Source organism: Castanea sativa, chromosome 1 (assembly GCF_040712315.1).
Source record: "Castanea sativa cultivar Marrone di Chiusa Pesio chromosome 1, ASM4071231v1".
In the NCBI taxonomy this organism is placed as follows: domain Eukaryota; kingdom Viridiplantae; phylum Streptophyta; class Magnoliopsida; order Fagales; family Fagaceae; genus Castanea; species Castanea sativa.
Genome location: NC_134013.1, coordinates 3,865,840 through 3,937,928, shown reverse-complemented (window position 1 = coordinate 3,937,928; position 72,089 = coordinate 3,865,840). Strand labels below are relative to the sequence as shown.

The following is a 72,089-nucleotide window of genomic DNA, read 5'->3' as shown; positions in this document are numbered from 1 at the left end:
CCACCATGATCCACCACCGAACTCAGCCCCAAACCCATGGCCAAAATCGATTAGTAAACCCATCACCACCCACAACCAAATTCGATTTCCAAACCCACAACCCCGCTGATCTCGCCGCCACAACAACTACCAAATCCTTGATCACACCGATCTCGCCCAGAGTATCTTACAAACCCACAACCACGCCGAAAACCCATGAACAAACCCGCTTGGTCTGAGATGAGCTATGGAGAGAGAGAGAGGATGAGAGAAAGGCTTGCATGCGGTGGCGGCCTGTGTTGGTGGTGGCCATCGTTACCCATCATCGGAACAACAGAGTTTTTGGGTTAGAAGAGAGAGAGCAGGAAGAAGAAAGAGCAGAAAGAAAGAGAGAAAATGAAGAGAGAAAAAGATAATGAAAGAATGAGAGAGGAGAGAGAAGAACCAAACCGATTAAAATACAATATTTTGTTTATACCATTGTGCTACAGTGACGATACTGTAGCACTATGCCAAAAAAATTTGCATTTTTACATGTTTCCATGTCCTGGTGTTGAGTTATTTGGGCCTCATAGCTAAATTTTTCTTACATTTGCCATATCCTAGGCCGGATGTGAATGCTCTTACAAGACACACATACAAATTTTTTTCATGGATTTGACAACATTGCTAAAAACCTAACAGCAACATAGACCTGAATTCCTAGTATGTTCATTGTTTCCCGTTTGTGCTCTTCTCTTGTATTTGTATGAAAAAGAGTATGCTCCTATACTCTTATCTTTATTTAGCTCTGTCTTGATGACTTCTTCAAATTTCTTGAGGATGTTCGGTATTTTGTTGCACCAAACTACCATTGCTTGGAAAAACAAAATGCTGATCATCCGTAAATAATAAGTGGGACATCTTGAGACATTATATACTGATTGAACTGTCATGAATGCAGCCATCTATCACTGCTTGTGTTGACATTCTTGAGAGATCTTCTGCACACAAGAAATAGGTAAAGGGAGAGAAGGTCTTTATATAGCGGAGACTCCTGGGAGGAATGATTTATCCTTTGGACTCTGTGTTTAACAAGACACAATATTATAGAAATTAATGTTATACATTGTACATTATTTCTCTTATTGTATTCCAACTTAGTATAATTTGTATGATATCAACTAATTTTGGTGTTGTTTATTCTTATATAAATTACTCTTGTATGGTTCTTATATTTAACGACAAATATTTGTTAATGTTACATTTGAATTACGTAATATTCATTAAATTAAACAAATAAAAAAATAAATTATATTTTAAGTATTTTTTATAAAATTTTATGATTACTATAGGATACAATCTACATATTCTATGTTTCATTCACAGTTGCAACTAAAAAAATATATAGAAAAAATTAGTAATAATGATTCTTTTAATACATATTCTTATTCCTACTGTATTTTCATTAAACAAAACTATCCTTAGCATGAGGTAGTTTTAGTATAAATTAAGTATTTTTCAAAATATTTGAATTTCTTATGCTAAACTGACATTATACCATTCAATAACTCTCTATTAGATTTGTTTTTTTTTTTTTGTTGATAAATTTATCGTTTGATTACATTATCTTCTTATGCCTTAAATTTATGTAAATTTCAAGATAATTAAAGGCTAATTACTACCTCATTTATAAAATTTTATAATATTAAGTTTTTTTTGTTAATTTCATAATTATATACAAAACATGAGTTGTGGATAAAATTGTAAATAACATATGATTAACATAAATTTGGTATGTATGTTAAGAATATAATTAAAGAACATGCAATCCATTAATAAGATTTTTAAAATATCAATCTAATAAAACACAATTAAAAGAATTTTCCTTTAAACGGTTTTCAAGTAAAGTTATTACAAACCACTATGTGACAAGTCAAATGAACATCCACTTGTTCCTTTAGTTAAATGACTTATGTTATGAACTGAATTTTTATCAATTGTTTAAATAGAAGTTTAGTCGAGGTGACTAATCTTATAATGTTGAGTATCCGGTAGCTCCATGATAGTGTCCTCCACAAAAGACCGAGTCATAACAACTTAAATAACATATAATTAGATTATATGATTTAATAGATAATGTGATAGTCTTAAGTCTTATGAGTTATCATGTAATGAATTGGATGAGATTATTTCAATATGGTTTAGAGGAAAACTTTTTGAAAAAATTATTAGATGGTGTATCATTAATTAAGTAAAGAGTTACACTATATTATATGATACATGAATTCTACTACTTAATAGCAGTCAAAGAAATGCGATTAAGACTATGTATCTATCACAGGATTAATGATATGCATGAATGATTCGCTATGTATTAGCAATTTACTGGCAATAAGTAGCTTCCTCCATTAATCAACAAAAGCATTTGTAATCATCTACAAATGTATCATTGGTATACACGTAATTCTCCTTTTCAAAATGTATCATTGCCACTTTATTAGAAGCAGTGGTAATTATCTGCAGAACAAGTGATAAACTGTCTATCACACAGTTCATGAGTTTTGACTATCCTAATCAAGTGCATTACAAGTATGAAATGGGACAGCCAATAAGTGACAAAACTTTTCTGTGGACACTTCGTTGCAATTCACTTTGCATTTTCAGTAAAACCTTATTATTGCCTCAGTGCCATTACATATATTATTGTCATGTAGCATTTTCATCGATCAGCTAGTTTTAACAGGGACTGAAAAAAAAAAGAAATGATACGGGCATTTTGTCGGTCAAAGATAAAGAGGAGACACTCAGTGAAGTTGGGTAGCATGATAGGAGTGGATCCCACACAGTGGAAGAAGCGGTGGGAATCCATCATTATTCAGGAAGACAATGCCATCATTTGCACGTGTCCATGGACCACATTTCAGTCTATATGAATAAACCAAACTGTAGCTTTAAAATCCTATATCTCATACACGTTTATTTATTTAAAGTAAATAATTTATAAGTATGATTGAAATTAAACTTTTTGATGTCCGTTTCATGACAATTATTTATTATTATTGTGTTAAGATGTTATTAGTTTTGAGTATAAGAATCGAGTTTCGATATAATAGCTTATTATATCACCTTCGTGTGAGATGTAAAAGTTGATAGAATAATTTTTATTTTTTAACAATTTTAACTTTTACATTATACAAGAAACTGGTAATTATATGATACAATGTCTTATTTATTACGATGTAATAACATTTTGGGTGTAAATAAGATTTATTTTGAAATTATTATTCAAAGGTAACAAAATTTATCAATTGAGTTAATTGAAATTAGCATCTCGCACAGAACATCTGTCATATGCCAAGAATTAAAAGAAACTCACCGTACCAATATGCCAAGAATTAAAAGAAACTCACCGTACCAATAATTTGGGTGGTCACAACAATGTCTCTATGTTAGGAACCTAGCTATTTGCCTATACTCAATTTGTTTTTTTGGTACAAATTTAGCTATAATCATTCAGCACTTGAATTATGACTCTGATCATAAGGGGTTGGTGAAGTAAATTGACGTTAGTTTTGATCCAAATGAACAAGTGAAAGGAAAAAACAAAAAGAATCATTCAATTTACATAAAAGGAAATACTTTCTTATAATGTTGAAGAGAGCGATATCTCCTTGTTTTGAACAAAATTTCAATGGGCCAGTCCACGCCCAGAAACAAATCCAACAAGTTGAAAAATAAGTTGGGGATAAAAAGAAAATGATACATCTTGAATTCAACACTATTTTCTTTTTCTCTTTTTTTTTGGGAGAAAGAGACACAAAAAAAAAAAAAAAGTATTGCACTACCAAAGGAAAAAAGAAATATTAGCTTTTTACATGCATTGAATTTCACTAGGGTTAGTTTAAGATATGTTACTTTAAATTTTGTTTTTGAGGGAAATAAAATTACCCACGTATTTAACGTCTTGAATTTGTCTTATTATCGAGGTAATAGAAAGAATGGACACGTGGCATCCTTCCACAACACAAAATGTCCATCACAAAATCCATTTATGTAGACGGAGAAAAGGCCTCTTCACCTACCTTTTTTTACGAGTGACTTTATATTTCTATACTCTAGTCTTCATTTTGCTTGGAAGCCTTTTTAGCTTGGAAATTGATGGAAAAGGATTGATGCCAATGTCACTGACCTTAAATGTATCATGCCAAATAAAGTGAATGAAGATAGGGCATCATTGTTTGGATTGAAATATATTCCCAACTAGATTTAGATGGGCATCTTTATATACACTTAGCTAATGACTTTATGTTGTATAGTGTTAAATTCACTTTTCTTTTTCATCCCCCTTTTCCTTTTTTCTCGAGAAAGAGAAAGAAAGTTAAGATGGGGTTGAGAAGCATGATCGCATGGTGAGAAAATAGTCATTTCTTGTAAGGGAAAGTGGGTGCAAATGTGCAGGGAAAGGGATTTTGTTTGTGGGTAGTAAATGGATGACAGTCCAAGCACAATTAAGTGAATTGATGGCACTGAAAGATCCTCACTATACAAACTTTTCTTTCTTTTTCTTTTCTTTTCTTTTTTCTTCATATATTCTTTGTTGTTGTGTGTTCCTTCTTTCTTCCTTTTCGTTTTTCACTCCTATGTTCTTTTAACCCCTCCTTTGTGGCATTTTGCACAAACTCAAAGAGTTTTTAATCTTGACTAGCTCTTACAAAAGTCTAAAATGTCTTTTTCTAATTTCTTCTTCTTCTTCTTCTTCTTGCTATAAAGCTTTGATACATGCAATTCTTAAAAGTTCTTACGCCATTCACAGCGCGTCAAAATCACTCTCCAATTACATGGCATTTAAGTCCCACATGTCTCACATGTATATGTTATTTGTATCCCAAATCCCAAATGAATCTGAGTTGTGTACTAGTGTTCTGGTTTCCCGCCAAAAGAAACATAAGAGAGATAAAAGAGAGAGAAAGTCCAACTACCATTAAGAATTTAAAACTACTTCAACCACATAACTCTAACTATGAAATAAGAGATTTTTTTTTTTCCACATAATTTGATATAAAAAATTTGATATTTGTGGGTGATTTTTTTTGAATTGGTGGGCCATTATTGACTATTCATTTCATCTAAAAGACTATTTAGAAAATTGAAAACATTTATTTATTTATTTATTTTGGTTAAAAGGAAACTTCATTAAAGATTAACTAGCCAGAATGGCCAAAGTAGCAGTAGGAGCAGTTGTGAGTCTGCCATAGTACAAACCATACATATCTGAGTTTACAAAAGTGTTAATATTATTCGAAGGAGGATTATCAAATACAACAAAATCCTCAGGTTGTGACACACCCCTTCTAGCCAAGGCATCAGCAAAAGTTTGCTTCTCTAAATACATGTCTCACCTTGCTTTAAGGAAAATTCCTTAGGAGTAATCTGCAGTCAATAAGCAGAGGAGAGAAGGAGTTATTAGTCTCTTGGTTAGAATGCAATATATCAATAATAGTTTTGGCATTGAGTTTGACTACAATATTTTGAATACCTAGCTGGGTTGCCAGGCTTAGCCCATCTCTAAGAGCCCAACATTCGGCCATTACACTAGTTGCAAGCCCTATGAAACATGAAAATCCCTTCACCCATATGCCTGCACTATCTCTAATACCATCCCCACCAGCCTTTTCTGGATTCCCAAGCGACGCCCCATCCGTATTAAGCTTTAGCCAATTCATAGGAGGTTTCAGGCATCTTAAAGGAATTGTCACCCTCGGATTTTGGCTTCTAATTTTCCCCACTCCGTAAAAGTATTCCAAGGCCTGATTGAAACACAACTTATGGAGAACAAGATTGAGTGGGGTATTGTCAAAACAAACCTTGTTCCTGTTAGAGGAACTAGATCGCGAAGGGAAACAGTATACTCCACGGTATAGCAAAGTGATAGACAATGTTGCTTTGATAGTTTGCTTTGAACCAGTCAACTAGACTTGCATCGAAAGTATATCTAAGTATTGGAGGCACACGAATCTTGTCCCAGAACATGCGAGCAAAGTTGCAATCCCTTAGAGTATGAATTATTGTCTCCTCCTGATCATTACATATTGGGCATTGTGTGTAGCAATTTGTACCCCTCGAAGCCAAAACTCCTCTTACCGGGATGTTGTTGTGGTGGCAAAGCCACATGAAGTGCACTATTTTTGGGAGCATATCAATTTTCCAAATCTAGGATCCTTGAAAGGAATTATCTGAGGGTTGTTCCAAGTTGGCTAAGCGATAAGTAGAGTTTGTGGAGAACTCACCATCCTTAGACTCAGAACAAATAATTGAATCCTCCCCCAGGTTAAAAATTTGAAGAGGTGTCACTCTAATACTATCCTTGATGGCTAGTGGGAGATCAAAGGAAATTAAATTCTAGTTCCAAGTTTGATTTTGGATCAGGTCAGCCACCTTTAAACTACTTTCTATAAGGGGCAGAGGACCTTCAATAAGTTCCCTTAAGGTCTTCCTTTTACCCACCTATTATACCAGACACTGATTTTTTCACCATTACCTATTCTCATCCCAATGCCTTTAGCAAAAGTAGTGAAACCAAGTTTAATAGCTTGCCAATTTGGGGAAGAGGCCAATCTGTCAGGATCATGTGCCCTTCTCCTTGAAGTTGAACAGTATTTGTTAAGTATCACTTTGGCCCATAACGCTTCATTCTCTTGGAACATTCTCCAATTTAATTTTGCAAGCAAAGCAATGTTTTTCCCCCTTGAAGCCTGAATTCCAAGACCCCCTTCTTCCTTGGATTTAATTAGCTTATTCCAACTAACAAGATGGATCTTTCTTTTCTCATCTGTCGTTCGCTTTGGTTAACCCTATCCAATTTCTCACACAAGTGAGAGGGAAGGGCTGCTCCCTACATCACGTATGTAGGAATAGCAGACATGCCGGATTTTACTAAGACTGTTATGTCAGTAAAGGACAAAATGTTAGCTTTCTAGCCAGCTAGTTTGGACATAACCCTTTCAACAACAAACTTGAATTTATTTCTGTCCGATCCTTTATGTTAGATTGGGAATCCAAAGTACTTTCCAAAATCTGAGGTGGCATGGATACCAAGCCTCTCACAAACGTCTTCCCTCATCCTGTGCTCTACATTGGGAGAGAAGTAAATCTTAGACTTTTCCATACTTACTTTTTGCCCCGATTTCGAGCAGAAGGTTTGTAGGACTTCTGAGATGGCTTCACAAGTTTTGTCATTGACCTTTGCAAACAATATTAGATTGTCTACAAACATGATGTGAGAGATACCAACATTCTCCCGAGATGCCTTTAAGGGGGACCAACTACCTTCCACACATTTTCCTTCAATGAGATGAGTTAAATATTCCATACACATGATGAAAATATAAGGAGACAAGGGATGTCCTTGTCTAATGCCACACGATGGGAGGAAGGTTTCCAATTTGCTTCCATTAACAAGGATAGAGATGCTTGTCGATGTGATACAACTCATAATAAGCTTGGTGAGATCGAGGGCAAAATGGAATGCTTATAGAATTCCCATTTCACACTTTTTTTAAGGTTTCAAAATTGTAAAGGATCAATCTTTGTTAATGAACTATAATTTTTTATACCACTTTTATAGAAAATAAAAAAACTATTTAAAAAAAATTAGTTTTTTTTTTAATTTCTTTTCTTATAAATTTTTTTCTAAAATGGTTCACTATAAATACCTTTAGAGCACCTGTCAAAATCCATAAAATAAGTAGTAGGTGAAAGCATAAAATGAAGATGGTGCTTAATTTATATAATTACTTCTTATAAATTACAGATTATTCCAAAAGTTTGAGCTATTAGGAAATTATAAATTTAATTAACTAATCATAATTTTAATACTTCTTTTCACGTATGGGCACCAGCTCCTTATTAGTTGGTGAAGCCTAACACATGAGATATTCTACATTAATTTTAATTGGAAAGTAGAGTGGGGACAGAGATTGAACTATTTGATTCCATGCTCTAATACTATGATAAAATATTGATTATCCAAAAAATTTAAATCATTATAAAATGGTAAATTTAATCATTTAACCATAATTTTAACAATCTCCTTCATGTGCCCAAATGTTTGGAATAATAAGTAGGTTTCATACTCTAACATGTAATTTTTAAGGTTGATTTAAACAAGTTGATCTTTGCAAAAAAAAAGGAAAAAAAAAGAATGCAGAATTGGTTCATTTAATCTTATTTTGACAGGATTTGACTTCAAGCTTATTATCAAATTAGATTACATATTTAAACTTGATTAATTTTCTTGCCGAATAATCTTGAACTTGTTCATAAACTATATTATGTTATTATAATAAAGTAATTATTGGGATTATAATTTTTAACCCCTTAAAAAATTTATATTAAAAATTTAGAATTAATAATATTTGAGATTATATTATTAGATTTAATTAGCTAGGATAATTTTAATTTATATTATTTGAGGAAAATTTTAATTTTAAGTATTACTATTAACTATAAGAAAAAAAAAATACAAAATGTAATGATGCTCTTAAAACATAGCAAAAACTGGGGGAAAAAATTTTGAACTTACAATATTCTGACAAGAAATAATAATAATAAGTTTGAATCTGATTAAGCATCAGCTAATTCAAGTACTTTGCTTTTTGCTGAATAATTCTTGTAATTTGCTTGTACGAGGAATATTCAAGCCTTGAAAGTACAAATAAGAGGTCCGGTAAGTACAAGTGTCCAATGAGCCCATCATTTCATACTTTAAATGTAAAGCCCATTAACTACTCATTTCAATCGGAATTATTTATATGGGCATCGGAACTTGGAAGATTTTACAGAGCTGGACCCGATAAAAGCTATTTGAATAGTTATGCTTACTACCTGTTGTCCGTACTATTTCTCGGCCTGGAGTTTATTGGGTTGGGCTGAAATACTGACCCATAATCCAATTGTCCCAAAGCTCATCCTCAGGCTGCCCAAAGCAAATGAACATGTCTTTATAAGTTTGTGTGATTATTGGTGATCCAAAAGCAAAATAAATGCATGTACTTCTCTAATACGAATCTCATCATGAATTTAATTAGTGAAATCCATGAAAAGGAGTGAAGCACACATTTATTGTGCTCTTCGAGTAATGAATAAATTTTTTTTGCATAAGTTTATATTTATCCACCTTGGTTTTTCTTGGCCAATGTGGGATTCAAATATGTCGTACAATATGTTTAGAGTAATATTACCGCATATTTTTTGTGCGATGGTCACTCTACAAAGCAAATGAGCATGTCTTTATAAGTTTGTGTGATTATTTGGTGATCTGAAAGCAAAATAAATGCATGTTCTTCTCTAATATGAATCTCATCATGAATTTAATTAGTGAAATCTACTAAAAGGAGTGAAACACACATTTATTGTGCTCTTGGAGTAATGAATTAATTTCTTTTTGCATAAGTTTATATTTATCCACCTTGGTTTTCCTTGGCCAACGTGAGATTCAGATATGTCATACAATATGTTTAGAGTATAAATTTAATATTACTGCATACTCTTAGTGCAATAGTCACTCCACAAGTATAAGTGTTTGTGGGATGTGGAGAGTAAGGGTTGGAGTTTAAGTCTCCAGGAGGTAGCTTCACACATATATATACTTAAATTAGGGTATAATAGAATTTCTATATTGTATATAAAAATAAATAAATTTAATCATAATTCACATTAATTAAGATATTATCCTCCAGGATTGAGGTCGGTTCAGCTTGTTTGTGGAGCACAAATAGCTATTATTCTTGGTCTTCTTAGTTCTTACTCCACTAGGCAAAATGAGAGAGGACAGACAAAATTCATTTCACATCGTCCCCTCGTCAAGGCGGGAAAGCCCACGTGATGTTGGCAATATTGATCAGGTCAAATCTGGTGGGGACATTTAGCCATCTCAAATTTTAAGATGTTCAAACTTGTTATACATTTTAAAGGAGTGTTTTTGAAATTGTACATTTTGCAAATGGCCTAAATGCAAAAACACCATTTGGAGTTTGGAATTTGGATCAATAGCAAAAACACTCTCTAAGGTCTAAATTCTTCTTTATGACACTTAGAGGTTTTCATATTCGTCAAATTGACCTCTAAGATTAACTTTTGTTAGCATTTATGAAAAGAAATATCATGTGACCAATGGTACGAATTAATTGGTGACGTGATTTTTAGCTTGTAAGACTTAATATAAGTTTGTTTAAGGGGTTAATTTGACAAAATATGAAAACTTTAAAGAGTTAGAAGGAAGAATAATTGAATTCCTATGGAGTGCTTTTGCAATTGAGCCAAACACAAGAGTGTTATTATATTTTGGCCTTTTGCAAATCGTACTACACAATTTTTTTTTTTTTTGGATAAGCGTACTACACAATTATGGGCGAATGATATCATATAGATCTGTTGATAAATAATTGGAATGTTGCTACTGCATGTGCTGCATTTATATATATATATATATATATATATATATATATATATTTTTTTTATTGGTGATTGTTGGTGCAAATTCTACAGCACAATTATGGGCTAATGAAATCATAAGATCTGTTGGTAAAATTTGACGATCTATATATATATATATATATATATATTTATAACGATTACAACTTTGTTATATCAAATTATTATATTACGATGATATATATTATTTGGGCATATATATATATATATATATATATAGAAACTTTTTAAATCTCAATTGGAATACACGTTTAAGGTTGACCGGACTTTGAGACTTCCTCCCTAGGTTTTGGAATATGAATTTTTTTTTTTTTTAGCTAGGATATTTTTTGAAGATATGAATAAGAAGTAGTATATAATATGTTTGGACGGGTAATTTAAGTAATACTTTTTAATCTTTAAATAATATTACATATTTTTTTAAATATTTTCTTACTCACATATATTTTTAAAAAATACAAATAACATTACTAAACAATACCAAAGTTACTTCTTTTTCTTCGCATTTATTGAATTTAGCCATCACTTTCTCTTGCTTGCTTGCTTGCTTGAAAAGTTATAATCCTCCAAATTATGTTTTGATTGTCCCTTTTGATTATTTTAACCTTAGATATTTCCGTGGTGATGTGGTCCATTAACTTTACACGTTTCTGGAAATCTTCTTGTAGGACCCCTGATTTCTCATAGTTGTGTCAACGAATTAGCTTCATGTCGGTTATCCCCATTTCAGTATTTAATGCATTTTCAAATCTCTCTTTTTTGACATGAAAGAAAGGTGGTGTCACTGTTGTGTGTCTTTTCCATTTGCTACAGAGATGAAGTAACAATGGTTTGGGGGTTCTTTGCTGTGATTATGTGAATCAGGTCGAATCACGTTAAATCTCTTACTTTTTAATTTTAATTTTATTATATATATATATATATATATATATATATAGTTTATTTTTCTGTTCTTAATTATTTCAACAGTTTGTTTGGTTCAGTGAAGTATCTCTTGAGGTGCATTTTCTGTATCTTAAATTTAGCGAAAACCTTAGCTTGGAGTAATCCCATTTCATCCTTCAATTGTTTAGTTTCTTTCCTAGTACTAGTAGTAAGAAAAACTTATTTCTCCACAAAAAGGAATCTAGGACACGTATTAAGGTAAGGTTCTTAAATATTTTTTTTTAAAAGAAGTAATCTTGACTCCGATACTACTACAACAAGAAGAAGCCGCCTTAATTCTAAATTTTTAGAGTCGGTTACAGATTTTTAAAGAATTAATTGGGTCAATCACACAATTTTTTTTCTCTATTCTATTACATTTAAAACCGTATTCTTTGTTACTTTCTTGATTGATAAGTTTTTGTGCATCTTCCTCTACTTTTTTAATTCTCTCAATTTACCATCTCACATTCTTGATGCGATGGTCACTCCACAAGTACTAATATAAGTGTTTGTGGAGCGAGGAGACAAGGGCTAGGGTTCAAGTCTCCAAGAGAAAGTTTCACATACATATACACTTAGATTAGGTTAGAGTAAAATTCTATCTTGTATAAAAAAAATAAAAAATCCTCTTAATTTGGATGAACTTACTTTTTTTACCGGTGCACTAATTGCTCTTTTCTAAATATGATTAAATTATCCCAAGCGATTCTATTGTATCTCTTCCAACTGTCCACCATTATTGCATATAATTATTAATTAGGTACACATTATAGTGGGTTCGTAACGCCACCCACATTTTACTCACATATAACGTCTGCCATGCTTGATAATATAATAAGTTAATAACCAGTTAATGTATGCACTGATTCTTCTGAGTAATGGACATTTTCTGAACTACATAGACACAGAAGATGAAAGATCCTGTCAATCAACATAAAGAAATATGACCTTTTGCAGCTTTCCTATCTTGGTCCCCTAGCTGTGTCTATCTGTACCTTTGATTGAATTAAATGTTAAGGAAAACTTGATATTCAGGTTGATTTTTTCAGATTCTTTCGTATATGCTTTGGCAAATGGATCTGTCAGATCATGGTTTCATACTCTGTGTAACAAATATTTACATGGGCTGAATGGCTATCTAGTTGCTATCGTATGAAGAAAAAGGTTGTACCCGTGCACAAATTTTCACTTTTGAAAGAGTGCTTCGTATATTATGGCAAACCACTTGATGCAACATTTCACCAAAAAAAGAAAAAGGTAATACAAGAATGGCCCTTGCATTTCAGGCGAGCTAAGAGGCACTGCTCATTCCTAGGATGAAGCGCCATGTATGCTTTGACTTTTGAAGGGGCTATTGATTAGTATATGTTGGATAAACAGTTGCAAATTGATTTGTGTGATTTGCCTTGTGACTCTTAGAGCATTCACAGCAGTGGTTGTAAATTACTATATTGCTATATTTTAGCTTCTCAATCACTAAAACTGATGATACAGTAGTGGAGCTATAGCAAAATTTTTTTTGCTTCCAGCTACCGTGCACATCTATCTTTAGATGTGCACTGTAGCTCAAAGTTAAAAAAAAAAATTATTTTATTAAATTTCTCTCTCTCTCTTTCATTTAAAAAATGTTTTCTCTTTCTTTCTTTTTCTCACTCTCTCCGACTTCTCTTCCTTCTTCGTTTTTCCTTTTGTCTCTCTCTTTTTTTTTTTTTTTTTGTCTCTCCCTCATCTACTCTCTGCTTTGCCGGCCTGTTCTTCGCCGACCTGTTCTTCGCCGGTCCTCGCCGACCTGTTCTTCGCCGGTCTTCGCCGACTTGTTCTTCGCCGATCTTCGCCGACCTGTTCTTCGCCTGTTGGTCGCCGATCTTCGCCGATCTTCGCCTGTTCTTTACCTGTTCGTCGCCGATCTTCGCCGACCTGTTCTGCGCCGATCTTCGCCGACCTGTTCTGCGCCGATCGTCGCCGACCTGTTCTGCACCGATCTTCGCCGACATGTTCTTCGCCTGTTCGTCGCCGGTCTTCGTCGACCTGTTCTTCGGCGATCTTCACCGACCTGCTCTTCGGCGATCTTCACCGACTTGTGGTGTTTTTTTGTTTTGTGGGTGTATTATTTTAGTGTAATAGAAATATTATTTTATTGTAATATTTATATTATTTTAGTGTGTTGAAAGCTAAAATAGATCCACTGCTGTATCATATTTTGTAAAATGTATAGGTAAAATAGATAAAGTAACTTTTTGTAGAGCTAAATTGCTAAAATTTTAGCTCCACTGCTGTGGATGCTCTTATATGCACATACCTTTCAATGTGCATTCTAAGTTTTACTAGAGTTTTTTCTTAGCATATGCGCATGCACTGACTGCTTCTTGCTACAATGGGGTGTAACTAGAAGATCTAATGGCATTGGACCTCACGTTTATCAGACTCTCATAAACTGTCCAAATTAAACAGCATGGAGAAAACAAAGATCTATAAGTATTATGATATTATTTTTTTCTCCATAAACTGAATTGTAATTCAGTAATTGTCATATAAAATATTAGGTAACTTTTCCTTAAGGAATATAATGCAGTTGCAGCCTTGTGAAGATATCATAATGTCTGAATGTTACTACAACGATGACCTAACATTTGACTGTTTATTCATCTTCTATATTCAAACCAAACTGAAAAATATATAGAATATATTAAGGGTTTAATGATGAATAAGTAAATAAAAGAAACAAAAAGGAAAAAGGAGACAAATGATAATTTCCATGTTAGAAGCTTAGATATAATAGTTAAATGATTAAGTTTATATTTTTCTAAAAGTTTAAACTATTGAGACAAATGATAATTTCTCAAGTATCAGTGTAAGTGGTCTTAAATTAGAACCCCATTTTTACTGTATATTTTTTTATTAAAAAATTGAAAATACAAAATCAATTCTTCAACATTGTGATATGCTTTGTTGTCAAATAACTATGACAGGAAAAAGACTTGAAAGCATGTTAATTGTTATATATGTAAACTATGAAGTATAAACTATCATCCGTGTCACAAAATTCCTTAAAACCATGAATTTTTGTTGTTGTTGTTGTTCTTGATGTAGACCTTCGCAGGTGGGAATGCATTACCAGCTTAGCTTTTGCCACATCAGTGGAGTACTAAAAAACGATCTCAATACCATATGAGTAGAATTTTTAGTTGGCTGTTTACGACAATGACAACCTCGTCACAGTGAGTGACAACCTGGTGATAGTGCTTCAATGGGTTATTGTTTATTGCTTAATGTTGGCCTCGGAGAAGAGGTGGCACTCTCTATGCCAAATGAATAAAGCGGTGAAAAGGAAGAAGGTATCTCCTACATTCCATGCATGTTTCATCATTTTTACAATGTATGAATCTCATACAACCGTAGATATTTGTTGAGCTTATAATATGCATACAACGAATACATAAGATATTTATTGGGAGAAAGGCTTTCAACGATAGCTTTTTGAGTATTTGAAAACTAATCATCACACATCTTTGGTGCGATGGTCACTCTACAAGTATTTGTACTTGTGGAGTGTGGGGGCAAGGACTGAGGTTCAAGTCTCTAAGAGGGAACTTCACACACATATACACTTAGATTAGATTAGAGTAGAATTTCTATCTTGTATATAAAAAAATTTAAAAAAAAAAAGTGTGTGGAAACTAGGAGAAAGGCTTTCAATGATAGCCTTCTAAGTATGTGGTAACCAAGACACCAATTAATTTTTTGGCATAGATGAGAATCGAATTTCAGATCTTTTATTCGACGATAATAAATCTTACTAGTTGAACTAACTGAAACTTACTGAGTATGATGTAATATATTTATATATGTTTGTCGAAAATGGATTTTTAAGTATAGACTACGGATATATTTTTCCATTCCTAAACAAATTTGATTATTTGTAAAGTTCCTATGCATACTTCCTTTTGCACACCTCACATGTACATAGTTAATATCTTATCTAAGGCCTCGTTTGAGAGGAGAGAATGGAATGGAATAAAATGGAAATGAATGAAAAGAATAATTTTAGAATATTATAAAATGGAAATGAATGAAAAGAATAATTTTAGAATATTCTTCACTTCCATTATTTGGGAGTTTAATTGGGGAGGGGGGGAATTGAATGGGTAGGAAGGAACACTCATTCCTCCTTATTTTCTTAAAACCTCAAATTTTCATTCCCCCTAAAATAGGGAATAATAGAAAGAAATGAAATTAGATTTATTGAATTTTTTAGTCTATATATTCAACCCTTTATTTTAAAATAGGAGATCTAATAGTAATATTGTCATAAAATAATTACAATTCATTCCTTTTATGTTACTCCCACATAAGATTACTTACATTTCATTCTATTCATTTTCATTCCTTTCCATTTCTTTATTTTAAAACATCCAATTGAGGTTACTTAATTTCATTTCATTCCATTCATTTCTCTTACTTAAATACATTTCATTTCATTTCATTCCTTTTCATTCCCTTATAATCATTCCATTCCTCTATGAACTCTCAAACGAAGCCTAATTGTCATGTTGATAAATTTTAATTTAAAATGAAAATTGCGGGTGAGAGGTGTGCTAAAGAAATGTGCACAGGAAGTACATAAATAATAATTTTCTTTTTCATTTTTTTTTAAATTTAATGCAAATTTCTTTAAAAACACATTTAATTGTCTAATGCTATCATCTAGTTATACTTCTATAAAAGTGGTTTATGTGGAGCTAAAAAGTCTATCCACCGAGACTAGTACTCATCTATAGGACAAAATACTTAATTTAGGTGTGTTCTCTTAGCTTCAAAATTGGACCTTAGAAAAGTTTAAGATAAGATGATCCTAGTCATTGACAGAAATTTGTCGGTTAGGATATATATCCTTGTCAGGAACTTAATTCTTCACCTGGTTAGAGATAAATAGGCTTTGATGGGGATACTAAAATTAATTAGTGTGGCATGTTCTTGGCCCTGCAATCGAATGACTCTGATTCCTTTGAATAGAGTTTTCTGTCATATCATTCGACAAAGATGAGACCACTGAAAATTTTCACAGCCATTGATCACCAAGCGAATGTTAATATTTAGCTGAATTGTGGAGCTGTTTCATTTTATAAAAAAAAAAAAATGGAACCACATACAAATAAGGATTTCTCTTCTTATAACTTATAAGGAACGATTATTTCCATAAATTATTATTATTAGTAGTAGTAGTAGTACTACTACTACTACTACCATTATTATTATTATTGTCAAGTCGGTCATGCGTCCATTACCAACTATAATATTGTCTTTATAGCCAGCAAAACAATGTCATATCACATTTTGTTTTTGCGACAATTTTTAGATGTTAATAGACAGAAGATAAACTTGAGAAAAATGGTAAAATTTTAGGACTAAAGAGACAAAAAATAAACTTTGAAAATGAGAATGGAAATTTACACAAACTTAAAGAGATATAATTTGGATAAATTGCCATTCTCATTTTTATCTCTTTAAGTTTGTGTAAATTGTCATTCTCATTTTCAAAGTTTATTTTTTGTCTCTTTAGTACTAATATATATATATATATATGAAAGTTATGTGTGGTAACACATTAAATATGATCAAAATTATATTTAAAATAAAGATAGTAATAGGTTATCAAAATAAATAACGAAACTCCTTTTCAAATTTCTTAAACTTTTGCTAATAAATTGTAATATTAGAAGTATTTTATTTTTTTATTTTAACTTTGACAATAGAGTAAACTATGTTAATAATTTCAATATATGCATAATAAATATCACATGGTATAAGGAGAAACCAAAAAATATATATTTAAAGGAAAAAAAATGGGATAGGATCATAGGAAATTCACTTAACAAAACCATAATGCATAATGCAATTTTTATTATAGAGATTTTAATGTACTTATAGTGCAATAAGAACTCTTTTCTTAACATAGTGTTTAGCTAGGAGAGGACACTTGCTTAGCACAATCATAACATGTATGACACAATTTTTATTATATAAATACTACATCTATTTGATTAATATTTATGAAATATGTAATATCTATCGCTAAATAGAAAGACGATTCATAGAATTTGTCAAAAAAATGAAACATATATATCTTTTTATGTATAGAAAGTATCGAAGCTAATTCAATCAAATAGAAAGTATGAACCTATGAAGCATAATGTTTTTATAGAATGTTTCATTGTAATTAAAACAACGGTTTTAATTTCTCTTAGCTAACAAAACATGTGACAAAAATAAATTATAATGATGATTTGTAATTATGAAAGTTTTTATTTATGTGATAATATTAAATTAATCCAAATATATATATATATATATATATATATATATATATATATATATATATATATATATATATATATATTGCAAAATGCTGGCATTAGCAACTTTGGCAAAGTCTATAATCTCAACTAAGAAAAGCTGTTTACTTTGACATAATATGAAATATGGATCAATTCAATTGTATCGGTCCCATTGCCACCATAGTTATTCCATTAGCTGGACGTACAAACATCTTGCTAAATAAACGTAAATGTTTATACTTTATACTAACTTTATTCTATTGATCGAGGGTGAAAATAACTTCTTCTTTTTTTGTGTGGTTCCAGACAAGCGTGATGGACAAGTAAAAAATGTTGTCAAAGATATATTATTATAAAATGACTCTATTTGTAGCATTTTAATCGTTGTTCTCGAATTGGCTACTATTATCAATTGAGTGTTGAGAATCAAAACCCGAACTTTCGAAAGCATAGTATACACACACCAATTAGAAAAAGGAAATAAAATAAATGCAGCCGCATGTTATTTCAGTTGGTTAACATAACATAACATAACATAACATGACGACAATATTAATTAATAAAAGGACATAAGATCCATAAACCCCGTAGATTTACTTAATTTAAAGTGTGAATACTAATAGAAAGTCAAATTTTGATTCGAGTACAGTTGGGCAGCTAATTTTTTGCTAGAGAGAAATCCGCTATAAAAAATGAACCGTCGTCCCAATGGGAAAACAATTTAGCATGGTTCATTGTTGCCTTGTTGGTCACCATACAAATCACAGGCTAGCAGGTACAAACACACATGCCAACAAAACTGTTCTATTAAACAAAACCACATGACAAACATAATTGTTCTATTTTAGTTAACTACAAAAATTAATAGTAGTGATACAATTTAATAAGACTGTTTTGTATTATCTTAACAAGATATTGATTAGTTTCTTTTTTGTGCTCGCATCGGATTAAGACAAACTGTTTTATATCATCCAAACAAGATACTGATTAGTTTCTTTTTTTTATACTTGCGTCGGCTTTACAATGAATTTTGTTCAAATGGGATTTGAATCATTTGATACCAAGTTTTTTATTCGATAATTAAAAAAAATTACAAGTCAAACTAATAGTTACCATAATAAAGATACAGTAATTAAGACATAAAAACAAGTTTAACAATTAAAAATGGAAAAAAAAAATATATATATTAAAAATAGGGTCTCACCGCCCATAACCCATCACACATCATTCTCTAGCAAACAAAGCTTTCGTAAGCTTCCACCATGTCATGACGGTGACAACCTCTCTGATTAAGGACCACTATACACTATACTCTCTCTTTCTCTCTCATTTCAGTTTTCATAGTTTCTGTGGTGTCCACAGACACGCCATGAGTACCAGTTCTTGGTGCTCTCTACTCTGCCTTATCTCCTTATCTCCTTATTTTTTAGTTTGGCTAACTGGAAAGAAAGAATATTAAAGTTTTAATTGGTAGGCCATCGCTGTTCCCCTCATTAGACGGCCATTCTTCTTCGTTTTCATCAAATTTCCCAAACTTTATTACAAACATATTGATATCAAAGAAGATTCATCCATAGAAAGAAGAAGAAAAAAAAAAAACATATGAAACTATATATGAAACAAGTTCATAAGAAGAAAAGAAAAGAAAAAACAAACTAATTTTATGACTAAAAACTATTGCTGATTAGTTCTTGTTACAACTGAGAATCAATCCCTATCAAACAGAAACCGGGTAGTGATTCTATTTTCATACCCAACATCAACTTCGTCCTTCTTTCTTTTTCTTTTCTCATCTTTTTGCATCAGAAATACTTTTTTTTCTGATACATAAAAAGCTTCCACTTTGGTGAAGTTTGGATAAATTGATTGATAGACAGTCTTACTCCCAATTCTGAAACGCTTCTTTAATCATCATCATCGGAGTTTTCTGGGTTCGGATACTCGTTTAAATCCGGCGGCTCCGAGGCACGACTAGACGGCTTTGATTGCGATGATGCATGAAGAGAAGTTTGCAGCGCGTCGACCCTAGCTCCAACTTCGGTGGCTTTCTTGCGTATAGAAGCCGCAGACATGTCCCGAACATCATTATCATCTTCATGGAAAACTAAATCCGGGAAGTTAAGCCGAGCAGAAGGGCCACGGAGATAAAACACAGCGGTGTCATAAGCACGCGCCGCCGCAATAGGAGTAGTATAGGAACCAAGCCAAATTCTAGACCTCTTATTGGGTTCTCTAATCTCAGCCACCCACTTTCCCCACTTCCTCATCCTTATTCCTCTATAGGGCTTCTCTTGCTGCTGTTGTTGCCTTTGCTTGCGCTTTTCCGTGCTTGTTGAAAAGTCTCCTTCCATCTTTAGAATATAAACTATAACTATTACTAGGTAAAATATTTTTTTTCTTTGTTACTATATATTCTGACCTAGAACGAAAACGAAAACTAAAACAAACCCAGGAAGATTCTGTTTTCAGTTTCCGAAAGTAGCACTACTAGACCTCCCATGCCAGAAACAATAATTGTGTATATATGTAGAGGGTGCATATATATATAGAGAGAAAAATACAGAGAGGGAAAGGCGCATTAGTTTTAGTTTCCTACTTGGCTGCTAGTCTGTCGTCTAGGTACGGCCGCCACGTTGAGCTTCCTTAAAGATAAATCCAAAATTGGCCGACACAATCCATCACCTCTCCCTCTCTCTCTTTATATAATAGAATAGTACTATATATATTGTTGCATGTTATATGATAAAACAGCACTGTATTTTGTATGTATGTTATCAATTGTCTATTAACAAGAAAAAAAAAAAGAAAAGAAAAAGGAAATTAAAAGAGAGAAAAACTATGCTGTCACAATTGTTAAAATAGCTTACTATGAGTTGTGTAATAAAAAGTAAATTAATGTTGTATTAATGTTGAAGTGATGTGATTCTAATTATAATAGAAACAAAAAAAGATATTGAGTATTAATTATTATGAAAAAAGTTGTAAAAAATATAATGTTTTTTTTCTATAGTTCAATTAGGGATGAAATTTAATGGTTGGATTATGGGTTATAGATGTTTTGCTAATCATAAGAACATTATGGATTAGATATGTTTTATTAATCATAAGAACACTGAAGAGATAAAGATGAAATATAAAGAAAAATGACGACCATAATAGCACTAAAAGAGAATGAGAGACAGGTATTTTGGAAATGATAATGAAATATGTATAAAAAATAAATAAATTATAACTAAGATATATATAAAAATGATTAAATTATATGCATATATAATTTAAATGTACTCAAAAGAAATTGTAAATATACATTTGGGGTGGGGGAGGTAATATAGCAGGGTGAGCAAAACTCGTCTCCATCTCATCACCTTTTGGGGTAGGGAAAATCTGTGTGGGATGGAGTGAGACAAGAACAATGCAAGTTAAGTGAGTGAAGGACATTTTAATTTGTCATCCTTAAGTTGAAATATTAAGAGATGATAAATTTAACTCTAAATGTTTTCATTGAAAATATAAGACTCTTCGCATTTTTAACGTTATTCAATTCATACATTATTATATGATGCAACAATTCTAAAACACAACACAACCAAAATTATCTTTTTTATAACTTGTTAATGTGGTGAATTTTAATTACTTTTATTATATATCAATCACTTACAATTACAGGGAAAAAAAAATTGCAAAATTTGTTGTCATGAATTATTGAATATGTGGTGTATCCTTCTATGAGTCTGAAAGGGCATCTACGAGTTTGTATAGAGGGTCAGTGGGCATGTGAAGACCGACGTGGATGTTTACGCTTACGCCTCCAGTACGCAAACACAAAATCCAAGCCCCGTTGCCCTTGCTGCAAAGCTATTTGTCTATTTAGGTTTGTCAAACTGTAATAACTAAATGTTAATTAATTAATTAATTAATATAACACTTTTGTGTGAGCGATAATGATGAGTTTGGTTTTGTGGACAAGTGGATGCAAATTTTTGTGAGAGAGAGGTCGGTGGTAGATGGATTGGGTTTTTGAGATAGACTTTCCGTCCACGCAATGAAGAACCCCCAAGGTAGTGGAAATAGCAAAAGTAGCTATCTCTTTTGGTTCAAAGCTATTGAATGACTTTTATGGTTTCTTTCTTTATCTGTTTTTTAATTACAGTGTTGTGACTTGTGAGCGGTGACTAGTGATTAAATTAACCTATTTCCGAGAAAATCATGTTTTAGTCGCCGACTTGAATAAACAATCATAATTATTTTTTATTTTTTATTACTATACTAAACAATGATTCTGGACATGTGGCAAGTATGTAATGGTTTGGCGATAAGGGGACGTTTTAGACTACCAGTTATATAGTTAGTGACTTTTTGACAATCTAAACATTCAACACAAAATTCACCGTCAAATGTATAAAATAAAAGTTGAACTAATAAAGCATGCCAAAAATTTCCCAACCTATCTGCATCACCCTATCCCTTTATATTCCATGTTAATTTTTACAGTTTCAACGAGGTGATGGAGGCAAGGATGGGTTTTACTCACTTGTCTTGAACATGTGTATATATGTATATATTATATTTAACCTATCTTTTAACACTACATCTTATAATTTATTTATTTTAATATAATTTTGTTAGGATTTTTAGACCCCAGTTTTATGAAATAACCAATTTTAAGCCAAGTAATTAGTTAATTAAATTATGCTTGAGGCTTTGGCTAATGAAGACAACAACAATAATATGTAAAAGAAATAGTTGCGGAAATAATCGATGCAAAATATAATTATACAGGGAAAACCAATAGTAAAATTGTAAAAATACTAAGTATCTGTTAGAAAACAGTTTATCTAGTTTTTTTGCTGAAAGTGTATTAAAATATATTTGTACTTTGAAAAATTTTAAGAAAGTGAGAAAATGCAAGAAATTGTGAAGTTTTAAAAAACTGTATATAAAAGTAAAAAGCTAATGCTAAAAGCTATTTCCAAACAAATACTAAGGGAAAGCCTTCTTAATGAAAGTGTAGTAAAGTATACTTGTACTTTGAAAAATTTTAAAAAAGTGAGAAAATGCAAGAAATTGTGAAGTTTTAAAAAGCTGTATATAAAAGTAAAAAACTAATGCTAAAAGCTATTTCCAAACAAACAGAAAGCCTTCCCAATGACTAGAGAACTTACAAAGAAAATATTTCACCACACCAGAATGTTTGGACTCTTTCAATTATATGAACTTCCTCCATGGATGACGCATCCATGATCAACGATTAGAACTTTCAACTAACTTCAAGAATATATTGAAGGTAAGAATTATTTGATGTAGCAACTCTTAACATGGTGTTGAGGCTACTATCAAGGTAGCTCTTTATTGATTGAGTTAATGAAACAAAAACTTCACTTTCGAGGCATGACTGATCGAGTGGTGACGAAGCTAGAGTCAAGATTGCTATAATATAATATGATTGATGTTATTAACCGTAATGTTATCGATTAATCACTATGAAATTAATATTATTTCAATTATTCTCATCAAAAAAAAAATTATTTCAATTATTACTAATTAATATTTCAACCATTGTAGAAAAAAAAAATTTATGTGAAGTTTTTTGAGTATATAAGAACACATTGACATTACTCTTACTAAAATATGCAGCGAAATAGTAATAACACGTTTGTTTTTATTCTCTCTTCCTTATCCAGTTATCCTCTCCTCTCTCTCTCTCTCTTTTTCAAACTTCCATATCTAGAGTCTACACATAGTGTCGGCGGAACGTAAAAGAACTTAAATTTTAGGCAGTATTGAATGTTATATTTATATATGGCCGGTCATCCTACACTTACTCATAGCAAATTTTTGCGGCGCTTTGATCGGACGGATAGGTGCTGTCAAATGATTAGTCACTATTAGGTGTATCTACCTCTGCGGCAACTGGTAAATGATACTCCTATACATGTCAGAAGTAGGACACACAAACCTCTCTCTCTTTTAATTAGAAAAATGCTAACGAATGCCCGTAGGACATTATTTAATAATCAATTTAAAGAAAGTTTTTATAGGGAAATAAAGAGAAACAATTAATATTTTGATAGCTTTTTTTATTTTCCATAAAAGTGATGTCAAAACTTTCCTAAAATGAATTATTAACTAATGCCCTAAGGGCACTCGTTAGCATGACCATTTTTATTATTGTTCGAGCATTAGCAGTCAGGAATGCAAAACAATTCTATTTTGCATTCTCAAAAAATAACTTTATCTATTTTACCATCTCATTTTACAACTCTTCCAACATTTCAGTTTTTATTTTTACATCCAATTGATTTTTTTTTTGAAAAATACATCTAACTGATTAAAATAATATAAACTACTTAATAAAATAATAATAATTTCTCTCTCTTCTCTCATCTCACTCTTTCCTCTCTCCAGCAGCTCAGCCACCCACTAGTCCACCACCCTACCACCACACACACCCCACAGCAACCACCAAAAAAAAATTGAGCAACCCCACAGTCTCCATCGCCGATACACACACCACCACCACCTCTAACACCCACCCCCCCCCCCAGCAACCACACAAAAAAAAAACCAGCAACCCTAGTCCCCCACCACCGATACACACACCACCACCACCACCACCACCTCCTCTAACACACAATAATCCATGGTCACTGATCTACCCAAAGCATACTCAGCTGCCAATCAATACAAACCAAGGTTAGACCTCCACCACGCTGACCCACACCTCCACTAAGCTGATCCAGAAACTTAGGCCTCCATCACGCTGATCCCAAACCCAGACTTCCATCACACCGATCCACAAACCCAAACCCATGGCAACCCAAATCCACAGCAAGCACACCCATAACAAATCCACGACGAGCAAATGGTGAGCACACCCACGGCAAACCCACGATGAGCAAACAGAAAGCACACCCACAGCAATAGATGGCAAGCACACCCATTGCAAACCCAAGGCAGCAAACGATGAGCACACCACGACAACAAATGGCTAGTGTTGGAGCATTTTAATATTAAATAATTAAAAATGAATAAATGTTACAACATAAATGTACAGATGTGGGAGTGAATATGGAAGATGATGAATTAGTAAAAATATTTAATCACATATTGAAAATGAAAGAGACTATTTTATTCTTTTTAATTGTAGTGATTAATGGGCTAACATGAATTGTCTCAGATATTGGGCTAGATATGTGCGCAAGAGGGAGGTGAAGGGTAGAGATATCAAAAATGGAAATGAATCAGCCTCTTGGATCCTCAGCCCATTCAGAATAATTGCTATATCCGTTGGTGAGTAAATGACTTAAATTAATACTCCATTTTTATTATGGAAAATGAAGAGCCATTAACCCACTTAATGGACTATCTATTTGGGCCTTTTCATTCTTCAGAAACTCCTTATCTCACCATTAATTGTGTAACTCCATCCCATCAGATTAATATCCAACAATTAATCTTGTAACACCCACTACATTAAAATAATGGACCTAATTAATTAGATTAATTTGGGTAGTAATTTCGTGAGGCCCATTGAACCTATAAATAAACTCATTCATACCCAATCCAAGTTACTACAATATAAACACAAAAAAATAGAGAGGTTCTTGGCAAAGAAGGGTGTTTATCTGGTAGAGCTTTGGGCTTGAACACTTTGTGCATAGGTTGTTCTAACCATACGACACTTGTGAGGTTGTTGTATCCTGGGGTAGACAATTAATCTTGACAGCCCATTCAGAATAATTACCATATCCGTTGGTGAGTAAATGACCCGAATTAATACCCAATTTTTATTATGAAAAATGAAGAGCCATTAACCCACTTAATGGACTATCTGTTTGGGCCTTTTCATTCTTCAGAAGCTCCTTATCTCACCATTAATTGTATAACTCTAGCCCATCAGATTAATATCCAATAATTAATCTTGTAACATCCACTACATCTGAATAATGGACCTAATTAATTAGATTAATTTGGGTAGTAATTTCGTGAGGCCTATTGAGCCTATAAATAAACTCATTCAAACCCAATCCAAGTTACTGCAATATACACACACAAAAATAGAGAGGTTCTTGGCAAAGAAGGGTATTCTTTCTGGTGGAGTTTTGGGTTTGAAGACTTTGTGCATAGGTTGTACTAGCCATACGACATTTGTTGGGTTGTTGTATCCTGGTAGAGACAAATCAAAGAAGGTCTGCACCGGTTACAAAGTTTAGTCAACCAATGGCTTGAATCTCCGTAAAGAGAGCGAGTGTCGCACCTCAATCCTAAAAATGTTGTGTAATTTCTCTCTTTGAATTAATAAAATTCAAAAATATTATTCAATTTCTCTTTGTGTTATTTTCATTATCATTGTGTTTGCACCAATAGCGAGAAAACCCATGGCAAACCCACACCACTCAAATCGCAAGACCCGATCTACAGACCCTTCAATCCACTGCCAAAAAATCGAGAGAGAGAGTGTCTAAGAAAGAATAGAGAAGAACCAAGACAGAGAGAGGAAAGAGTGAAGGGTCAGACGAAGAGGTAGAAAAGAAGAAAAGAATAAGAGAAAAGGAGTAGAGAGAGAAAATAATAATATTTTATTTATACATACTAGCTACAGTAAGTTCTAAATACCCATACTTACTGTAGCTAGAATGGAAAAAAAATATAAATTTACATACCTAGATGTGGAGTGTTTTTAAGGCTTTAGTGGGTAAAATAGCAACTGGGGGGTTTTTACACCCCCAATGCTAATCCTCTTAGAGATATTATGAATAAAGTGTTTCAAATTAATTTTAGGTCCATATTTTTCCATTATTGAAAGTTGGGGTAAGTTCCTACTGTGCACTCTTGGTACGGTGGTCATTCCACAAGTATAAATGCTTGTGGGGTGTGAGGGGCAAGGGCCGGGGTTTAAGTCTCTAAGAGGGAGCTTCACATATATATACACTTAGATTAGGTTAGAGTAGAAATTCTATTTTGTATCAAAAAAAAAAATTGGAGTAAGTTAATGAATGTTCTAAGTTTACTGTTATTAAATTTTTAAAAATATTTTTTTTATATTTTCTATAAAATTGATATATTAAAAATTTTCTAAAATGATTTATTAACCAATTTTCTAATGATATTTGTTAATGAGAATCTTTTAAATTTTACATTTAATTTATCGTAAAATAAATGCATAATATGATGATGATGTAGTTATATAAACTTTGTCATACTTTCTCTTTCAAGCATGTTCTGCTTATCATTTAAGGCTTTTTTAAAAGGCTTGTTCAAAGGTGGAAAAATGATGTATAATTTGGATACGAAAAGACGTGGAAGTTTGCCTAACTGAACTGTTCAACTTGGAGGTCAGTCGGCAGGACTAAATATAATTAATAGATATATATGGGTCAGTACACATAAGTCACTAAAAACTTGTTGCTTTGCAGTTTATCAACAAAGAAAAAAAAAACTAGTTGCTTTGCAAACTTTGCGTCTGCCTGCAAAGCCCTGTCAGAGTCATACACAAAAATCTCCAGCTGCAATAGAATTCTACTATACCCCATCATGGAATGGAAGCCGTAAAGGAAGTCATAATTTGACTCTAAAAAGACAAAATTTATATAAGCACATATGCTCGTGTGTGTCTATATATATATATATTGAGTAATACCAAAAATAAAAAATAAAAAAAACGATAGTATGTTAATTATATTTTGTCTATATCTATATTACGGACTTTTGTATAAGTTATTTTTTGTTTTTCCTTTAATCCAAAATTTGTAGTAGTTAGATGAAAATCAAGTACGATTTATGTAATTTTTTATTATTATATAGTTATCTCAAGTTTTTATTGCCCATTACACAAATTTTGTATGAAACAGAATAAGTCATCAATTAAAGAAATTAGAAGTCCTATTAATTTTTTAATTAATTATAATAATTATCCCAAGCAATCAATATATGAAAGCATGAGGTGCCTTTCAAGGAGGAAAAAATATAAAATCTTGTGAAAAAAATCACGAGAGTTGTTGTCATAGCCTTACAAGTTCTCCATTTTCCATCTTTCCTACACTATGCTTGGTTTGACGAAAGAGGAGGAGGAAATGGAAGGATTTCCATTGTTTGGTTGAGATGATTTGAAGCAAAAGAAAGGAAGATGAGATAATTTATTTTCAATTATGATCACATCATTTTCTTTCCTCCTAGATTCCAAATTGGTAGGGATGGGAGGAAAGACGTTGAGGACCACACCAACCAATTTGTTATTTTCCTTTCTCTTTCCTCCTTACAAACCAAACAAAAGGAAAGAATTTTTCTTTCTCTTCTCTACCCATCTCTCCTCTCTTTCCTTTCCTTTCTCTTCCTTTGTTTTTTTTCCAAACATAAGCTCCGTTTGGGTAAGCTGCGTTCACGTCCAGCGCGTCCAAGTCTCCGTTTTTGGGCTTTTTTTTTTTTTTAAGTCCAGTGCTTGGTGCATTGTTCATAGGACATGAACAGTACATCAATGCAAATGCACAGTAAATTCATTAATGAATAGTAACCAAAAAATATTTTTTTATTATTTTCAGTTTTCAGCAAAATAAGCGTTATTCAAATGCACACATAGTATTAGTGACATGATCGAAGTCTTTTTGTATTGGTCTAACGATTTTGGTTATTCGATTATAATTTGAATTATTGAACTGCCTAGAAAGCATTTAAGATACTCAGTTCCTAAGATAGACTTATTAGACTCCTTCACAACTTTCTTTATGTCATTCTTGTACTAAAGATAATTAGTGAAGGAAGGAGTATAGAACTTTCTTAAATTATTCATTACAAGTGGATGTCTTGTCTAATCTTTACCCTTTTGTTTTTGTTCTTTGAGTGTAGTGTCTTTTCCAGGCACAAACCGAGAGAGAAACACAAACAGGAATAGGAACTTCAAAAAATGAAGTAGGAAAATTCAATCTCAATGACACTTATTCAACAACTAACAAGTAAGCACTGTTACTAGTCAGAAATTAGGTATTTCAATAACTAAATCCTTGTGATACATTACCCTTTTAATCCATAAAAAATGAAACCGAGAATTACCACCAACCTTCTCATATGAGACTGCTACTAAATACATGCATTATAGACTTATATCCACATTCAAGACACCTCCAGTGGCTTCCTATATCATGGAATTGGACCCTAGTTAATAACATTTCAAGACACCAAAAGTGATTTCCGACATTCAATGAACATAGTCTTCAGCTCCTAATTTTTTAATGAATCACAAAAATATTTGGTCAACAAACTATACATGATATAATGAGAAATGCTCAATGCATATTTGGGGATTATGGGTTTGTAAATCCCACCATTTTCAATAACTTAATCATTGGGCCATTTCTAAAATATCGTAATAGACAGTGCCCCCACTACAATTTGACGTGATGCACACCATGATTGGTCTCAGGACCAAGTATAGAAGCAACCCATCTTTTCAGAATGGAACAGAGTAAGTTGTGTGTTTGGAGTTTTGGCTGAATCATAGACCTCCTGACCCCAGGGATCACAATTCACAAGGTCGGAGTTTCCCACTCGTGAAAAGGACTTTTGCAGGTCTGGGTCATTCACCTCTCCAGTGATCGAATCCTTCACCATAGAACTCCATGAAATAGCTCAGCACAAGCCAAGTTGAATACTATAAATAGAATCCAATTTTTAGCTACAAATCAAGATTATAAACTTGCAAGTGGAGCTTTATAACATGATATATCAGAGATCCTACAGGAGTACATCCTGTTTGTTTACAACCTTCTTGTTATAAAGCTACAAAACAGGTCATTTCATTTCAAAAAAAGCTACAATACAGGCAAAATCCAACTAGTAATTTGTGCTGCCTAGTGTGATGATAAACTAAACCAATAGTTATAGTATGCTCATATGACAATAGAGTGAGGAGTTCGCTAATTTTATATTAGAAAATGACTTTACAAACCGATAAACTTTCATAAGAAAAGTGAGAGATTGAGTTGAAAATTATACAAACATATCAATTTGGTCAGGGACGGAACCAGGATTCATACCTGAGGGGGCCAAAGCTTAAAACCAAAAAAATATATATATGTGAAAATAAAAACTAATATCTATTTTATATTCAACAAAATATTACATACAAAATAAGTATTTCTTAAAGATTTTATGTTATAAAACACATCAACAAAGTATAACATGAAAATAAGTGTTTCTTATTTTGTGCACAATTTTTTTTTAGTCCATATTTATTTTGTTCTTTTAGTTAAAGGGGCATGAATTTTATTTATTTATTTCTTTTCTTGTAGGTCAATATCTAAAGATTTTAGAGGAGGAGAGAGAGAGAGAGAGAGAGAGAGAGAGAGAGAGAGAGAGAGAGAGAGACACACACACACACACACACACACACACATATATATATATATATATATATATATATATATATATATATATATTTAAGGGCAAACTTAATTTTTTGAATACCAGTTTTTTTTAATGGGGGTGGGGGGGCCATGGCCCCCCTCTGCCCTACTGTAGGTCCGCCCCTGAATCTGGTAGTATTTGCATAATTCTATGTGATATCTGAAAGCTGAAACATTTTGGTCCAGTTCGGTCTATTTTTGTCAATTTCAGTCTAATTCGGTCTACTTCAGTCCCCTTAAGTCCATTTCAGTTCAGTTCAGTCTACTTCATTCCCCTTTGGTCCAATTCGGTGCCTTCGGTCCAGTTTGGTCTAATTAGGCCTTAATTTTTTATTTTTGAGAAGAATTTGGGCCTTAAATTGAATCTTTGGTAGGATTCTTTACATTTGTTTTTCTTACTTTTTGGTTGAAAAATATGAAATGGACCACAGTGGACCGAAGGGACATGCACAAATAAGACCAATAATAGCAGTGGCAAGAGAAAAATGTAAAAGTGATGAAGTAGAAGATTGTAACGGAGGAAGGGAAAAGAGTTCAAGACTCAAGCTGGTACTTAAAAGTTTCATAATACAAATGAACACAGATATTTGTTGACATGTTTCAAACTTGCTTTCTTTGCACCTGACGCTAAGCCTGGGACCAATTATGACCTTCAGCACTATCTTACTAAGATTGTGGGTTCAAAATTCTGAATCAATAAGCTTGATTGAAACTACAGATAAATAATCATGTATATAACAATTTGGGAGGGTAAGAAAGTCCGAAGGTCTGCATCACATAATGAAGTTTCATCAAAGAACTACATGAGAAGTACCGTAATGACAAAGTAATCTGTTTTATGCGAGTCATTTAAGATTATTGATGAAAAAAAGTAATCTGAAGTAGAAATAAGCTTTACTGCCTCCACACATGACATGTACTTTAGAGGAAACAATGACAATGGCTAATGTATTCTCTAAGGCTGTCTGGATTGAGGGAGAGGGAGAGGGAAAGGGAGTGGAGGGGAGTAGAGTAGAGCTGGCTGAAAATAGGCTAATTTTGAGCCAATCCTACCCTACTCCTCCTTTCAATCCAAACGACCATAAATAATTCAAGTCCACGATAGAGTTCAGATTGCCTAAAGACCAGAGAATCAGTCCACAAAAATGAAACTATAATATGTTCCAGAAAAGTCAAGTAAAATAGTAATCATGCCCTCAGAACTCCAATAAAGTATTCAAAACATTATAAATGTTCACCAGATAAAGCATTGCATTTGCCTATGCCTCCCACACACCCCCACCCCTGCATTTGGCTGGGGCTGGGGGCAGTACATAACTTTGTGTGTGTATGACTGTACCTTAAGCAGGCCCAACCAGATTTTACTGTTTTAGTCAATTTCAGAGGCTTGAACATCTGTTACTAAAGACAAAACAGTATATTAGTTTCATCTAAACCTTTTCCACTACTATTTTTTAACATATAAATCTTCAAATAATATTTGAACCTCAACAAAACAGTATCTTGGTCTAAAACTCAACAAAGCCCTAATTCCATATATAGTTAAAGTTTTCTAGACAAAACAGTATTCTAGTTTCAATTCCTTATATCTTGGTCTAAACCTCAACAAAGCCTTTATTCCATATCTAGTCAAAGTTTTCTAGAAAAATCTTTCTACAAAATTCACCTTCAGCCACGCCCTCATGTTCTAGAAAATCAGCGGTCCTGTCTTCCCTCAAATAATTTTTACTACGTGTAGCCTCTTTTCAAGCTTTACACTTGGCATTGATTTTTTTTCCCCATTCATTTATCCATTCTACATCCTTGCATGATTCCAATCACCAAAAACTAGTTATCTGGGAAGATTTACATAATATTTTAGTATTATTAATTTTACAAGAAAATTTTATTTTTGGTCCATTGTATTTTATTTTTAGGTCCTCGTATTTAATTAGGTTTATTAGTATTTTATTTAAAGCCAATATTATTTTTGTAATTCAATAAGTAGGGTTTCTTAGATCAGTTAGACATTAGAATTATCTTTTAGTACACCAATATAAGAAAAATATTAAAAAGGAGATTATTTTGATGAATAAAGTTTCAATTGAAATTGTCTCCATGGTCTGGTGCCAACCCTAGCTGCTGACTCCTAGTTATTTTTCTTCGCTCAGTGTTGATGCAAAGCAAACTTAGATGCTAACTTCTAGGTTTTATCTTTATTTTTCTATTCTTAATTTACATTGCTGCATCATTCTAGCTTGTCCTGCTTCACAATCAGATCCTGTGTCACAATCAGAACAGTCTTTAAAGAAGTGAAGCAACATACATCTTCTAATCAACCTAGATAAGCCTCTTTTATTTTTGGCTGAATAGATATGCCTAATAGTATGCTTTACTCCCAATGGAAAATACAAATGCTAAGGTTGTTAATGTCAATTCTTGTGTAGACACATCTTAAACAAATGAGTTAACTTTCTGATGCTGATTCAAATTTCAGGAAGTTGTAAACATGCATCATGAGATTTGTGTCAACAACATAAAGCTGTACCAAGTCTCATTATTAATTATTTGCGTAATTAATTAACACCAGCTCCAGAGAGGAGCATCTTTGCATAAATCAAGACTAACTCCTCAGTCAGCTGATCTTCAGGCTTTTACTAATTAAATCTACACAAACAAAACAAACATACTTAAATGATTTGAAGCAGACAAATACCATATTTTCAGACCTAAAGTCCATGAGCATTAACCTTCTAGAGTTCGATGGTGAAAATAAATAGTTTGTGATGGGAAGAACAAATCTGGACCTTCAATGCAAACTGCCAAACAAATACATCCAGAACTAGACATGCTTCATGCTACAAATGAATACATATGATGTTAGATATGTGTCAGACATGCTTGACTTGTGGACCTGAGGTTCATCCTGATCATCTGATAGGAATTGCGAATAAATGGTTTATTATTTTTTAAAACGTCAAGAAAGTTCAACTGAACACCAATAAAAGTAGCAAACATTGTTGTTAGTATTTGTTTCTTTAACTGCTGTGTTTATGATGAAGACTATGGAAGATACAGGGAAAAGATTCCAATTAACTATATAATCATTCAAAATCCTGGCTTCAGGATAACTGGGACCAAGAGCAAAGTATTTTTTGATCAATAAGCCATACAAGAACTCAATGGATATTAAACTTGCAACCATTGTTTTCAAACACAGGATCAGACCAATCAGTCTGGGGTACAACTGTGACTGGTATCTATACTGGTTTGGTCCACATTCAAAAACTGGAAATACTTAAAAGCAGTCAGAACTGGCATTTCCACCTACAAAACAGGGAACCGGAACTGGTTTTTACCCTTATTTTAAAGTGTTTGACATCCGAAGACATCCCCCAAAAAGAGTAAACTAACATGTATTACTTCTTTTATTAAGGGAGTAATGGGCAAAGTAACAAACCCAACATTGAATGAAAGAGAGTATTGCCCGAATAGAAGTTAGCTCATACATTCAATATTTAAAATTCTTAATGGAATGTGATATTTATAGAGTAAGAAGTATAACAATTTCTTTTATTTTTCCAATGCTACTAATTTAACATTAAAATCTTTAGTTTTATTTTGTATCCTCTTTATAGTAGTAGAAATATAAATAGTTTAGGGTTTCAATTCCTCATTCTAGTGTAGAACTCAACAATACCTTCAATTCTACCAAGGTCATCAAGACCACTTTCTACAAATGCAACCTCATATAGGGCCGCATCTTATAGAAATCACTGGCTTGGTCTTCCCTCAAAACCTTTCTACTACATGCACTTTCCATTCAATCTGTAGCATAGCCATCTAAGCACTAATTTCTTTTTCCTATTTACTTCTCCATTCATTATCTTAGCATGACTACAATCACCTTTAAGTTATCAAGAAAAAACAATAGCAACAACATTCAAAACCAGCGCATAATATTAGGACATCAAGACAGAACTGATCAAACCACTTTTTAAAAAAATGAAGCAACAAATAATTCCTCTTATAAGTAATCAACCTAGATATGTATAATTGTATGAAAACTTTACTTCCTATGGCAAAACAATGCTAGTTAACATCACTTATTCTGCAGAAAAATAGGAAACAAAAAACGTGACAATAAACTAGACCGGAATAGAGTGCAGTATTGTACCAATTCTCATTATCAAATATCTATGAAAGTTCTAGCTTTTACTAAACTGCACAAATAAAAGCAACATACATAGATTAAGCGGGACAGAAAAATACCATTTCTCTAATCCTAATTACTTCAATCAGCGATGGGAATACCAGCTTTGCTCCTTCAAGTGTAAACAGCCAAACAAACATTCCAGTAGCACACATTGTGCTAATTTCTACCAGAATCCAATATACAAACATGGAATCAGCAAGTATGAGTGGAAATTAAAAAGGAAGAAGAAAAAAAAAAGCTCAGGGAGAACAAGAAATCAGCAAGTATATGCTATACCAGGGTGGAAAATCCAGAATTGAAAACATGCTTACTAAAAACTAGCATAATTGAAGGAATTAAATCTTCAAGCATTTTGCACTGTACCATAGGAATAAACTCCAACATAGCAAATGCAGCAGATGAATTACATAAAGATATTAAAGCAAAGCAGGTGACATGCATATCCAAGAGGAACGAGCTAAAATGCCGCATCATGTGAAACGTAATTCTTCAAATGCAATTTCACAATTTTGAGAGCTCCTTTGAAACTTCTCCAATTTCTCGCGAATAAGAAGCTTCAACTTTAAGCCTAGATAACTGGTAACAGTGATTTTCATCAACTTTAACACTTTTGCTGCCTTCAGGATTTGTCTAACAAGTTCCATCTCTTCCTCTTTCCCTTCAAATCCTTTATAATGACAGGTAGTAAGGCGTGATGACAGACATTCAGGAACATCCAGTGGCTCCTCCAAGCAAGGGTTAGGTTTATAAATATTTAAGCCAAGCAAGTGTTTCCATTCAAATGCAAGCACTTGTAGCTTTGGAGCCCGAAAAAGCAAGAGACGTACTTCATGCCACGCATACCACTCAGATGAACTGCCACCAAATAATTTCAAGGAGGACAAATTATAAAATGTGGGACCATCTTCACGATTAAAATCACGGCAGAGGATCTGCACGCACGACCACATAACAATCACAAATTTCACAAAGTCACAACTCACTTACAATAATATTATTTAGTATTTAGCAAATTCAATAATGATAGAGAGTTAGATCATGAAAAATATAGCACAATCTTACCTGTGCAGTAGTTGTGCTAAATTCCATGGAAATAACATTACGGAGTGGTCCCATGAAGTCCCGTAATCTCTTTGCGTAATCTTCAAAATCAATCAAAACACATTGCTCAAATTGAAGGACACATTCAACCACATTGGGGAGGTTTTCCACCACATTATCCCCATTCAAAAAACCTCTAAAATTAAAGTACTCGAGAGCCGGGGTGTTTATCTGGAATTTGATTGATGAAGACAGAACATGCCAGTGTAAATGTAATGTTTTAAGCGTGGGTACGAGTACAACGACATTGAACTCGTCCCAATGTTCAAAATTCACATCATACATTGTGAGGGACAAAGTGAGGAGGACCGGGCAGGCAGTGAGGAAGGTAGAGAGAGAGTCGCGGTTTGCGAATTTAACACGAGTAAGTACTAGAATCCTGAGACATGGTAACACACAAGCAGGCGGAGGATCGAGAAGAATTGAAGAAATCAATTTCAGAACCACTAATGCTGTGGAAAAATAGATACTACGGGGCAACTCCAAAGGTTGGTGAACATCGGTAAATATGTAGAGATAGAGCTCTTGCAAATCACGCAGATTGGTGCCACGAAGCCATGTGTTAACATCGGAGGGAAGACAATCTTGATACCAGTAAATGCTCAATTTGTGTAGGGGCATGGGATTGGCAATGGCGTCTCGAACAGTCCAGATTCCAGAGACTATATCTGCAAAACTGTAATTTCGATTCTCTGTGAGTTTTCTCTGGTCCAAGTGAAGGGCAGGGACGAGAGTCCAGAGAGGCCTCCACCTGCTCGACAAAATGCTTGTCGCGACAGAGTCTCGGGTTGGGAGAAAGGAGAGGATGTGGGAGAGGAGAGAGTCCGGTAGGTCGCTAATAATGTCGGTGTCAGTAGTGAAGGCATTTCGTCGAGCAGTTGAGAGGCGTTTTCTCTGTTTCTGATCTCTCCTTTTTGCTCTCTCGGGTCTCTCAATTCTCCGCCTCTGCTCCATTTTTGTTCAATATGTGTGTCGTTCGCTTTATGGGAATTTTAAGAGACTGAGTGAAGAAGGGTTTCAATTTTGGGCGGGTACAGAAGAGAAGACAGTACAGTAATGATTTGATTAACAAGAACGAAAATGAGTCTCTGACTCACTCATGGAGCGGATTGAAAATTTAAGGAGCAGTAATAAATTCTAAAGTTGTTATGAGTTTTGAATTTGAATTCACAGTGGTAAGTTCGAAGTTAAGCAATTATCTGTTTTTTTTTAATAAAATGGTTATTCATCTTTTTATTTATTTTTATTGTATTCATTTGATAAAATATTCTTTATTAATTATCTCTAATATTTTTTTTCAATCTATAGAGTTCAATCTTAATGATAGTTCTTTATTATCAGATCAAGACATTAATCAATTTTTGGTATAAGTGGAGATCGAACCCAGATCTCTTATTCAACTATAAAATTTTTTACCAGTTGAACTAATTAGAACCCACTTATCTCCAATCCATTTGGTATTGCAATTTGCCATTGATATTTGATTTTGTAGGATAATTCTTAAAGAGAATTCATTACCTTGGACTTCCCTTAAAACATTTCTGCTACATTCAATTTATTTCGATTTATGTCAGTGTCATTCGGTCTATTTAGATCCATTCGGTCTAATTTGATCTACTTTGGTCCATTTTTTTTATTAATTGGACTATAAATTGATTCTTTTTATAGGATGTGTTTTTTAGTTTTGGACTAAAAAATTATGTTGTTTTATATTAAATTTTGGGTTGAAAAATATGAAATGGACCAAAGTAGACCGAAGGGACATGCACATATAAGACCAATAGAGCATCCACAACAGTGGAGCCAAATTTTTAGTTTTTTAGCACCACAAAAAGTCACTTTATTTATTTTAACTTTTCACATTCAACAGCAGTGGTTTTATTTTAGATTTTAACACAATAAAATAATATAAATACTACAATAAAATAATTTTATTCAACCATCAAAACACTACCACAACCACCATCAAAGCCATAGAAATCACATATACGAAGAGAACGCAAAATAAAATGCATAGAAATCATTGCACAGAGACATGGAGAGAGGAAAAGTAGTGTGAACACAAAATGAAATGGAGAAGAAAGAATAAAAAATAAGAATAGTAGTGTGAATGCAATTTTTTTTTTTTTTTACCATTCAGCTACAGTGCACAACCAAAAATAACTGTGCACTGAAGCTGTGGAGACAAAAATATTGCTTTAACTCCACTATTGCAGAGTACATTTTAAGTTTTAGTGGTGCTAAAAATAGCTATATAGCTATTTAGCACCACTATTGCTAGTGCTGTAACAGTGGCAAGAGAGAAATGTAAAAGTGATGAAGCAAGTAGAAGATTGTAACGGAGGAAGGGGAAAGAAAGAGTTCAAGACTCAAGCTGGTACTTAAAGTTTTCATACTACAAATGAATACATGAAATATTTGTTGACATGTTTCAAACTTGCTTTCTTTGCTCCTGACCCTAAGCCTTGGACCAAAGATGGCCTTCAGATAATCAATCATGTATTTAACAATTTGTGAGTGCAAGAAAGTCCGAACGTAGGGTTTCTTAGATCAGTTAGAATTATGGTTTATTAAACAAATTTAAGCAAAATATTGTACTCCTACCAAAAGGAGATTATTTTGATTAATAAAGATTCAATTGAAATTGTCATCATAGTTTGGTGCCAACCCTAGTTGCTAACTTCTAGTGGTTTTTCTTTGCTTGGTGCTGATACCAAGCAAGCCTTGGTGCTAACTCCTAAGTTTTATCTTTATTTTCCTGTTCTTATTTTCCTATATGACCTTTTTTTTATTACTTCCTTTTCTTCTTCCCTTTTTTTCTGAATAGATATGCCTAATAGCACGCTTTACCCCAATGGAAAATACAAATGCTAAGGCTAGTTAATGTCAATTCTTGTGCATACACATCTTAAACAAATGAGTTCACTAAGCACCTTTCGGATACTGATTCAAATTTCAGGAAGGTGTAAACATGCATCATAGTTTTTGTGTTAACAACATACAAAAAGTGTACCAAGTCTCATTATTAATGATTTGTGTAATTAATTCACTCCAGCTTCAGAGGAGCATCTTTGCTTAAATCAAGACTAACTCCTCAATCAGCTGATCTTCAGGCCGTTTTACTAATTAAATCTACACAAACAAAATAAACATACTTAAACGATTTGAAGCATATAAATACCATATTTGCAGACCTGAAGTCCATCAGCATTAACCTTGCAGAGTTTCATAGTGAAAAGAAATACTGTAGTTTTTTATGGGAAGAACAGATTTGGACCTTCAATGCAAACAGCCAAACAAATATATCCAGAACTACACATGCTTCATACTACAAATGAATACATATGATGTTAGACAAGTGACAAACATGCTTGATTTGTGGACCTGTGGTTAATCTTAATCATCTGGTAGGAATTGCTAATAAATGGTCTTTTATTTTTTAAAGCTTCAAGAACGTTCAAAGGTATGCATGGCATGATGAAACATTATCAACAGAAAAACTTCTATCACAAATTTTCAACTGAACACCAATTAAAGTAGCCAACATTGTTGTTAGTATTTGTTTCCTTAATTGGTGTGTTTATGATGAAGACTATGGGAAATACAGGGAAAAGATTTGAATTAACTATATGATCATAATCCTGGCTTCAGGATAATTGGGACCATGAGCAAAGTATTTTTTTGATTGATAAGTCATACATGAACTCAATGGATTTTAAACTCGCAATCAATCTTTTCAAAAACTGGATCAGACTTATCAGTCCTGAGGTACATCTGGGATCTATACCGGTCTGGTCCACATTCAAAAACTTGAAATACTTAAACCGGTCAGCTCATACATTGAATATTTGAAATCTTCATGGAATGTGATATTTAAAGAGTAAGAAGTATAACAATTTCTTTTATTTTTCCAGTGCTACTAATATAGCATTAACATCTTTAGTTTTATTTTGAAACCTCTTTATAGTAGTACAAATATAAAAGTTTAGGTTTCAATTTCTTACTGTAAAACTCAACAATACCTCTAATTCCACCTAGTTAAGGTCATCAAGAACACTTTCTAAAAAATGCAACCTCATATAGGGCTGCATCTTATAGAAATCACTGGCCTGGTCTTCCTTCAAGACCTTTCTGCTACATACACTTGCCACTCAATCTGTAACATAGTCAACAAAACACTAATTTCTTTTTTCCTATTTATTTCTCCATTCTTTATCTTAATATGACTGCAATCACCTTAGGATCTAGATATATGGTTTTTACATGAGCTTTTAAAGAATCAAGAAAAAAGAAAATAACAACAACATTCAAAACCAGCACATAATCTCAGGACATCAAGATAGAACCAATCAAACCACTGTTTAAAAAAGTGAAGCAACAAGTAATTCCTCTTATCAGTTATCAGCCTAGATATGCATAAATGTACAATGAATAATTGTTCCAAACCTTTGCTTCTTATGGTAACCAAGTCTAGTTAACATCAATTCTTCTGCAGACAAATAGAAAAGAAATGATGTGAGCATAAACTAGTCCTGAATAGATTGCATTATTGCACCAATTCTCATGATTAAATATCTACGAAATTTATAGCTTTTACTAACACTGAAACAAAAGCAACATGCATAGATTATGCAGGACAGAAAAATACCACTTCTCTAATCCTGATTGCTACAATCAGTGATGGGAATGACCGCTTTGCTTCTTCAAGTGCAAACAGTCAAGCAAACATTCCAGTAGCACACATGGTGCTAATTTCTACAAAAATCCAATATATATAAACACGGAATCACATCAGGGAGAACATGGGATCAGCAAGTACGTTTGGAAATTATTATAAAGTCTGACATAGCAAAGGCAACAAATGAATTACACAAAGATATTAAAGCAAAGCAGGTAACATGCAATATCAAAGAGGAACGAGATAAAATGCCACATCATGTGAAACGTCCTTCCTCAAATGCAATTTCACAATTCTGAGAGCTCCTTTGAAATTTCCTCAATTCCTTGCAAACACGAAGCTTCTTTGAGTCTAGATAACCGTTAACACTGATTTTCATTGACTTTAATACTTTGGCTGCCTTCAGGATTTGTCTAACAAGTTCCATCTCTTCCTCTTTCCCATCAAATCCTTTATAAAGACAGGTAGTAAGGTGTGATGACAGACATTCAGGAACATCCAGTGGCTCCTCCAAGCGTTTAGGTCTAAGATTTGAACCAAGCAAGTGAAACTTTTCAAATGAAAGTATTTGTAGCTTTGGAGACCGATAAAGCAAGAGTCGCACTCCATCCCACACATACCACTCAGACGAAATGCCACCAAAAAATTTCAAGGAGGACAAATTATAGAATGTGGGACCATCTTCATGATTAGAATCATAGCAGAGTATCTGCACTACCACATAACAATTACAAATTTCACAAACTCGCAACTAACTTAGAACAATATTATTCAGTATTTAGCGAATTAATTAATGATAGAGAGTTATTAGAGCATGAAAATGTAGCGTGACCTGTGCGGTAATTGTGCTCAATTCCATGGAAATAACATTATAGAGTGGTCTCATGAAGTTCCATGATTTCTTCGCGTAATCTTCAATACTCAACGAAGTGCGCTGCTCAAATTGAAGTACACATTCGACCACGTTGTGGAGGTTTTCCAACACATAATCCCCGTTCAAAAAACCTGTGAAACAAAAGTACTCGAGATCTGGAGTGTTTATATGGAATTTGTAGGAAGGAGACCTAACTTGCCAATCTAAATATAATATTTTCAGCGTAGGCACGAGTACAGTGACACTGAACTCCTCCAAATGTTCCAAACTAATTCCAAACAATGTGAGGGACAAATCGTGGAGGACAGGGCAGGCAGTGAGGAAGGTAGAGAGAGAGTCTTGGTTTGCAAGTATAACACCTCTAAGTCCTAGAATCCTGAGACATGGGAGCGCACAAGCAGGAGGAGGATTTAGATTAATATCCCCTGCAAATTTCAGAACCACTAGTTTTGTAGAAAAGTAGAGACTACGGGGCAACTCGAAAGGTGTCTTAAAAGAAGTCAATATTGAGAGAAAGAGCTGTTGCAGATCACGCAGATTGGTGGCACGGAGCCATGTGTCGACATAGAAGGGAAGACAATTGTTATGCCAACAAATGCACAATTTGCGTAGGGGCGTGGGATTGGAAATGGCGTTTCGAAGAGTCCAGATTCTGAACACTATATCCACAAACCTCAACTTTTGATCCTCCTCCTCATTTGTAAGTTCTCTCTGGTCCAAGCAAAGATTAGGGACGAGAGTCCAGAGAGACCTCCACCTGTTGGACAAAATGCTTGTTGCGACGGAGTCTCCGATTGGGAGAAAAGAGAGGATGTGGGAGAGGAGAGTGTCCGGTAGGGTGCTAATAATGTCAGTGTCAGTGTTAGTAGTGAGGGCATTTTGTCGAGCAGATGAGAGGCATTTTCGCTGCGTCTGATCTCTCCTTGCTGCTCTCTCTGTTCTCTCAATTCTCTGCCTCTCTCTCCTCTGCTCCATTTGTTCAATAGTATGTGTGTGTGTTGCACTTTGTGCAATTTTGAGCGACTGAGTGAAGGGTTCCTTCCAATACAGTGTCAGTAGTGATTTGATTAACAAGAATGAAAATGAGTCTCTGTGACTCTCTCTCATGCGAAGCTGCCGAGACAAGTGGATTGAAAATTTGAGCGGCCTTCGGTTTTAATTGGCAATCCCAAAATGACGTCGGTCATGGTGGGAAGTTAAGCCATTTGGCCGTTATAACTACTTTTCATCTGGTTTTTTTTTTTTTTTTTTTTAAATCTTTTTATTAATATATATATTATTGAATTCTATTGATAAAATCTCCTTTATTAATTATCTTCAATCCATTTGGTATTGCAGTTTGCCCTTGATATTACATCTCACTACAAGCACTGCCACTCATGGCTATTTGCTAATATTTACTACAAGCACTCATGACTATGACCCAATCGTGGCTGGGCAATCTTATTGCAGACGTCAGTCAAGTTCATGTCAAGTAGAATTGAATGTTATGAGATCTCTAGTATCTCAAACGAGTAGCTAATGTGGCAGCTCATAATTGCTCATTGATGTATCTAGTTGAGTTTATACTTTATATTAATAAAACTCATTTCTTTCATTAAAAAAAAAAAGATAATTCTTTTACGATATAGAATTTTACTTGAAACACTTTTTAACATTTTAAGTATTTGACAATTTTTTTAACATTTCAAGTATTTGACAAATTAAAATGAATAAAGCTTTTAAAGTCCTGCATTTATAGAATATGAAGGGTGAATTATAAAAATTTTTCTTAAAAGCTCCAAATTTCAATTTTAAGGCCCTCTTAAAAGTTAATAGTTAAATCTCTTTAGCAAATGACTAAAAAAAAAGACTATTTAGCAGAATTATCAAACATTTGACAATTTCTACTAAAAGAACTTTAAGGCTCCTAAATAACTTTTCTGATAGTGCCAATGCACTACTAAACACATCCTTTTAATTCACTTTCCAATCTAAAACAAAATCTTCATTTCATTTCGTAAATTAATGTTGTAAGGATATTTTTTTACTCTTTTAGAGATTGAAACCGAGGAAACTCCACCCACCTAAGTATCGACGAAAAAATATAGATTTACTGGCTTGATTTTGGATATAAAAACCATGGAGAAAAACTTTAAATGGAAAGCAACGTCTTGATATCATTGGACAGGTAACCCATAAAATGCTGGCAATGCAACTGCAATCTCACCCATAAAAGGAGGACACCATCCAACTGGTTGGTGGTGTAGTCTCGGTTTTGAGGGAGAGTCATGAACCTCCAAAAACTCCTGTAGCAGCTCCCTTGCCCCTGACATCACCTGTGAGAGGTCCTAAGAATATTGATCCATCCTCACTCTGTTTCTCCTTCGCCAAAGACACCAAGCAACCATGGTGAAGAGTGCTGCGCCAAAAGACGACAGCTGCACCAACACCAACCCCATCAGATCAGCAATAGACCCTGACCCTTCTGATCTTCAGTTGTCAAATCTAGGATCTGAACTCCACACTTGCTGAAGCTGATCACACCATCACAATGCACGTATACCGTCTTCCACAATCTTGGGTTGGGAGCAAGGAGAGGATGTAACAGAATTTTACGTAGGCCCCTTAAGGTTTTAGTCAAATTCAGAGGCACTATAAATCTATACATCTATAGTATGTCACATAGGCTATTTTCATCTACACATTTTCTACAACTACTTTAACATTAACGTCTCTAGAATTTTTTTTTTTTGCAACCCCTCGTTATAGTAGTAGAAATATGATAGTTTAGGATTTCAATTCCTTAGTCTATAACTCAACAATGTCTTCAATTCCACCAAGTTAAATCATCAAGACCACTTTCCAAGGCCACTAGGCACTAATTTCCATTTACTTCCTTATTCTTTATCTTAGCATGACTACAATCACCTTAGAAGCTAGTTTAAACATGAACTTTGTATTTTAATCAGCATTTTTTACGTTAACTTTTAAGTAATTAAGAAATATATAGTAGCAACAACATACAAAACAAGCAGATGATATTATGAGATCAAGACCAAACCAATACAATCACTGTTTAAAAAGTGACGCAACAAATAATTACTCTTATCTGCCTAGATATGCATAATTGTGCAAAACCTTTTCTTCTGCAGACAAATTGGAAACAACTAATGTGATGAAAACTACACGCTCACCCATTCAAATTTCACAGACTAAACAACATACCAAGACGAATGCAAAGAAACCAGTCAAAACATAAACTAGTCCTGAATAGATTGCAGTAATGTACCAATTCTCATTATAAAATAACTAGTACAAAAATTTATAGATTGTACTAACTCTGCACATACAAAAGCTACACACTTAAATTATGCGAGAGCAGAAAAATACCATTTCTGTATTCCTGATTGTAAATCAAGGATGGAAATTACAGCTTTGCTGCACATTAAGTTCTTCCACATTCAATCTCTTCCCATCAATTCCTACACATAATTGTTCTAATTCAAGCAAAAGAATCAATTGGCACATGCCTTGTATAAGTATAACCAACCAACCAACCAACCACTAATAATACTCATCATCCTCCTCATCCTCACTATCCCATAACAAATCCACCTCCCCATCCTCATCCTCCTCCTCATCCTCCTCTTCCCCTTCATCAAAAGCCGAAATCCTCACCCCATTAACCTCCGTCCTCGCGGCAACAATCTCATCCACAACACTATCCAAATCAATCTCATTCCACCCCGCATTCTCATCCAAGCTACTAACCGAAAACAACTCATCCTCCCTATCCAAAAACTCGCTCCCCGTCCTCTTCTCCTTCCTCAACAAATCCTTCTCCCTAACTTCCCCCTTCTCCACCCGAACCCACGGCACCCACAAATCCGCATGCCTCCCCAACGCCCTATCCCAATCACCAACAACCACAGTCCCCAAATTCGCCTCCCTCGCTCTCCTCAACATATCCGAAAAATCAGAGTCATCAGATACCAAAAACAACCAATCCACCCCTCTACTCATCGAGTGCTGCATTTGCTTCTTCAATGCCCAATCCGCCGCCTGAGGCTTATCCTCAACGGTCTTAACGAACACGCCGGCTCTTCTCAGCTCCGAAGCTAAACCGTAACCGACTTTCGGCGTAACCAAATCCCTAGCCGCCTCGTTGTACTTCTCGTTCCCGTTTATAAACCTCTCCTTGAAACGCTGTCGTTTCTTCCCTTTCAAAGACCTCATTCGATTCAGCTTCTTCTGCCTCTCTCGCTCGTGGAGCTGCTTGAAGTGCTTCTTCAAGTCGAGATTGGTCTTGCATTTTCGGCCGCACACTTTGCAGATGTAAGGATCGGACGGCGTGATCAAGCCTTTGCGCTCGTACAAATCGACTTCCTTGCGGTCTCGGCGTTGCTGTACGACCCACTGGGGCAAGTGGATGAAGGCGTGGCGGTTAGCGTAGGCTGACATGTCGATGACGTCACCGAACCGTTGAGCTAACTGTTTTAACGACATCGCCGCATTGTACGGCGGGCCTCGCGGGGGTTTGTTATCGAGGTCCCATAGGACCACCACTTTCTTCTGTTTCGGCGTGTAGATGCCTTGCTTGTTCTTCACCATGTCGATTTCGTAAACGGCGCCGTTTGAGTTTGAGGTCGAGGCCGAGGCTGAGCATTTCGTTTGGAAACGGCGTGGTGAGAGTTTTGGATTGTTGTTGTTGAGATTGATTGGGTGAGTGAGGAATGGTTTGTGGAGGAAAAGTAGTGAGGGGTAAATGGTGTTCATTGAATTGGCGAGAAGATTCATAGTTCATTTTATGATTTTTTTTTGAATTCTCTTTTTTGTGTTGTGCGTTCCCAGTTTCTGATTTTTTTTTTTTTTGCTCGGTCTATCGGTATCGGATATTCGGATAGTAGGATAAGGATCCGGAGGGTGGATATCATCCGGTTTGTGTGATAAACGGGTTCGGGTAACTAGGGAAGTCTGAGTAATGGGCTTTTGGCCTAATAACAGAATAGGTTCATTCTATGTTAATTACTCTTAAGGTAGGTCAGATTAAGCCGGCTTGACCCATTTTTATTTGTCCTATTGGCTTGTTGGCTTCTTTATCAATCTAGCCTTTCATATTGCCTTGTTTTTGCCTAATTTAGGTAAAGAGAAAGTTTATTTCCAAACTGATTTAAAGGAATTTTGGTAGTTATAAAAGATCATCTATGTGTAGTTTTGGTTATAGAACATTTTTAATAAATTATGTAATTTATTTAAATAATACACAAGTAGTTTTATAAATTTTCATATAAGGGAGAGGCTTTTGGGTAACTGGAAAAGCCTAATGGGCTCGTTGGCTTCCTTATCAACCTAACCTTTCATATTGCTTGGTCCCAACTCCCAAGCATTATCTTGGCCTAATTTTGGTAAAGAAAAAGTTTATTTCCAAATTGATTTAGAGGAATTTTTTCTTTAACCCATTATATGGCCGTTGAAAAAATCATCTATGTTAGTTCCTTCACCATTTTATTCAATCAAACATTACCATGAACTTAATCATGCATATTATTTTATATTTGAGGTTTAATTTTTGTTAGATATTATTCTTCTAGTTGGAATTAGGGTAAATCCTTAAATCGATTTAGGGATTTTGTGTTATTGTTGATTTTTTTTCCCATTGATCATCAAAGGATGGAATTGAGGACCGAAATTGAAGATTTGAAGAATCAAATCATCAAAATAGCAACTAGTTAACAAATTATTAGAGATTATATATTCTAGGGTTAGGGTTTATACTAAAATGGGTGCAACCACAATGATACCTTCAACACCTGTATATAGAGAAAAACTTTAACATTGATAGTGTAAAGAAGTAGAGTCACTGAAACATTTACCATTTGAAAGAAATAGATACTGGTGAACAAAGAGTAGATGAAAACAATATCTTCAGAAACTAAGTAGGATTAAAAAATGAAAATTATTACTAAATTGCTTCAGACATACAAAGTTTTTAAACAAATCAAGCCATATAGGTCCCAAGTTCAAGTGAAACAGTTATTTTTGGCATTTTTGGGAAGTAACAATGGGGCAAAAAAAAACCCTTTCTTTATCTTAGATTTAGGCTTCTTATAAACTTCCTTTTACTCTTTTTCTAACAAAGACAGCACCACCTTAACAAAAAACAATTCCCATGAATCAAAATTCCTAAGCAAATGTAAATATCCCCATAAGCAGAGCACTCAACAATAAAAGAATAGGACTGCTATATTAATAGAAAATATTTTCCTCAAAGTGAAAGCTTATCTGTAAAAATTCAGTGAACCCTTCACATTGAAGATAAGATTCAAAATAACTTTCAGTAAGGATGGAAAGTTTTCTATTAGATTTTTTACCTTGTACTTCCTAAGTGATGGAAAGTTTGGTTGAGGGAAATGGTGACGACGGGGTTGAGGGAGAGGCCGTGGATGTTGAGAGAGTGGTGGAGGCCCAATCGGGGTTGAGAGAATGGAGCGTTAGGGAGAGTGACGGAGAGAGCTAGGCTGAAGTGAGAGAGAGGAGAGAAAAGTTTTAGTGAAATTCAAAAATGGGAAGTTGAAATGAAATCTTGAGTGAGCACATGGATTGCTAGCGTGTCCTGGTGAGGTGTCAAAATAAGAAGTCGTTAGATTAAATGAACGGCTGGGATTTGTGCAATTGCACATCATGCAATACCCTAGGTATTGCACGGGATCTCAATCCCTCTCTATCCCAGAATCCTTATCAAATGTTCTCCTTTTACAAGTTGGGAAAGATTTGATAATACAACTTGATGTGCCACCAATCCATGTTGCATAGAAAATCTCATTATTACAATTAATGCCCTCATACATACCCACTTTGGAGCAGCCAATACATGCAAAGTACCAATCTTTGACACATTTGGAGGATATGAGAATGGGTTTCTCAATGGTGGGTTCATTTGGTTCTCAGATTTGGGTGAGAAATTCTCATCAAAGGAAGTTAAAGTTTGAATCTTTTAGTCACAGAAGGAAACATATCCTAGATTTCAACTTCTCAAAGCTTCGGTCTCATCCGGCAAAGATTTTGTTGAGCAAGCGTGATGCATTTGAATTTAAGGAGAGAACCAGCCCAAATGAGGTAAACCCACTTTTACTTTTCATTTTTTCTCTGGTTTTTTTTGGAGTACTTGTTATTCTGCAAGTGCGAATTCATTCATTTTTAGTAGGACAACAAACCAAATTGAGGTTAACGCACTTTGTAATTTCCTCTTTATTTTTTCTCTTTTGGGGGTTTTATCTGAGCTACTAGAATATATAATCTCTAATAATTTGTTAACTATTTACAACCTCCTCATGCCTTCTGTCCTCTTGCCTTTTTTGCCTCCTTTCTCGCCATGGGGCCTCGAAGGAATTTGGGCTCACAATCTATTTGTATAGTGGGCTTTTGGATTTCCTACCACGGGTGGCGTTATGCTCGGCAGGCCCGTATACTGAGCCTCCTTCCTTTCCTCACTATCTCTTCCCTCTCTTCCTTGGGGAGAATCGATATCCTTCTCTCTCTCGTCTTTTCTCCCTCAAATTGCCAACCCATTGACTAAATATTCCCTGCCTATTTATAGTCAAACTTAGTGGAACGGTCATGATTACTCCCCTGATGGGTGAAGGAAGGGGTCCAATACTACTACCCATAAGTGGGGGTTTAGTTGGGAGTGGGAAGAAGTGAGAGTGGCATTGGAACTGACTCCACCGCTAGGTTTGATGCTCGGCAGGGGCGTTCCCTAGGCAATGGAAGGGAGGTCTAATACCGTTTCATCTAAGTGGATGTTTGGTGGCGGGAATGAGAGAATGATAGTGGCGTTGGGACCAACCCCATATGTAAGTTCTGTGCTCGGCAGGACATGTCACAGGCTGCTTCGAGCACTCCGAGCTCGAACCTCTTGGATGGCGCGCGCGTTACTATGTGTGATCAACGCGAGACTCTTATAAGGGTTAGTCTTCACGGGCCTTAGGGCGATTGGGCTTGACAGGGAGTAGGGCCCGTACAATTATAATTATAATTATGATGTGGCTTATTTTACGTACATTTAATTCTACTAGTGATGTATACGCAGTGTAGTAAAGGATGCAGTGGTGGTAGTGGTGGTGGTTATGGAAGTTTTACATCCCACAGGACACGGAATATTGCTCTTGCCTATGGTGCCCAAGACATGGTGCTGTTAATCATATCTTGAATCTGACTCTTATTATGATTTATAGTGTTGGGATGCAAACTCTCTGTGCAATTTGGTTCACTTGATAAGTTACTCTTTTCTTTTACATTCATTTAAAATATGCTTACTGTATCATTTATTATTTGCGCTAGCATAATTTAGTATCGATCCATATAGTTACAGTTTAATTATATTGATAATTCATTCATCACAAATTTATTCTTCCTCTAAAGCAATGAACATAAACTAAATAATAGACTTGTAACTTAACCATGATTTAGCTTTGACTTGAACACAAATGGTATGGTTTACTCTCACGTCACAAGCTTTGATTTTCCTTAGAAGTTAATGCATTACAGACTTGCAGCTAACAATTTGATGATTATTCTGAACTGAGCCGCCAGCATAAACTGTCCCTTATTAAGGTAATTCAAAAATTATTATAAATATATGTTTAACTTTCGCATGGGGCAGTGTTATTGGATAATTTTATGATGATATATTTGCTTGACTTATGGTTCAATTTTAATACTGTACTCAGGAACTGACCTATTTGACAATAATTAAGTTCACGTTCGTGACAATTCTAACTCATATTTATTTGGTCAGAATGTTCCTTACTCGTGCCTTTTTTTTGTTTGTCCAGAATATTCATTTTCAAATCTGTCTATTAATATATGTGGACTGAGAGTCTTAAGGCACGTAAATCAGGTTTTATTTAATTTGATTGGGATCCAAAATTGGTGAGCCGGAGAGCTTGGAAATTTTTTTGGGCCATAATTTATAGATTTGAGACTTGAGAGGATGTTGTTTCATAAAATTAAGATATGGACTTTATTTATATATGAAATGTAAACCGTGTGCGAAACTGTCATGCATCCCACTAATGCATGAGTCACTGCTATTGCCTCTTGGAGACCAGAACCTTTGTTTATTGAACAACTTGAAGGTTGTTTAACATAAAAAGAAGTATAATGTTATGGAGGAGAGATGTTCTCTTGCCATGAGCGCATAGTTTGCAACTTCGAAAGTGCAATTGAAAGAAGGTATAGAGGAAACATGCAGGAAAAAATGGCATGATAAATGATGCCAAAGAAGGTAAGACCAAACTTTCATCAAAACAGAAAAGTTTAGCAGTTTATTAAAATTTATTATAAAAAAAAATAACGACTCTATTTGTATTTCTTGAAATAGTTCTTTAAATTTCTTTAAACTTTAATCATAGAATTTCACTTAGACTAATAGCAAACTATGTTAATAATTGTACTTAGACTAAGGGCTAGTGACATGGCAACTCGGATTAGTGACATGTTAGGTCAACAAGGGCGCAAAAAGCCCCATCGTTGAGCCTCGACAAATAGTCATCTCTTTCTCCATATGGAAGTTCTTTCATACTTACCTACCCTCATTGAAGTTCAGTGTACCATTGAGCTAAGGGGGTAAATTAAATGGGATAATCACCAAAGCAGGTATGAAAAAAATAACCTTAGCATTACATCTTTTTTTCCTCTCTACGTAAAGTCTCTGTAAGTGCACAATTGCACCTGGCCCCAAGAACAGTTACGGGCTCAGGCCCAATGAGCCTTAAACAATACGATTTGTAGAGCGTGAGTTTGAAACCCAGGTTAGAAGTGTTTGAGGATTAAATGACAAGCCAAAGATGGTAAACACTTGAAAACAACAATGAATATTGTAAATCAACCTGCTCGGACGTAAGCCGAGAACTGTTCTTATATTATTTTTCTCTCTTTTTTCTCTTTCTTTTAGGTTACAAAGAAGGGGGGATCCCCTATTTTTGTTCTAGGTTGCTCCTTAAATACTCTTCTTTTTTATGCTTTGTACACGTGTTGCCCCAAACTCCCCCTTAGCCTAGATATTTCTTTTCTCAGTGCCTTTGAATAGTAACCAGAAGTTTCCCTTCCACTGTTCAGGTGTCATTTCCCCATTAATGCGGCCAGGGTGGTAGGTGCAGGGTCTTTAATGTGGAGGTGACAGCCTTTATCCTTGGTGTTTCTCTTACATCGGTGCTTCCAGGACATTCAAGGGTTTACCCCTTTTATCCACTGGTTTTAACCATGTCATTGCCTAACGTTTATCATGAAATCCCAGGTTCTCCGGTGTCCGTCCGAAGAGAAATTCACCCTCGGCTGGATCCTCGGATCCTCGGCGTATGGGCCGACCCGTAGTACTAACAAGTTCTAAACTCAAGAGCAGGTCGGCCTTCTTTAGCACGGCCCAAAGACCCATATCTCCATCAGGGTCTTTTTACTCCCCACAGTCTCTTTAAATTTTTTTTTTTTAGGGGAAAAGTCTCTTTACTGACTTAAGTATTCAAGAATTTCCCTTTAAATGGGATAATTACCAAAGCAGGTATGCATACATAAATTCTCTTAAAATTTTATTTTTGAGGGGAAATGTCTCTTTACTGACTTTAAGTATTGGAGAATTTCCCTCCTACCCAATGCGACTAGACTCCCACCTTATAATATGTCATATGATAAAAGCACATCATATGATGTATAATCCTTACTTTAAGTTATATAATGTAAACACAACTTGTGACACCACGTTTATCCACATTGCTTAAGAAAGTGTGTTGTGTATAGTATAACTTGCCCCACCCTTCCTTAAAAGTTACCATGACTTTTAAGTGGAGTTGTGGTGTACATTTATGTTATAACCTCTTTCCGCCTCCCTTGTGTGTGCGTTTGTTTCTCCAAAAAAAAAACGTTTATTATTAATGTAATGAGTTGTTGTAAATTATTACAATATAAGATAACAAATTATTTCTATATTTCTATATTTCTGAAGCTTTTGGTGTTACGATTTTTAATTGGGCAGTATTTTAAATTTCTTGAAAACTTTTGGCTATAGAGTTTGACTTAGAATACAAAAAGATTGTCCACATAAAATAGAGTGAAAAAGTTAAGAGTGTCCATTTACAATGAGTAGAATGCAACTTTTTTAAGTCTTTATTTGGTTACTAGCATTATGTCTGTGTGATGCATGGCTTAATCAAAATTTATATTTAATTTTTTTTATTAATTTACTTAAATTAATTAATAAAAACAAATGAATATTTTACTTTTAAGTTATATAATGATTGCATGTTGTGTGAGACTAAAGTATCATAAAATGCATATATATATTGGGTTCAAGTTATATCTGGTGTAACTCTAAGTAATGTTACATCACTCAATATTTTTTAATTGGATGCAAATTTTGACAAATCTACCATTAGATTACATTATCTTTGTATATTCTCCATGCTTGCAAAATTTTAAGGTGATCAAAGATTAATAGCCATGTCATCAATCAATTTTTAAAATTCAATTTTTTGTAGTTTAAAATAATGCATAAAATATGAGTTTATAGATCAAATGGTAAATAACATCCAATTGACATGAAAATTGGCATGATTCTCAAGAACATAAAGAACATGTAATTTAACGGTGGGATTTTCAAAATATGAATTCTATAACAAGTTATTGGGTAGTGTAACATTGTTTGGAATTACACTATGTGTAAACTTGAACCCAATCTTATATATATATATACTAGCATTATGCTCGTGTGATGCACGGCTTAATCAAAATTCATATGTAAATAATTTTTTTATCATTTTACTTAAAATAAATAATAAAAATAAATGAATATTTTACTTTTAAGTTAAATAATGAATGCATGTTGTGAGAGACTAATGTATCATAATATATATGTGTGTGTATATATATATATATATTTGATTGAAAAATGGTAGAGGTACTTAAAATATATATATATATATATATATATAATGATTTTCAATGATATATTGAATTTTATGGCTCAATTAATCACATATATTTAAATGGAAAACCCTTGAATTCAATAGTTAAAAACTATCCAAAACAATAATTGAAATCATGTTTAAATGAAACATCAATTCAATAATTGAGAAAAATCTAAATTATTAAATATTTAAAAATTTGAAGTAGAAAGAGACTCACATGAGAATTTAATTTTTGTCCTTAAAAGCATTGAAGAAGGCATTGAAACTTGAGTGAGTTTCACCCTACCAAGTTTAAGTCAAGTGTGTTGCACGCTACATGTGTGTGTATATGTATGAAAACTAATCTGAATTTAAAATTTATTATAGAAAAAAGGTAGTATAGTCTCACCCTTGTCTAGCTAATTCTTGTTATAATCCATTTGTATAGTGTGTGTATATGCATGAAAAATTATTTGAATTTAATATTTATTGTAGAAAAGAGGGGGTGTAGTCTTACCCCTATCTAGTTAATTTTTGTTATAATCCCCTTATTTTGCAAGGAGAGAGAGAAATGCTTCTTTTGAAAAAAAAAAAAAAAGAGTCAGTGTATAATATATAGTAACTAATATATTAATCTTTGGAAGTGGTATCTCATACGGATTAGTATTTCAATTGTGGGCTTTGGAAGTTAGAAGATAGCGCATAGTAGTTAATAATTAGAAAATTATTTTGAAATTTTTTTAAACCAATCCCTGAAAAAAGTTTTAGTAGAGTTTAAATCATGTTAATAAATTATCTCCCTATTCAATTTTTTTTAATCATGTTAATAAAAAGTTACTGATAAAACTATTATTATTAAACATTTTTTAGACTTATCCATTTAGCTTTGTTGTCAAATTTATATAAACTCTTTTATTTCTTTTTATTTCTTTTTTTCTGAAGAATATAACACAACCAAAAACCTATAAACAAAAATATACATTCAATATAAAAAATATAATCAAACTTATTTATGATTTAAAATTAAGAAATTAACACAAATTATAAATTAAGATATAAATTTAGAACCTATTTGTTTTTTTATCACTTTGAGAGATGAAAGTGTGAGTATGTAACTAAAACCTAAATCAATTATTGTAGAAGAGAATAAATGAGTACAAAGTTCAATATTATGAATTGGGTTAAAACATATGTGAGAAGTTTTTATTAATTTTTTTGAAGTTAAAGAAAAATAGCTTAAACAAAATGAAAAAATAATAATGAAGAAAGAATGCATACCTGTCATGGGATTTATGCATTCACATATTGGAATAAACTTCACTTCAAAAAGGATATATATATACATATATATATATATATATATATATATATATATATATATATATATTACTGGAGTAATATATAGGTAGAATTTTATTTGATATAGAATTTAAATCCTATTGGAATTAAGATTTCTAATCAATCTGTTTGTTTCTGTCTCATAAATCCCATAAAAGTGGAATTCATATGAATAGAAAGAAAAAAAAAACATTTTTTTATGGAAAAAAAGAAACTGTAGGAGGAATGAATTTTTCCCCAATCAGGTATTGTTCGCTTTAGGAATGGGCTGAGGACCGATGCCACCTTCACAGATTTGTCCAATCCCACATCAAGGAGAGACACTTCCCACCGTTGCTTTATAAGTATTGAGCCTAAGGAAGGGTGTACCAATCATGTGTAGTACTACAAGTGAGCAAGTCTCAAAAAATGCACTTGGTGCTACACATGATTGCACTCCAGTCTTCATTGGGGGAAGGTGGGGTTTACCCCCTTAAACCCAAAAGGCGCCTTTTTATGGGAGAAACGAATCTTTTTCTAATCAAGTATTGTTTGCTTTGGTAATGGGCCGAGGACCGATGCCACCCTCACGGATTTGTCCAATCCCACATCGAGGAGAGACGCCTCCCACCCTTGCCTTATAAGCATTGAGCCTGGATTTGTCCAATCCCACATTGAGGAGAGACGCCTCCCACCCTTGCCTTATAAGCATTGAGCCTAAGGAAGGGTGTACCAATCATGTGTAGTACTACAAGTGAGCAAGTCTCAAAAACTGCACTTGGAGCTACGCATGATTGCACTCCAGTCTTCACTGGGGGAATGTGGGGTTTACCCCTTAAACCCAAAAGGCACCTTTTGTGGGAGGAACGAATCATTCCCCAATTAGGTATTGTCCACTTCGGGAATGGGTCGAGGACCAATGCCACCTTCAAGGATTTGTCCAATCCCATATTGGGGAGAGACGCCTTCCACCCTTGCCTTATAAACATTGAGCCTAAGGAAGGGTGTACCAATCACAATAACTAAATTTGTTCCAAAATTTTTAAATAAATTATTAAGTATTGAAATGTCATCAGTCATGTGTGAATTTGCATTGTATTCAATTATATAAGAAAATAAATAAATTTACTTGTCACAACAAAAAATTATAGTATGTGCCGACGCAACCTCCACGTTTAATGACATGTAATTGCCTTTATCCGTTTACCAATGAACAAATAAAGGCTTTTAGGCAACTCTACAGCCAATAATTCCTTGTGAGGATTCTGTCTGCAAAATGAGGAACACATAAAAATGAATGAGCTCTTACTTAGATGGTTTTGCCTGGTGATTCTGCCATCAAATCCTTTAATATTTGCAGAGATGATAATCCCTCAATGGTGACTTTTTACCTTTTGCTCTTTTTTCACTTTCTCTTTTGCTTTGTTTAAAAGTCATTTTAACTGTTAGGAGGGGATGGAGGGTCATTATTTCCGAATTGACTTACTTTATTAATCCATGGACATCTTTTTGTCATTCATCTTATCTGGTTTTAGTGGTGCATTTTGGTTGTTCCTAAACAACATGGATGGCATTAATTGTTACTGCATTGGGTACAAGTATAGAATATTAAGGCATTGAATAAGTTCCTTTTCAATTTCAGCCATTCATATCTCCATAACCATAGTTTGGTTTTCTTTAATCTCATCATTACTCACATATGACAAAAATTGAAACCTATACCTGAAACACCAGTGCTTCACCATTATATTAGGACAAATATGGAATCTTGTTTTTGTTGTGACCCATTTTTCTTTTGCATTTCTGCATAATTAAGAATCCTTTTTCTTTTGGTTTTATCTTTAAAATGATATGCTCCTTGATTTATGGCAATTATCAATCAAATTATGATACAGACTTTTCTTTCTCAACTACTACCAATACAAGGGCTGAATGGAGCATTTTAATTGTATATATTATTTCTATTATGATTATGGTAATGGGATGATTGTTAATTATTTAGATGATTACTCTTTCTATTTTTTATTCCATACTTGATGATGAAAGATAAGAATTAAGTAACCAACTATGGTGGGCTATAGTTGAATTGCTCTTTTGAAATCTGAGTTGGCATGGATGCATCATATCCAATGACTAGGACCCCAGTATGTTTTTTTAGTAAAATAAAGATTAAGTATATTTTATTTGTAAGAATTTGTACGCAGAAAACTTCCACTTTCTTTCCTAGTTTTATTCAGTCTCTGGAAGTTCCTTTTCTAATAATTAGTGCTTCAATCCTGACACAAAAAATCAGTTCATTCCAACTTAGATAGATGGAGACTGCCACAATAAAGAAAAATCAGAACAAGTACATAGGTTGAATAAAAAATATTTGATCCAAATAGTTATTAATATAAAAAGAGAGGGGGTAGAGGGAGAGGAAGGAAAGAAAGAAAAGTTAGACTCTCTATGTTTGAATGTCCATATGCAATGGATCCTTCTAATAATGTTGCATAAAAAAAACACATGTTAAGTCATTGCTTTAGTAAAGTTATCACTACAGGTTAAATTGGATAGTTATAAATAAACCCAAGTCACTAATTTATACCTTTAAATAGCCTTATTGTGAACAAGATGAAGCAACTATACATGTCATTGTTTTATCCACTTCTCAATTCTCAGTTCTCACTCAACTTGGCTTGTCTGACCAGAGTTAATCTCTAATAAGACAAATCTCTTATATGGAATATATTTTGTAGATGTTTTATTTAAAAGATAAAGTGGACTCGTTTCAAATGTCTCTAATTCATTGAAATGTTAAATGTTGATATTTTCTTGATTCATCCTAAATGCCCCTTTTTACTTCATGTTACAAATTTACAATTGCTTTATTTTCTACTTAAGGGTTTTGAACTTTGATTATTAGGCCGTCTATTATAAAACTAAAACACATATCAAAGTGTCGCATTATTTAAAACCGATATATCATGTTAAATTTAATAAATAAAATCTTAACAATGAAATGGAGAGGATTTCGTGGGATAAACTATGACGAAGGAACATAAATTAATTCCTAATAATAGACTTTACCAGTTTAATTAATTGGAAGTTTAGAACTGCCTACATGATATTCACTCATTGACTTATAATCTAGATGATTTTTATTATTTTTGAGAAGAACCTGGGTGATTAGTATCTCTGTTGCAAATCATACTTTCTCACGTTACATGTGACCAACAATAAAGGTAATTAGCATTTGATTATGGTCAGTGAGACAAATAACTACCAGCACATACAACAAAAAGATTTCACGTTCCTCTGTTTTTCCAACATCTCTCTTCTTTTCACTTTTTAACAGCCTCCCTCTTTGCCGGCTTGAAGGTATTCCAAATGGTCTCATTGTCCCCTCATCAAACCCAACTGTCAGACAATAAAATAGGAAAGAAAAAAACAACATGAAAAGCCCCCAATTCGAATTTGACATTTTAGATTCTAGAATTGCTTATATATGAAACAAAAATATCCCAATTCGAATTGGTCTCTCTTACCCTTGAATCTCTTACTCGATATGTTTGGAAACCGCTTATTTTGCTAAAGTTAAAATTTTTTTTTTGCTGAAAGTACTATAAATAAATATAAAAATTAACTGAAATAATATAATAGGATTTATGAATCGTATCAAAAAATACAATAACACCTCTAAATAATAGCAAAAATATCTGCATCCAAAACGCACGCTACAAATGAATCAAAAAACGCGTATTATAAATGAGGCAAGTCTGTCGGTTAAGTATCACATAAAAAAGAATTAGACCCAATAAAAAGTCTTCTATTGTATTGAAAAACATTAATGCCATATTTCTTCAATCACAAAATTGCTATATCATCTTTGCCATTGACACCTTTACCATTTTCTCACACCACGCTCTCCTGCCTTTCTTGAATCGGTCCTAGTCCACGCATGCCTGTCTCTTAAACTTTTCATTCCCACGAAAATTCTCCAAATTCCTCTCTTCTTATCTAATCCAAACTAGTACCATTCAAAGCCTAAGAGAAGGACTAAAAAAGAGAAAAAAAAATTGGAGGAGCTAAAGTTGAGAGATGCTTGGATGGATACGAGTTACAGTGGTGGCTTTGTCCATCGTAGTTCTTACTTCCCTTCTTGTTCTTTTGGTTTGGAGGTGGTATCGTTGCAGACAACGTAAAGAAGTTGTAGATACGTTAGGAGTTCCGAGTTTTCGAGCTACTGGGAATGGGAATAATGTTTCAAGAGCTAGTGTTCATCATCAACCTGATAATTCAGAAGCTAGAAGAAGAGGGAATCATGTTTTTCAACGTGGGGTTTCGGTGAAACCTTTGTTCAGTTGGGGTGATAATCCATCACTCATTACCGATGCTGTTGAGAATGGATGGTCTCAATTTGCTTTCATGGACAACAACACATCAACAAGATCAACAACGCTGTTGGGTTTATGCACTGTTGGTGATCAAAGGAATGAAACTGAGGCTGAAATAAGCTGGGAAGTTTGTCCAGGATCAGTGGAATACATGCAAAAGATAAGGTTCAATTCAGGGTTAAAGAGAGTGAGTCTAAGCCAACCTTCCACAACTGCTACAACTGTAATTAGAACAGCTTTGCCTTTACCAGGTCCTTCTTTGGGAAATAATATTGCTTTTCCTCAAGAAGCTTATTTTGAAATCACAATTTTGTTTTCTCATGACGATGAAAAAGAATCGGTAGGCAAGGCCAAAGAAGGTGAGAAGACTAAACTTATACAAGAGAATTTGAATACAAAAGCTAATTATTCAGAATCTTTAGTCCATGTTACAAGCAGTAGTCGTAGATTTAACAAGTTTGAAGAGTTGAAGGTTGACATTGAAGAAAGTGGTAGAGGCAGCGAAGCAGTGAAGCTGTCTTTGGGGCTCACTGCAGGAGGCTCTCTTCCATCAAAAGTTCCAGGCAGCTATCCAGGAAGCATTGGATTCAACTCCAATGGTTCTGTCTATCTTGAAGGTAAATTTTACTTTCTTGGTCTATGTTTGGTATTAAAGTACAGTAACAGAACTATAAGAAATATATAATTTTATTATTATACCATTCATCTTTTATTTTTCTTTGTTCGTAATAGGATAAAATCTATATTTCGCCTTCATTTCATTAAAGGAATGAGTATTCTTCCCATTGAAGTAAATTAACGTTCCTTTCTAACCATTCCATTTTTTCCTACTTAATTCTCAAACAGAAAAATAAATAAAATTTTCTTGAAAATCCCTTTCAATTCATTTTATTCCTTTGTCCTCTCCCAAACAAGCCTAATTTGTTGAACTTGCAGTTACAATATTTCAGAAAGAATACAACAAGGTTTTTGGGAATGTTCATGGATAGTGAACATAATAGCAATTCACTATTAGCGATTAATTTGTTATCTCACTGCATTAGAAATGGGAAAGTGGCCACCCACCAAGGAATACCTTAGACCTAAAATGTCAACATATAGAAAGGTCCACTATATGACATGGTCACATGATAATAGATTATATAAAATGGAATAATTGATGCTGATTTTTCTAATCTTGGACCCACCTTATTGTGCCAACATTTTTCGTGTATATGAAGTAGTTTTTGAGCTGCTGACCAAAAAAAAGAAGGTTCCATTCATATTATTGCTATATTATTTTCTTGCCTAAATTTCTGAAATTAACAGTAATTCTTGTTTCTTTAGTCACTTTGCTATCTGACTTTTCTTTTAGAGAATACTTTAATAAGTTTAGTCGGTAATAGATTATCAATGGTCTCAGAAGCTTGAGCCGTAAAAAAAGAGTGAATTTAATCATTTAATTATTATTCTAACAGTTTCTTTTTTCAGGAATCAAACTTGTGTTCGAATCCGAAGAAGGAGAATGGGGAAGAACAGATAAGGTGATTGGTTGTGGGTTTCATCCTAAGCAGAAGAAAGTGTTTTTCACAGTAGATTCAGAGCTGGTCCATGTAGTCCATTGCAAGTCTGAGGAATTTGGGACTCCATTATATCCAATTCTAGCAGCAAACACTGATATTTTGGTTCTTGTTAATATGGGCCAAAGTGCCTTCAAATATGGGCCTGCAAATGCACAGAGGACACCAAATCCTTGCTTCATTCACCCTCCTCTAAATTCTCCAGCTAGTGGTATGGAATATGAAGACAGCACAGATCTTTTCTCAATGACATTTGACTCAAATTACTTTAATGCATACACAATCAGAGGCAGTCAAAATGGAACTAGTAAACATACAAAAGATTCTGACCAGGAGGGTGAGGTTGAACTTTTTGAGATTGTCTTAGAAGAAAGTGGAAGACCCTCAGATGCAATGCAGTGACAAGGAGACACATTGGGTTTTGGTGCATTAGATTATAGATGCGTTGATTTTGTTAGTCACATGGGATTGCAGAATATATATGATCAGTTCCAAAGAGAACAAAATCAACTTAAGTTGGAGTTTGACATTTTGCTGTTCATCGTCAAATAAGATCTTATGCAACCTCAAGTGGCCTCAAGTGGCTTGCTCATTTCCAGAGAAATTGCAGATAAATAACACAGCTTCATAGACTGCGGACACTTTTGTTTTGTTATTTTCTGTATTCAATTTTTTTTTTCCCTACAATTCTTTTCTTGTGAATATCAAGATACTATTGTTTATTCAAGTTGTAATTTTTGCCTTATCACCAATATGCTAATCGAAAAGAGATAGTGATTGTATTGATGGTGCAGTGATATACAAGTACTTTTATGAGTTTAGGTCCCTCTTCAATTCATTGGTTAACTTGTTAGGAAGATGACACCTTGAGACAACTCTACTCGAGGTCACTTAAATAAAAACTTAGACTTATGAGTTTAGGTCCAATTATGTTAAATTAGTTCTTCAACTTATTTACCATATGGGGCTTTCGCTCACATGTGTATACCCAACACTTTCCTGAATTTTTTTTTTCTTTTGGTGTCTAGTCTGTTTGGATCCATATGAACCATGTTACCTTTCAACACTATGAGATTGATCAAAACCTTCATTCTCAATGTCTGAGAAATGTTGCTGAGTTATGTTGTATTGTGACCTATCAAAAGCCAATTCCCTGGAATAAATGGATAAAACCAACTAGTCAAACTCAATTCTTATGCTTCTTCATCAGTTACCTGGGGTTAGCAATAGGTATGAGGTTATACCAGAGCTATTGGTGTTACTACTAGTGCTCTGGCAGAGTTATGGTCTCTCAGATGAGCTTCAATTGGCCTTTCAGATGGAGATCATAGCAATAGAAATTGAAATTGATGCCAAAGTGGTGGTTAATTTTGTGGAAAAATCAAAATACTAACAATAGGCAACATTGTGCTATCTATCATTGATGACAGGTGTTTACTTATGTTTTGAGGAGGAAAAGTGCAACACGTTTATGTGAAGTAAAAAATTGTGTAGATACCCTTGCAAGAGTTGATGCACCCAATTAGAGGACTTTAATATTCATGATGTCCCGCATGATGCCATTTTGCCATTTGCTTCTGATTTTTCTAATATGTTCTCAGAAGTTTGAATGTTCTGTAACCAGTACTCTTTCTGTTAAGTTTTTTTTTTTTTTTTTTTTTTTTTTGAGAAAGCTCTCTGTTACGTTTGTTGAAAGGAAATCTTTATTATCCATTATTTGCACATTGGCATTGATTATTGCACACTCTTAAGTGTATAATTTTTCGTACAATATCCATATTATGTGTTGAATGTGGATATACTTAAAAAAAATATATGGACAGCGAGTGTAAAATTATAAATATTATGTGTACAGAGTGTATAAGTATTTAAAAAGATTTTCCTCTTACACATAAAGAAGGGAGAGAATTGTGATTCACAAATGAGAATGAAAAAAATAAATAAATAAAGCATTTACGTGTCTAAACTTTTTGCTAGAAATAGAATAGTCCAGAGATATAGATAAAAATCATAAAATGATAATTAAGATGTTTCAATTCAATCTTTGACGCCTGCATGTTTCAAAATCATGCGGTTTGACTACAAAATGAAATCCAAAGGGGAGACTTGGTGCATGCATCGACTCCAAATTCAATGTTTACTCCTATAGATGATCACAAATTCAACCTTTGTTTATAACTTTGCCACGGTTGACGAAAGCACTCTCAACGACATATAGGAGTAATTTTTCATTTCTTTTGCTAAGTATGATACCTTTGCACCCTAGCAAATCAAATAAATAACTTTGTGCATTTTTTGTTTTACTAAATCTTTTATTTATTACTGAGACTAAGAGTCTTGTAGTTCCATTGTTTGACATGTTTTAGTATTTATTTATGGGTTATGTCAATAGCACCGCAAGGTGCCCGTTAACATCTTTTTAAACTTTTTTGTGACAACTTTTTTATCTTTTTTGCAACTTTATGTTATTTTCTTAGCTTTATAAGTACTTTTATGTCTTTTTCTTTCATTTATCTCATTTTTTTATTATATAAGACTTACATTAGAAAAACCTTAACAAGCACCACACGGTACTCGTTAACATTTCTCTTTATTTGTTATTTTTTATTAGTTGACAGTTACAATTGGGAAGAGAGAATTTGAATCCTGAACGTCTCAATTAAAAACATCCGGAGGCGTTAGTTGAACTATAAAACCCCTAACAACATCTTTTAATTTTATACCATAGAATCGCGGGTTTCAAATTTCAAATCCAATGAGATTTGAAACCAAGCTCAGCTTCTTCAGGAGGTTTAGTAAATTGGAATAATCTTGTGCTAGCTATCCCAGAGTATTTTTCATGCTCCCTCTAGTAATATATAGTTATATACTGTACTAATTATATACAGAATGAAGTGAAGCACCAATTTATCTGGTCTTTATTTTTTTTCTTTTTTCTCTTTTAAAGAAAATTTCTGTAGTTGATTTCCATTAATTATTGCTCGTTTGACATAGGAATATTGAAAGTTTGACTTAAAAGCGAAATGAATAGTCATTGACAGACATTGAATTAATCGGCCACATGTACTTACACTAAGAAAATAATTATAAATCAGAAAACAAAGATTTTGGAAATCATCAGCAAGAAAACTAAGATGCGGAATTAATTGATAATTTAAACATTATAGGAAAACACGTACTTGTACAAGGAAAGTTATGGAGAAAAAAAAAATGGTAAATATAGATCTTGGAAATTAGCAAGTCATTAGGAATTTTTTGAGAAAGAGTCATTAGCAATTGTCTTTATTTTAAATGAAATTATAATGTGTTATATAAAATAATTTGATTATCGGATATATAGCATTAACATAGAGAGAAAGAGAAACAAACTAATTTGAAATTTAGTATCTTTAAAAGGAATAGTATAAACAAATTTTTATTCTTGTATATGTTTGAAATTATTTTATGTTGTTTCTAATATTATATTTTTCGTGTATTCATAATAAGGAAATGCAGTATATAGTATATAGTAAGTTTATAAATAAGTCAAAAAATTGTTTATAATTTATTGATAACAAACATAATCCAAATTATATATATATATATATATATATAATTTTTAACAATAAAAAAAGTTAAATAATCTAATTTTTATAAGTTCATAAAAAATCATTCTATATATTTAACTTGATAATATAATTTCAATTAGAATTTAATTAGTAGTTATTAACATACATATGCGAATGAGTAAAAAAAGCTTAAACATGTAATCTTATTTGATGATAAGCATAATTTTCAAAAGTAAAATTATATGAACAATCTTGAAAATTTTTGAAAATCTTGGCTCCACTCATTTCCAACCCTAGTAAAGAGGGTGAATACAAAAGTATGAGTATTGGAACTTGGAAGTAGAGGCAAGTGATGCTTCAAAAAGTGGTCCAAATTTGTTTTGATGAAGAGACGCCAACAACTAGTAGTGGTATGATTTCATCCAATAGAAATGAGAAGGCTCATGAGAAATTGGTCTTGCCTAGTCCAAGAAGGGCATACCAGAGTTGGGGTTGAAACATTGTTGACACAAACTGCGGATAGAGGGCATGTGTTGGAACCATCAATGAAACCAAGAAGATCATGACCTTTAAGATAGGGAAGTAATTGGGTTTTTCCAGTAGAGAGAATTAATGTTGGTATGATTGATGGATAGGGCATGATGAGCATATGACAAGGAAGAGAAGACGTTGGGTAAGGGAGGTGGTGGAGCTAATAGTAGAAGAAGGTGAAGAAGAAGATGAAAAGAAGTGGAGATGCCACAAAGGAGAATGCATATATATATACACGATGCATGAAATAATTATTCTATCTTATACCAACTTGACTGCATTGATCGAGGAGCTTAGGAGTTTTCATCACTAGTGAATAATTAAATTATGTGAATGAATGGTGCAATGAATGAATGAAATGCATCGTAGAATATCTTCTCAAAAAAATAAATAATAAATCACAGAATAATTTCAGCATATATTGATTCTTTTATGGACGAGCCAACAGCTAAAGCTTGGCAGATATATCTATATTAGTTCATCCCAAACACAATTTGACTGAACATATTACAAAATAATTATATGATTATTTTTTGTCAAATTAAATAGAAGAAAATTATCAACTTATTTTGGAGAGAACCTTTTCAACATAGATTAAGAAATTTTGTATTAAATTCTATAATCCTCACCCACATTTATCCCTCTTTTCAGTACTTATTATCTTATATCGCAAGTGCAACACCACCCCTTTTACAGCTCCTGCATATCATTCACATGTACTCACCTTAAACATCCTCAAACTTGATCCGTCCCTGGAACATCATAGCTCCTCATATTCAATTACTGCATAAGACTACCAAAAGAAAATAACAAAAATATTCCACAACAGTAACCATCTTGCCCTTTATAATTGGGTTATGCTAAGGACCACTTGCATAGCCATATCAAGAGAAGAATGGGATCTTGCAACAAGCACATTGCATAGCCATATCGAGAGATACCGTTTACTAAAAAAACGCTTGAAACAGGTAACGACAAATCCATACTTTATAAGTAACCATAAATACAACCATATTTTATTATATCCACAGTGAACATGGTAACGACAAATCCACTCCTAACAAATTTATAGCAAAACAACTAAAATCCTGCCAATGATGCGGTCCAATCTTAAAAGGGCTTTAAGCATAATAATGGACAAGTTAAATAATTTGACCACATCCATCAAAATGCTAAATGAGAGGGGGATACTGCTTGGCCTGCTGCCGCACCCTTCTCTTGTACTCAGTTGGTTCCTGCACAACAGGGCCAGAGAAGTATTGTTAATACCATTAACAAGACTTGGAAATTTAGACAAAGTCTAGGATTTAAGATGTGAGGGACTGCAAAAACCTGAATAAAGAGCTGGTAGCCATCAGTTTGTGCCGGATCAGCAGGGTTGGGTTGGTCTAGCAAGTCCTGAATGCCAACTAGAATCTGTTTTACAGTAATGGCTGGTCTCCACCCCTGCAAACAGTAACAAAAGGTCAAATAACAACTGCAATTTTTGATAATCAATCATGTACACTCAGACGCTCAATCTGCAAATCCATGTAATGGCAGTGTTGAGTACTTACACTGTCCTCATTGAGGATTGACAAACACACTGTCCCCGAGGGGTAGACATTTGGGTGGAAGAAACCTTGAGGAAACTTGCACTTTGGGGGTTTGCTAGGGTAATCCTCACTGAAGTGGAGCGTAAGTGGAAAGAAGCCACCATCCCAATCGGTCTGCAATGTTAAGAAGATAGATGCATTGCCATTAAATGAGGCACTGAATCAACGCAATTACACCAAAATGTTATATCAGCACTCCTACTTCCAACAAAATTCATCATCTAGACCCTAAAAGCTAAAAGAAAACATCTTTAATTGGAAACTTAGCATTTGACATAACCTGTAACTTCGTAAATATAGGAAAATTTTTAAATGAAATAACATTAAAAAATAAAGTTCTGATAACAACCATTACCGGGCAGTATTCAATGGAAACGTCTTCTCCCATACTCACCTCTAGTACCTCTGCAAAAAGCCCTCAAGTAACTTTCAATCATGTGATCAATAATCTCTAATAGTTCCATTACTTTGTTGAGGACCACCATGATGTCCATATTCCAAATTCACACGTCTTAATCAATATGCTATGACTTCTGAAACAGAGCCAGTCCCATTTCTACCCTGACTCACTCAAATTCCCAACCACCCAATCTAGGGTTACTTTGGAAACCCTTCAGATTCTGACAGTGCCAATGTAAATGAATCATAAATCGTATCTAAAGAAAAATGGAGTCAAAAAATTAGTCTCCATTATCATCAAACCAACAAATCCTTATTGAATTATTTAGGCCATCTTTGCAATTTCTTCTTTGCAAATCAACTCTTTCCAAAAGCATTGATTTTGCCACATCAGAGATCATCACATTATCTATAACTGCCTCAATCCATGACCTTTTATCCTTTTGCAAGCCAAATAACATAAAGCACATCACTCCTTCGTCGTTGTTCTGTGCAGTTATTAGTCTTTGTTCCACAAGATCAATCCACTAACCCCACTCTTTTGTGATCATGTCAAACATGTAAATAAAATTAAGAATTATAAAGGAAAGAATAGTTGGTGAAAGTACAAAAGCTAAGTCAACCAGAGAACAAAATTCCAATCTTGTATCATTAACTTTTGATTTTTTTTTTTTTTTTTTTAAATCAATCAGTAATTATTAATATAACCAGCCAGAACAACAAAGGAATTTTACAGCCCATTCAGCATACCATAATTTGCAATATCTGGGATATCTGTCAAACTTGCAAAGTTCCCAAATCACACTACTTGTCTTTAAGTTACATGATCTCAAATGGATAACATAAGCACACTTCAAAGAGGACCTTCTGGATGGATAGCTTTATGTTAACAATACATGCTTAATACAATTGTGCATTTTGAAGGTGCAAATAAACAGTATTTGAGATAATCCATGAACAAGTCAGCCATATTAAAACTTGCTTCTCCAAGTAATTCGAATTAAGGAGCACAACAAAGGACAATGTTGAAATTAACTGTGAAACACAATTTCCATAAAAGGGTGGGCGCATTAACATTGTCATTGCATCCTTATGCTACACCAAGAACAACATCAATTGTTTAAAAAAAAAAAAAGGAACTGATCTCAAAACCAAACCCCAACACGAACTCCGAACTTTTAGGCAGATAATTCAAGCAAAAAGGCGCTTTTACATTCATAGCTGAAATCCGCCACTGCTGAGCATAAGGCATCACTCCCATATCCACTGATAAAAACCATCTCCAAATCCAATTAAATTCAACCAAATTACACGTAAGGTATCATTCAATTGTCAATTGCTAGTAATCAAAAACTCCTCATCACATAAAATAAAAAAACAGCCGCCTCCATGTTATACAAAAGCATAAAATTCACATAACAAAAGTGCACATAATGAACAAAATCCATAGAGTAATAGTGACAAAAGTATAAAATTTAAATAAATTTTTTTTTTTTTTAAAAGCTCCTAAATCAAAACCCTAATGGCAATTTTTAAATTCGCTAGTTACAATCTTAATTAAATTTTTTTTTATAATCAACTATGGATCCTCAATAATCAGCGTCAATATCACATGTATAAACGAGAAAAAACTTCCAATCATAATTTTTATAAATTATATCAACAAAAAAAATAAAAAATAAAAGAACTGACCCCAGGTTTGCCAGGAATGATGCACTGCCAGACCATCAGATTAACGGAGCCATCAGTACAGGTCTCGGGCTTAGCCACAAAACCCTAATTAAATTTAAAAAAAAATACACAAAAAGTTAAGGAAGAAAAAAAAAATTGAAGGATTGAAAATAAATAAAAATAGAGAGAGAGAGTGAGAGAGAGAGAGTAATACGGACATGAGGGTGATTCTTACGCCAGGCTTTTCGTTCCTCAGCGAGACGGCCACGCGCGATTCCTCCCGACATTTTTTTTTTTTCTCTCTCTAAATATCTTCAAAAACTGGGTATGGGTTCTGGGGGAAGTTCTGAATTTCCAAGAATGGGACTCGCACGGCTCTAATCTAGTTTTTGGAACTTTCTGTCTTTACTTTAAGCTTTATAATCAATCACACATTTCACACTCACACAGAGTCCCAATATATTTATACTCTCCAATCCCCAAAATTTTTTTTTTCTTTTTCAAGGACCCAATTTTGTTTTTGGATTTTTTTTTTTTAGTGTTTCAAATGGCAAGTACACAGATATGGGTAAGTACACACGAATTTTCTCAATGATTTGATAAGTTGTAATATTCACGCTACATCATTTTCGTTTATTAAAAAAAATTTAATAATAATAATTATTGTTAGCCAACTGCAACATAATACAGCTAGGTCTCATCAATGGTTGAATAAGAAATTTGGGTTCAATCTTGTTTATATAAAAACCTAATTGATGTCTTAGTTTGATAATAAAGAGCTATTATCAAGAACGGACATCTCTATAAATATTATGAAATAAAGTTATATTAATATCATGAATGCTAGAGATACAAATTTTTTATAAAAAAATTTACAAAATACTGATGTGAGTGGTTATTGATAAATAAAAAAGTGATATTAATGGTAGATCTAGATAAAAACCAATAAAAAGCCGACTATATTAACGATTTATAAAAATATTGTAAAATAGTTTGTAACATTACTCATTAATGGCAATGCATCATTCAACATTTGTAAATAATAAATAAATAAAAGTTATGTCACTAGATTTATTGAAATATTTAAAAGACAAAATGTTTCTATTTTAATCATTTTGGTTAAAAAAAATTTTTTTTTATTAAAGGCTATTCCACCCAGGTAAGTGACATTATAAAAAATAATTTAAAAAAAAATAGTTTTTTTTCCATAAACAATTGTATCTTTTTTTTAAAAATTTAGTTGTATATATATTTTTTAATCAAAATAATTATTTGGTACAAAGAATATAAAATACAGATTTTTTTTTTCTTCTATTTGGCCAATTTTTAATGACTTTCATTTCAATTTCCTTTATTTTTTAAAGAAAATTATATTTTAAACCTTATAGTTTAGAAGTATTAAAATCATATAGTTCTAAAACTAAAAAATTAAATTATAATCCATTTAAATGAAATGCGTTGTCTTGGAATTTCAATCAACTTAGGGTCCGTTTGGATAGAGCTTATTGCTGAAAACTGAAAACTGAAAACTAAAAACACTGTACCAAAATAATTTTTAAATGTGTGAATAGTACTGTGGGACCCATTTTTAATAAAAAAAAATTCTGTAAAGTGAAGTTTGTGGGTCCCGTGAACAGTACACGGGACCCACAGATGTGCTTAAAAGTCAGCAAATGCGGTTACTGTTCATGAACAGTAGCATGAACAGTAACCGCTGTCCCCCCTGACCCGTGCATCAGCAGAAAAAAGAAAAAAAAAAAAAAAAAAACGCAGAATCGTGGACGCTGGACGCTGGCCACTGTATCCAAACTCAGCCTTAGGCTGAGTTTGGATACGGATGAAAAAAAGGGCGTCTGCGTTCAGCGTTTTTTTTTTTTTTTTTTCCCTTCTGCTTCATGCGTTTCATAGGAGAAGCGGCTACTGTTCATGCTACTGTGCATGAACAGTAGCCGATTTTGTTGACTTTCAGCAAATTTGTGGGTCTCGTGTACTGTTCACGGGACCCACAAACTTCACTTTTCAGATTTTTTAAAATTAAAAATGGGACCCACGGCACTATTCACACATTTAAAAATTATTTTAGTACAGTGTTTTCAGTTTTCAGTTTTCAGGAATAAGCTCTATCCAAACGGACCCTTAATTCATACTATTATTATACCCCGTTGCTTTCTTTTTTACTTGTTTGCCAATAATAATTTACCTGAATTTCTATACATAACCTTTCTACCCATAGCATCTTTCAATCAAATTATAAATAAATACTGTCATTATATTGTGATGTTTTCTTTTTCTTTTTCTTTTTTTAAAACTTATTTGCCAATAATAATTTACATGAATTTCTACACATAACCTTTGTATTCATTTTGTTTTTTTATCTTTGCTTTGGCAAGTAGATAAGAATGTTTTACTTTCCCCACACATGTTAGATTTTTTTTTCTTTTATTTCAATAAATCAATTATTACAATAAGTAGGGGAAACAGGATTTAAACATGTTTCTCTTTATAAAGAAGACCAAATAATATCACAAAATTATAAGGACCAATTAATGTCACAAACTTAGGAATTTACAAGACCAAGTAATGTCGAACTACAGGACTCTGAGCATAATATTTTTATTTCTTACACAATAAACTTCAAAAATTACATACATCTACAATGGTGAAATTGCAATAGCAGGAAATCCTCAAAAGTCATCCAATTCAATCAGTTTTTAGATCGTTTATTGTTTATCACTATTAAAAACATATATTTAGGGAGTTCTACGTATTCAAACTCCCGAGTGACAATTACCCCTCAAAATATTACTAATGAATTTTTGCACCATCCATTATAAGATTCAATCAACTTCAAACGCTTTATTAAGCCTAGTTGATATTTTTTCTCGCGGTGTATTGATTACCCAAAAAAAGAAAAACGCCACCATCATACACAGGCCTTTCCTTTTTAGAACATCAGTGAAGTTGCTAATTGGTAAACAAAGCATTCAGCCCCATAATGGAAAAGTGTTGGTCCCAAGTATGATCCGCCTTCAAAATGCTTCCAGAAAAGTGACACAATCAAATCATCTTTTCCTTATCTTGAATAAAGCAGTTAGATGCTGAGAGGTTCAGAAGAATAAATATTTAATCTCTACAATTTTTACATCCCAAAAATGTCCACAGTACAGTGAACAATCACTCAATTTTGTTTCCTTTGATAGGTATAGATAATGGTGACGGTGGTGGAGTTTGAACCACAAACATGTGATAAGACACCCCAAAAGATGCTATAAAAACTATGGCTTATATTAAAAGTACTCACAAGTTAGAGCATGAACAAAATTTGCCATTCTAAAAATAATTGCACAAGGATTACTACATAAATTATCAACAATGACAGGCCGTAGCCTACATTACAAAAACTGTCTTAACATATGAAGGGCATCTAAAAGAAACCTGATGAGGTCCAGCAAGAGTGGACAGAGAAAGAGATTCGACACGCACCACTCAGTTTTAACTCTTGAGCACCAATGCTGTAACTCTTTTCAATGATTCAGCTGCCTTCTGCAGATCAGATTCTGAATGGGCAGCAGAAACAAACAATCTGATACCAACGGGCAAACGACATTTATCAAGTGTTGATCTTTTGGAAGCCACCACAAATACAGAGTCTTCCTTCAACACCTGCAATCATTAAACAATTAGGAACTAAAAATTGCAAAAGGTATGAATAGAAAATGGAAAAAGCTATTTTACTTACACGGTCAGCAATGTCCTCAAGAAGACTTAAGTCATTTTTCATTGATCCTGTTGACTTCTCTAATTTGAGAAAAACAATGGGCGATTCAGGATTACTTGCTATCGAGAGACCAGGTATATCTGACAGTCCTGCAGTCACCAAATATATTTTGAACTAAACAGTATGAAGGCAGCTTTAAGCAAGCATATCTATATTAATTAATTTTTGGTTTGACTTCATAAGTTTTAACAAGAAGGTAGGAACATAAAAATTGGCTTTTGATAGATTAAACAATTATGTTTTCTATGGCTGGATGCAGCACCATGTATTCAAGGCATATATCTAAAGTAAGCAGACTTGTTTTAAAAGGTATAATTCAGAGGTAAATACACAAAAAGATTACACATAGCCATGCAGCCTAAAGCAACCAACTTTAAACAACGGATAATAATGCCCTATCAATAGTTGTTTCTTGTACCTATGCCTATAATGAT

The 72,089-nt window shown here is 33.5% G+C and overlaps 7 protein-coding genes across 7 annotated transcripts in view; 1 reads left to right on the top strand and 6 right to left on the bottom strand.

Moving 5' to 3' along the window:
• Nucleotides 1–19,373: 19,373 nt before the first annotated feature.
• Nucleotides 19,374–20,386, bottom strand: LOC142622786 (ethylene-responsive transcription factor ERF011-like). Its single transcript, XM_075796318.1, has one exon. The coding sequence runs from the start codon at nt 20,063–20,065 to the stop codon at nt 19,619–19,621; it is 447 nt and encodes a 148-aa protein (XP_075652433.1). The 5' UTR covers nt 20,066–20,386; the 3' UTR covers nt 19,374–19,618.
• A 14,251-nt stretch (nt 20,387–34,637) lies between these two features.
• LOC142622090 (putative FBD-associated F-box protein At3g50710) lies at nt 34,638–36,512 on the bottom strand. Its single transcript, XM_075795520.1, has 2 exons — nt 35,370–36,512; nt 34,638–35,239 (listed from the first exon to the last, which is right to left on the bottom strand). Exons 1-2 carry the CDS (start codon nt 36,360–36,362, stop codon nt 34,778–34,780), a joined length of 1,455 nt encoding a protein of 484 aa, XP_075651635.1. The 5' UTR covers nt 36,363–36,512; the 3' UTR covers nt 34,638–34,777.
• A 3,772-nt stretch (nt 36,513–40,284) lies between these two features.
• On the bottom strand, nt 40,285–41,935 carry LOC142625888 (F-box protein At4g22280-like). Its single transcript, XM_075799637.1, has 2 exons — nt 40,919–41,935; nt 40,285–40,795 (listed from the first exon to the last, which is right to left on the bottom strand). Exons 1-2 carry the CDS (start codon nt 41,933–41,935, stop codon nt 40,343–40,345), a joined length of 1,470 nt encoding a protein of 489 aa, XP_075655752.1. The 3' UTR covers nt 40,285–40,342.
• Nucleotides 41,936–44,213: 2,278 nt separating this feature from the next.
• LOC142643903 (uncharacterized) lies at nt 44,214–45,805 on the bottom strand. The gene has a single exon (XM_075818623.1). It carries the CDS (start codon nt 45,737–45,739, stop codon nt 44,507–44,509), a length of 1,233 nt encoding a protein of 410 aa, XP_075674738.1. The 5' UTR covers nt 45,740–45,805; the 3' UTR covers nt 44,214–44,506.
• Nucleotides 45,806–58,128: 12,323 nt separating this feature from the next.
• LOC142640599 (uncharacterized) lies at nt 58,129–60,916 on the top strand. The gene is made up of 2 exons (XM_075814774.1): nt 58,129–59,191; nt 60,045–60,916. Exons 1-2 carry the CDS (start codon nt 58,279–58,281, stop codon nt 60,533–60,535), a joined length of 1,404 nt encoding a protein of 467 aa, XP_075670889.1. The 5' UTR covers nt 58,129–58,278; the 3' UTR covers nt 60,536–60,916.
• A 4,263-nt stretch (nt 60,917–65,179) lies between these two features.
• LOC142616361 (SUMO-conjugating enzyme SCE1-like) lies at nt 65,180–68,422 on the bottom strand. The gene is made up of 5 exons (XM_075789235.1): nt 68,096–68,422; nt 67,899–67,982; nt 65,769–65,921; nt 65,545–65,658; nt 65,180–65,447 (listed from the first exon to the last, which is right to left on the bottom strand). The coding sequence occupies exons 1-5, from the start codon at nt 68,162–68,164 to the stop codon at nt 65,385–65,387; spliced, it is 483 nt and encodes a 160-aa protein (XP_075645350.1). The 5' UTR covers nt 68,165–68,422; the 3' UTR covers nt 65,180–65,384.
• A 2,719-nt stretch (nt 68,423–71,141) lies between these two features.
• LOC142621577 (long chain base biosynthesis protein 1) overlaps nt 71,142–72,089 on the bottom strand; it is an 8,229-nt gene continuing 7,281 nt past the window's right edge. The window contains exons 12-13 of the mRNA XM_075794869.1: nt 71,617–71,744; nt 71,142–71,540 (exon numbers count right to left, since the gene is read on the bottom strand). Coding sequence (XP_075650984.1) covers nt 71,370–71,540; nt 71,617–71,744 — 299 coding nt within the window. The 3' untranslated portion in view covers nt 71,142–71,369. The remainder of the gene's footprint in view (nt 71,541–71,616; nt 71,745–72,089) is intronic.

Bases quoted from the DNA above. Each gene is read 5' to 3' on its own strand.
- LOC142640599 (XM_075814774.1), top strand. From the start codon at position 58,279: ATGCTTGGATGGATACGAGTTACAGTGGTGGCTTTGTCCATCGTAGTT. The intron at 59,192-60,044 runs GTAAATTTTACT...TTCTTTTTTCAG, and splicing joins TGGTTCTGTCTATCTTGAAG to GAATCAAACTTGTGTTCGAA.
- LOC142622786 (XM_075796318.1), bottom strand. From the start codon at position 20,065: ATGGAAGGAGACTTTTCAACAAGCACGGAAAAGCGCAAGCAAAGGCAA.
- LOC142616361 (XM_075789235.1), bottom strand. From the start codon at position 68,164: ATGTCGGGAGGAATCGCGCGTGGCCGTCTCGCTGAGGAACGAAAAGCC. The intron at 65,922-67,898 runs GTCAGTTCTTTT...TTAACATTGCAG, and splicing joins TCATTCCTGGCAAACCTGGG to ACCGATTGGGATGGTGGCTT. The intron at 65,659-65,768 runs GTAAGTACTCAA...TACTGTTTGCAG, and splicing joins CAATCCTCAATGAGGACAGT to GGGTGGAGACCAGCCATTAC.
- LOC142625888 (XM_075799637.1), bottom strand. From the start codon at position 41,935: ATGGAGCAGAGGAGAGAGAGGCAGAGAATTGAGAGAACAGAGAGAGCA. The intron at 40,796-40,918 runs GTCACGCTACAT...GTGGTAGTGCAG, and splicing joins TGAGCACAATTACCGCACAG to ATACTCTGCTATGATTCTAA.
- LOC142643903 (XM_075818623.1), bottom strand. From the start codon at position 45,739: ATGAATCTTCTCGCCAATTCAATGAACACCATTTACCCCTCACTACTT.
- LOC142622090 (XM_075795520.1), bottom strand. From the start codon at position 36,362: ATGGAGCAGAGGCGGAGAATTGAGAGACCCGAGAGAGCAAAAAGGAGA. The intron at 35,240-35,369 runs GTAAGATTGTGC...TCGTGCGTGCAG, and splicing joins TTAGCACAACTACTGCACAG to ATCCTCTGCCGTGATTTTAA.